The sequence below is a fragment of the Dipodomys merriami genome, unplaced genomic scaffold (assembly GCF_024711535.1).
Source record: "Dipodomys merriami isolate MVZ:Mamm:240054 unplaced genomic scaffold, mDipMer1.0.p SCAF_678, whole genome shotgun sequence".
NCBI lineage: Eukaryota > Metazoa > Chordata > Mammalia > Rodentia > Heteromyidae > Dipodomys > Dipodomys merriami.
In genome coordinates, this window is record NW_027206266.1 from 283,573 (window position 1) to 355,661 (window position 72,089).

At 40.3% G+C, this 72,089-nt stretch overlaps 1 protein-coding gene across 9 annotated transcripts; it reads left to right on the forward strand.

Moving 5' to 3' along the window:
• The first annotated feature begins 956 nt into the window (after positions 1 to 956).
• Positions 957 to 49,513, forward strand: LOC138815868 (endogenous retrovirus group K member 18 Env polyprotein-like). 9 transcript variants are annotated; one of them, XM_070005245.1, is made up of 9 exons: positions 957 to 1,138; positions 2,443 to 2,535; positions 11,252 to 11,407; positions 14,647 to 14,685; positions 21,251 to 21,328; positions 29,514 to 29,599; positions 35,366 to 35,450; positions 38,917 to 39,137; positions 40,224 to 42,177. In XM_070005245.1, the coding sequence occupies exons 7-9, from the start codon at positions 35,383 to 35,385 to the stop codon at positions 40,517 to 40,519; spliced, it is 585 nt and encodes a 194-aa protein (XP_069861346.1). In that variant the 5' UTR covers positions 957 to 1,138; positions 2,443 to 2,535; positions 11,252 to 11,407; positions 14,647 to 14,685; positions 21,251 to 21,328; positions 29,514 to 29,599; positions 35,366 to 35,382; the 3' UTR covers positions 40,520 to 42,177. The 9 variants fall into 9 exon arrangements, 4 of the variants coding, with proteins under 4 accessions (XP_069861346.1, XP_069861347.1, XP_069861348.1 ...); XM_070005246.1 differs by lacking the exon at positions 14,647 to 14,685; XM_070005247.1 differs by lacking the exons at positions 957 to 1,138; positions 2,443 to 2,535; positions 11,252 to 11,407; positions 14,647 to 14,685 and adding exons at positions 17,796 to 17,902; positions 18,089 to 18,330.
• The last annotated feature ends 22,576 nt before the right edge of the window (positions 49,514 to 72,089 follow it).

Below are 72,089 nucleotides of genomic sequence, written 5' to 3' on the forward strand. Positions count from 1 at the left end.
TGACCAAAAGATACAAATAAATGTTTCACTAAAGAATATATACTCAGCAAATAAACATATAAAAGGATGCGTTGGTCCCAACCGTTAGAGGAATGCAATTTAAAATGCTCAGTGAGGTACCAGTACACACCTATCTGAATGGTTCAATCAAAATAGTGACAACACATGGTTGATCAGAATTCAGGGGAACTTGATTATTCTTACATTGCCACTTGGAAAATGAAGTGATAGTTTACATGGGAAAAGAATAGAACAATACCTTGTTTTGGGACAGTCCTGTGGATTGAGCTCAGTGCCATGGCACTATCCTTGAGCTTTTTTGCTCAAGGCTAGCGCTCTACCACTTGACCCACAGTGCCAGTTTCCGTGCATGTGGTACTGAGGAATCAAACTCAGGGCTTCATGCATGCTAGGCAAGCTTTCTACTGCTAAGGCACATGTCCAGCCTAACAGTAACATTTAAAACTAAACTGAGTAGCTCAAGAGAAAGCTTTGGTTCCCATAAACACCTATACATAAGGTTTCTGAATCATCTTATTTCTGTGATAGTCCCAAAGTACATTTATACCAAGGACTATTCAGAAACAATAAAAAAAAAGTCTTAATACAATAAAAGTGGCTCTGGAGGGACTTAAATGCTGTGTAAAAAATTCTTAACAAGTGGCATGCTATGTAATTTCATCTATATTTCTTGAAGTGAAATAGGTTCAGTTGAAATCTGTTGAAATGTGAAGATTGGTGGATTCTGCCACAATGAATTATGCTTCAGTTATGGAAGCTGTTACTAGGAGAACCTGGGGGAAGATCTGTGGGATCTTGTCTGTATTAATTTACTAATGTTTCTGCCTGTGACTCTGTGAAAGTGTAAAAAGATTTAGACAAATAATGTATACTAAAAAAGCTGACCTCAATCACGTTTTTCCCTTGGGCTTTCTGATAAAGATGATCGTTGAGTCTCCAGTGATAACTGAAGATGGAAACTGGGAGTCAGTGGAGAATTCTGAGTCTGTGAAGAGTAATGAATCTGTTGACCAACATGCCAATCAAGAAAGTTAATGGAAGCTGTAGTGCCCAGTTGAAAAGACCAGATGTTGGGTCTTCCAGGGACCCTGAGACTTCAGAAGTTCTCCCTTTTCAGGTATTACAGACAGCCACTGACTAGAATCTCTATTTTTTTTTTTTTTTGTGGGTCATGGGGCTTTGAGCTCTGGGCTTGGGCGCTGTCCCTGTGCTCTTCAGCTTAAGGTGAGCACTCTACCACTTGAAACACAGCACCACTTTCGGTTTTTCTAATGGTTTATTGGAGATAAGAGTCTCATGGACTTTCCTGCCTGGGCTGGCTTTGAACTCTGATCTTCAGATCTCAGATACTCAGCCTCCTGAGTAGCTAGGAAAACAGGTGTGAGCCTCTGGTGCCCAGCTAGAATCTCTATAAAATATTGGGATTTAAAAATATTGGGGTTAACCTGGTACCCCTGGCTCAGACCTGTAATCCTAGCTCCTGAGGATGCTTAGGTCCAGATGAAATGCAGATTCAATTTCCAACTAAATTCCAGCAAAATGCTACACTAGAGGTATGGCTCAAGTGGTAGAATGCCAGTCATGAGCAAGCAAAACAAACGTGTGAGGCCCTGGTACAAGGAAAAAGAAGTTGGGGTTAACAGACTCAAGCTCAATGCTAATTTAGGATTGAAATTCTTTACTTGTTTTTACAACCATAAATAATAGTTTTTCAGTTCTATAAATGCCATCAGCAGTGATTACCTTTGCTGCATGGTGCCTACATGATGAAAACATGCAAGTGTCTGTCAGTCAAGCAGTGCATTAAGCAAATATTATTTGGTTCCCCATACTTTGGCTAATAATTAGATAACTTACGTATATTATACTTTTTCATACTTTCTTGTGTCTTCCCTCCCCCGCTCATTTACTGGGACAGTAGGAAACTTTCCAAAGATATATCCCAAGCCAGATGGGGATATTGGAGCAGCTGGGGCAACTCATTGCTCTCCTCAGGCTCAGCTACAGTAGCCATTGTGTGTAAGATCATCAGTCATTTCATTACTGTGTGTGTTTATATTGTTACAAGGGACTTTGTTAATAAATCTCCTTCTACATTTGTTCAAGGGATTTAATTGTTTGAAGACAAGTGATCATGAGATAGATGATAGACATCGCAAGTAGAATTGGTAGCATTTTCTTATTAGAATGAAGTCTAGGAATTGCTATAAATGTCTGTTCTTTAGTGATGATGTATCAGAGTTTTTGTATAAAAAATGTTATACTAAGGAGATATTTCCAAGGACTAATAACCCTAATTGTTAAAAATAAACTGTCTTATAGCTATCATGATTTTAGATGTATGGACTTTGATATTACATTTTTGAAATTTAGGTTGTTTAGTTTGGTAATAAAGAGCAACACATTTTGATTTTTCTCTAGGACAAGATACTTCAAATATCATTGAAAAGGCAGAGACTTCCCTTGGGATCCCTAGTCCCATTGAGATTTCAGCCGAAGTCAAACATGCTGGAGGTCTGTATATGGAAACATTAAGTCCTAGGATACTTTGGATTCAGTAGCTAGCTTGTGCATTTTTGATACTAAGGACATGGGGATATTCTACAGGTGTGGTGTGTTGTCTTGTGAATCCAGCTGCCAGTTAGAGATCTGTGTCTTATAACTGCTCATATCCCTCTACTCTGCATCTGAAGTAATTTCAAGGACTGCTACATATTAAAATGATATTGTTATATATGTTGAATATAAGAATTGCTTAGCACTTTGTTTGGCAACCAAGGCTAGGTGAATTTAAATCTGTCACGACCAAAAAGTATTTTTGTTCATTTAGGGCTATTTTTTGCCTTTTGTTTTTTGTTTGTTTGATTGTTTTTCTGCCTTTTGTTTTCTGATAACTGGGAATTGAGCCCAGGATGTTGCACTAGCTAGGCAAGTGTTTTGCCATTGAGCTGAGGTACATTCTAGACTTTTTTTCTATTTTTTTTTTTGCATTTTCTTTATCTACTGAGGGGCGTCTGAGTTGGTTCCATATCTTAGCTATGGTAAATAATGCTGCAGTAAACATAGTTGTGCTGGTAGCTTTAGGATGGTCTTGTTTGTGATCATTTGAGTATATGCCCAAAAATAGGATTGCTGGGTCATAGGGGAGCTCTATGTAGTCTTTTGAGGAACCTCTATACTACTTTCCAAAGTGGTTGAACAAGTTTACACTCCCACTAACAATGCAGTAGGGTTCTGCACATATCCCCTCCAGCATCTGTTGTTATTAGAGTTCTTTATTCTAGCCATTCTAACTGGGGTGAGGTAGTATCTCAATGTTGTTTTGATTTGCCTTTTTTTTTCATGGCTACGGTGGTTGAGCATTTCTTCATGTGTCTATTGGCCATTCTTATTTCCTCTTCAGAGAAGTTTCTCTTTAAGTCTTTAGCCCACTTATTTATTGGGCAGTTGTTTCTTTGAGGATTTGTTGTTGGAGGATTTGATTTTTTGAGTTCCAGGTATGTTTTAGATATGAGACCCTTATCTGTTGTATGGCTAGTGAAATACTTCTCCCAATCGGTGGGCTTTCTATTGATCTTGCTAACTATGTCCTTTGCCATGCAAGAAGCTCTGCAATTTCATGCAATCCTATTTGTCCAATCTTTCTTTGCTTTGTTGTGTTTCTGGGTCTCTTTTAAGAAAAATTTGGCCTGTGCCAAGGTTTATTCTTGAAAGTTTGTAATGATCAAAAGGAAACCTGCACTTCTAATCCATATAGAAAAGTTTTGAAGACCAGTCTGTTTTCTTCATCTCTCATAGCCCTTATTGTTTCTCATTTAAGACTCTTTACTCATCTCTATCATTTTTTCTCTAGAAGCAGATTTATTCTACCTGTCTTTCTCCATCTTCAGAGTTATATTGCGTCTTGGCATACACCTATCAGATACTAATAGGTTCCACTATCACTACTTGTGAATACCTAAGAGAGAACTGGATTGACCTACTTTCAGGTCCATAGTGCATGGGTCAGTAGAATGGAGAGATAACTTCATCGGACATGGCAAATTACTCCATATATGAGGCACTGTTCTTAATGATGCTTGCATAAGTGAGGCTACTTTGTCTGTGACTAACACACTATGTGTTTAAAAATGAGTTTATTTTTCTCCCTGAAGAACTCTACAAATAGAGTACTGCATGTTATTTTGGTGAATGTAGGGTCCTGGTATCTTCACTTTTATTTGTTAGGTTCTTTATAATTTTGTAATTGTTGTCAGATCATGCTGTGAGTGCAGGTATGGTATTCTCAAACAGATAAGCTCAAATTCAGGAGTTACAGAGACAGGAAGTTTCATTTCTCCTCATACTCCCAGCAGCTAGAATGGTTTAATGTCTAACTCTGATGCTTTGAGATGTTGGAAGATTAAAGTGTTGGCATTTTCAGAAATTTTTGTCAGGAATTGCTTTTAGTGGGCAAGGAAAACAGGAGTTAGAAGTATGTTTGGATAGTAAACAGCAGTGATTTTATAAGACTTGAAGGATATTTGTCATTCAGAGCCAGCCATATTTTAGAAGGGGAATAAAAATTATGGAGAACCCTGGGAAGAGTGGCTAGTATTAATGTATTAAAAAGTTAGAGAGTTAATGGATCATGAATATGAAAATCTAAGGAAAGGTGATAGGGAGAATACACCTTTTTTATACCTTTGAAGACTAGCATGGAGAACAGAATTTAGGTTGTGTTTACTTGTGTCTCATGAGTAGAGAACTCCCACTACTCAGTGGAAGTTTTATGGACTTAGATTTTAGTTGAATATTAAGTGTACCAGAATAGAATGGGTGGCTTTTTTATCCTAACGTCTTTCTCATCTTCTAAAATTTCTAAGCATTAATTTCACTGTGAAGGAAAGTATACTGGCGATGGTTTTTTTTTAGAAGTTTGAGATAAAACATACCAATGAAATCACTTGGTCATCTTTTTTGCAATTTTGTCAAGTTCCTTTAAGGATGTTGTCTTCTGCTTTCTGTGTGTGTGTGTGTGTGTGTGTGTGTGTGTGTGTGTGTGTGTGTGTGTGTGTGTTTAGTGTTCCTGGAGCTTGAAGTCAGGGCCTGGGCGCTGTTCCTGACCTTTTTGCTCAAGGCTGAGTAGCTAGGATTATGGTTGTGAGCTACCAGTGCCCGGCCTCTTTCTTTTTTAATGTGTATGTTCTGGCACTGGAGCTTGAATTCTGTCTTCACAGTCTACCTTGTCTCCCTCCTCCACAGATGGCATTTGAACCCTGCCTCTGGTTTTTGCGGGATAAATAAATGGAGATGAAAGTCTCACAGACTCTTCTGCCCTGGTGGCTTTCCATTGTGATCTTTAGATCTCAGCCCAGAGTAGCTAGGACCATAGGCATGAGTCAACAGTCACCCTGTCCTGCTTTCCCAATTCAGATTGATACTTAAAAACTTTTTAACTGTTATTAAAAGATACTGGTTACAGTTATAGAAGTTGGGTAAAGAATACATTTCTTTTTTATCAGTCATGGACATGAACTCTGGGCCTGGACGCTGCCTCTCACTTCTAGAGCTCAAGGCTAGTTAGTGCTCTACTACTTGAGCCACAATGCCACTTCTAGTTTTCTGATGGTTTATTGGAGATAAGAGTCTCACAGACTTTGATGCCAGGGCTGGCTTTGAAGCACAATCCTCGGATCTCAGCTTCCTGAGTAGCTAGGATTACAGGTGTGAGCCACTGGTGCCTTGCTAAGAGTACATTTCTTTTTGGACAGTGTCACCATTTCCTTCTCTGTTAGGCTTGTTTAGAGGGAGTCTAGTGTGGCCTTCAATCTTTTTTTAATTTTTTATTTTTTATTGTGATTGATTACATAATTTCCCGAATTTCACAGTATTGTGGGATAGTGATGCTGTTAAAGTCACAAACACATTCTAACTTTCCTGGAGCAAATTGTCTATTATGGTCATAACATTTATGAGTTCTATGAACTTTGTGATAGTTATTTCTTCGACATTGGGTGGTATGTACATTTCTTTTGTTTTGCATAGCATCAGCTGTTCCCTCTTTCCCATTTGTTCCCTCCCTCACATAGCTGTCATTAAGTTGCTTAGTTCATTTTGGTCAATGTCCTGTGCAGATGATGGGTCCTGCTGTTGTATGTTTTCCCCTGATTCCCTCTAGTTCTGTGTCATCTTCCTGGTTCCCCTCTGGTGTACACATATATACCATACATGTGATCAGCAGCATGGAGTTATTTAGTAGTGGTTTGACGAGATGAAGTTCTTTGTTTCTTAAGTCTTGTTAATTTTGTTGTATCACCTAACATTTTGGATTTAACATCCACTTATCAGGGAGACCATATACCATTTGTCTCTTTGCTTTAGGCTTACCTCACTCAACATGCTTTCTTCTAGCTCCATCCATTTCCCTGCAAATGTCATTATTTTGTCATTTCTAATGGCTACATAATATTCCATTGTGTATAGATACCACAATTTTTGGATCCATTCATCTGTGGTGGGACATCTGAGTTGTTTCCATATCCTAGCTATTGTGAACAGTGCTGCAATAAACTGGAGGTGCATCTGTCTTGTATACTGGTTCCTGTTGTTCAGGATAGATGCCTGGAAGTGGTATGACTGGGTCATAATGGAGGTCAATATTTAGCTTTCTGAGGACCCTCCAGATTGCTTTCCAAAGTGGTTGCATAAGTGTACATTCCCACTAGCAGTGTAATAGGGTTCCTCTTTCTCCGCATCGCCTCTAGCATTTGTCATTGCCTGACTTGTGGATGTGGGACATTCTGACTGGGGTAAGGTGGTATCTCAGGGTTGTCATTATTTGCATTTCCTTCACAACCAGGGACGGTGAACATTCCCTCATGTGTTTCTTTGCCATTTTTATCTCTTCATCTGAGAAGTCTCTCTTTAGTTCACTTGCCCATTTAGTAATTGGTTTGTTAGGTTTGGGAGGGATTAGTTTCTTTTTTTTAATTTATTTTTTATTGTGAAAATACTGTACAGAGGGGTTACAATTACATGGGCAAGATAATGAGTACATTTCTTATCAAGCATTGTAGCCTTCTCCTTTGTTTCCCCTTCCCATCCCTTTCCATCCTCCCTCTGGCCCCCTCACCTAATCCTCCCTGCCACCCCCAAAGTTGTAAAGTTCATTTTTACATAACAAGTTGTACTTCTCATTGTTGCAATGGGCCCACCTGTATCCTCATTTAAACGACTTGTTTTTCCCCTTCCCCTGGGATTAGTTTCTTGAGTTCCCTGTATATACTGGATATTAACCCCTTGTTTGATATATTGCTGGTAAATATTTTTCCCAATTAGTTGGTTGTCTTTTTAGCTTGGTTGCGATAGCTTTAGCTGTGCAGAAGCTTTTTATTTGAATGTAGTTCCATTTGTCGAGTCACTCTCCCAATTTGTTGTGACTCTGGGACTCTGTTCAGGAAGTTTCTTCCTGTGCCTATAAGTTCAAGTGTCTCTCCTACTCTGTCCTGCAGTAGTTTCAGAGATTCAGGTTTAATGTTAAGATCTTTAATCCATTTTGAGTTGATGTTGGTGCATGGTGGTAGGCTGGGGTCCACTTTTAGTCTTCTGCATGTGGCCGCCCACTTTTCCCAACACCAGTAGTTGAAGAAGCTTTGTTTCTTCTATTGTATGTCTTTTAGCCTTCAGTCTTAAGGACTAGTTTATCTTTACTGCTGCGCCCTGATTCCTCTGAATTCACTCTTATTCCTCAGGTTTTCAGTGAAATCTGTTCACTTTGGTTGTTTAAAAAACCAGATGTTTCAGCATAGCTTGAGCTATGGGGATTGTGTTGCTTACTACTTATGCTACTTCTTCTCCCAACTGTGTGATGTTACCTAGTGTTTGAACAGTGCATTACTCAGATAAAGACAAATCAACACATCTGTAGATTCTTGGAACATTTTACTTATATAGCTGTATCCTCTGAAGTTTTTTGACTTTAAAGTAGTAGCTGCTTCAGCCTTCCTTGATGCCAGACTTTATCCCTGACTTACATTGCCTGTGAGTGTTCTGTTGTCTGTAGGTTCTCCTCTGTGTGTTGGGGTTTGGAACTTTTCTCTAGGCAGAAAGCCCAGCTGTGGGGCTGACTTTGTTTCTCTTTTCTCCTGGACCAAAGTGGGTTTTTTTTTGTCTTTTGTGTAGTATCTAAAAATAGTTCTTTCTTCTATTTTGTCTGGTTTTCTAGTTGCTGTATAGGAAGGCAAGTGTAGAACTTGAAAGCAAAAGTTCTCTCCATAATAGAGTGTTTGATATAATATAGTTAAATTACTTGGTGTACTAGTTGATCTAGTATAAGATTTTTAAAGGCAAACAGAACTAATTATTCTTGAAACATACTCATCTTTGTAATGTATATTGATTCCCATACTAAGAATCAGCATAGTCTTTTAGGACAAAGTTGAGCTATAATTTTCATACAGTAAAACTTTTTTCTGCAATATGACTTTGTGTTGAGAAATAATGGTTATGTTTATACTGTATAATCACAGTATATTGTGATGCACAGATACAGAATATTTTCTGTATTTGTATGGCTCACTGAGATATAAGAATATTTTCATTATCTGAGGGAGTTCCTTCATGCCAGTTTGTAGCCACACCTTTCTGTCTGTTCACAGCATTTGCCATCCATTGATCTGTTTCTGACTATAGTTTCCCCTTGTTTAGAAAAATGTTTACTATGTGCAGATCAATACTTTTTTTTTCTTTTGCCAGTCCTGGGGCTTGAATTCAGGACTTGAGTGTTGTCCCTGACCCTTTCTGTACTTAAGGCTAGCAGCACTATTTCCTAATTTTTTTGAGAAGTAATTTGGAAATAAGAATCTCATGGACTTTCCTGCCTGGGTGGCTTCGAATGTGATCTTCAGCTCTCAGTCTTCGGAGTAGCTGAGAAGCTAATATTGCAGGCACAAGTCAGCGGACCACCATTGCCTGGCTATTTTAACCTTTCTTTTTTTCTTTTGGCAATATGAAGTACCACTTGAGCCACATCCTTAATCCTTTCTTCTGCATGCCTCTATCTATCTACCTATCTATGTGTCTATCTATCTATCTATCTATCTATCTATCTATCTATCTATCTATCTATCTATCTATCTATCTATCTATCTATCTATCTATCTATCTATCTATCTATCTATCTATCTATCTATCTATCTATCTATCTATCTATCTATCTAGAGGGAGTAGTTATTTATTTTGATCTATGTTCTCAGAGATGTCAGTTCAAAATGTCAGGGAGGGCATGGCAAAGCAGAATCAATCATACCATGGCAACTAGAAAGCAGAAATAGATAGTTTGTTTTTGGATCTGATCATCGGTTTTGCTTGTGCTGGCTTTGGACTACAATTCTGCCTCTACTTTGTAAGGAGCTGTGATGACAGGCATACACTGTGTCTTTGGATTCTCTTTTTATTCTTTTCACTGTGTAGCCTGAGCATCCATGAATGGATATGAATGTAGCTTAGGCTCGCCTCAGACTCACAATACTCATACCTTAGTATCTGGAGTATTGGCATTATAGGCATGCACTACAATATTTAGTTATACTTTAGCTTTATGCTTTATATTTTTTTCTTAATTTTCATACTGAAAATTAAAACAGTGAATTTTCATAATGTGAACTTGTTCAGAATCTTTAAGAGATAGTATGCCCCTTCTAGGAAGATAACTATAGTCCTGACATTTATCTTAGAATAATTTTGTTTGCTTTTATACTTTACATACTTATAGTACATTTTGTATCTAGCTTCTTCCACAACATTTTTGTATCATTTGACCATGTTGTATTTTGGATGTGGTATTCCATTTTGTCACTATGTCATATTTTATTTATCCCACAGTTGTTAAGCACTAAAATAGTTTCCATGTTATAGCTATCACAAATACTGCTGCTCTGAATATTTTTGTTTATGTCTTTTTTTGGCCAATACTGGGGCTTGAACTCAGGGCCCAGGCACTGTCACTGAGCTTCTTTTGCTCAAGGCTATCACTCTACCACTTGAGTCACAGTGCTATTTCCTGTTGTAATGAGGAATTGTTCTCAGGGATTCATGCATGCTAGGCAAGCACTGTACCATTAAGCTGTCTTCTGATGAACCACTGTACATATGTAGCATAGTAGATACTGGCCAGCAGTTTTCCAAAGAGGAGAATCTACTATGTTTCCACATGCAGTGTGTAATTATTTCCCTTGCTGTTCCACATTCTTCCCAGTACTTAGTATTGTAAGTCACTCTTAAAGAATTGAAACATAAATGGTTGGGCACTGGTGGTTCATGCTTGTAAACCTAGCTCTTCAGGAAGTTGAGATCTGGGGTTGTGGTTCAAAGACAGCCCAAGCAGGAAAATCTGCAAGACTCTTCTCTCTAATGAACCAGCAAACAAAGCAGGAAGTGGAGTTGTTGCACAAGTGGTAGAGTACTATCCTTGAGGAAAAAAGCTCATAGACATCACCTAGGCCCTGAGTTTTAAGTCCCTGGACTGCCACAAACCCCCCACAATACATGCAAATGTATTTTCCCAGTATTGTAGTACTGACATTGATGTTGCTATCTAGGGAAAGGACATTATTAGCGGGGGTTTAGATGCCTTAGAATTCATTGGGAAGAAGACAATGGATGTAATAGCAGAACGGAGTCCTGTATTTAAAATGACTAAGGGTTTGATGAACTGGAATTCTGCACTGTCTCAGGTACTGTTACCTTTACTGGTTTAATTGCTGTTTTCTGTTGTTTGTGGCTTTTTTTTTTTAATTTGAATTTTTCCCTTTGTTACCTTGGGACTCCGTTAGTGTGTTTTCTTGTAAAGAATTATCAATGCATTATAAAATTAAGGCATTTTTTATGGGCTGGATTTTTTTTATGGGTTTGTCTAATGCTTAGACAAACAGTCAGCTCTTTTCTTTCTGCAGTCGCCTCTGTCAGTGCAGTACAAAATCCTGAGGGCTATCAAGATTACTTATTAGATTACTGTTGAAACCACTTTTGGAAATGCATTTGGCTCCTTAGGTGCTGCTGTCTAGCATCAAATTTTGTTTAGCTTCTTTTTTTTTTCTATGCAGCTCCTGATCCTTAGTGAATTTGATTTGCTGTTCAAGAATGAAGGGTAGTACTTTATACTGGAACTTAGCTTTGCTTCTCTCCACTCTTAAAAACTTTCCCTTGAGCTCTTATTATTTGCTGTATCTATGCTTCCATCTCTTTTTAGGTTTTAGAGTAAGAGGCCAAGGAAAAAGAAGAGCTAAGGACCTCCAATGAGGTAGCCATGGAAACAGACAAGAAAACTCATTGTAAGCTACCCTTTGATGAACTTCAAGAACATCTAGAAGTTCTGGCGATGCTTTCCCAAGAAAGTGAAATAAAGGTAATTCCAATCCCAAACTCCCAGCTGAAAAGAGTCTTCAAAGAAAAAACGTTGCATGGTTTCTTTTCACTTTGTATATTTGGACTATGAAATGTGTCTCTGAAGGAGATGTGGGTCGCTCGAAATATTATAATAGAAGAAAAATATCCCCTACTGTTTAATTGTTAGAAATAGTGAATAAGTCAAATGTTATTTTTCTTAAAATTATAGAAAAAGAACAGGGCTGGGAAGGTGGCTCAGTGGTAGAGCGCTTGCCTTGCATGCCTGAGGCCCTGGGTTCGATTCCTCAGCACCACATAAGCAAAAAGAAAAAGAACAGAGGTCTTAGTATCAGATATCCTTTTCTTTCACCTTAGTCTTTAATTTTCTGTTTTTTCTCCAGTGTCATGGGTTTTTAGCTGTCAAAAAGCCTGTTATAGCTGCTAATTTGTATATAATTTCCTGTTAGTTCATCTACTCTGATAATCTAAGCCAATCTTTCTTCTTCTTCTTCTTCTTCTTCTTCTTCTTCTTCTTCTTCTTCTTCTTCTTCTTCTTCTTCTTCTTCTTCTTCTTCTTCTTCTTCTTCTTCTTCTTCTTCTTCTTCTTGTTCTTCTTCTTCTTCTTCCTCTTCCCTCTTCTTCTTCCTCTTGTTGTTGTTGTTGTTGTTGTTGTTGTTGTTGTTGTTGTTGTTGTTGTTGTTGTTGTTCTTCTTCTTCTTCTTCTTCTTCTTCTTCTTCTTCTTCTTCTTCTTCTTCTTCTTCTTCTTCTTCTTCTTCTTCTTCTTCTTCTTTTCTTCTTCTATGTTGGTCTTGGGGCTTATACTCTGGGCCTGGGTCCTGTGCCTCAGCTCTTCAGCCCAAGGCAGGCACTTACCACTTGAGCCACAGCAACACTTTCAGTATTTTTTCTATTGGTTTATTGGAGATAAGTGTTTCATGACTTTTTCTGCCTGGGCTTCGAAGTCATGCTTAAGCACTGATAATTTTCATTTATCTTTTGGCCTATATTAATTTTGGAAATTCAAATTCTATCTATTTTCCTATAATATCTACCCTTTAGTGTTACGGTTATTAAAAAAATTAGTTCTGGCTCTAATCCTAGCTCAGGAGGCTGAGATATGAGGTTAATTGAAAGCCAGACCAGACAGGTTATTTTTGATAAATAACTCAGAAAGCTGGACGTAGTCCTGTAGCTCCAAGTGTATATCGCTATCCTTGAGAACAAAGAGCTTCAGGGATAGCTCCCAGCTCAAGCTCCAGGATCTGCAAAAAAAAAAAAAAAAAAATTAGAAATGGGTACTGCAATCCTAGCTATTTAGGAGAATGAAATCTGATGATTATGGTGGGAAGCCAGCTTAGATAAGAGTGTCTGTGAGACTTTTATCTCCAATTAACCACCAAAAAGCTGGAAGTTGTGCTGTGGTTCAAATAATGGAGTGCTAGACTTGAGCACAAAAGCTAAGCCCCCAGGCCTTGAGTTCAAGCCCTAGGACCAACACAAACACACACACACACACACACACACACACACACACACACACACACACAGAGCTGTGCTGGCATGAGCTCTTCAGTCTTTTCTCCTTATGAGATTTTTTTCATTAATATTTACACAATATTTTATTATTTTCATTCAGGTGAAATCTTTACTTAATTCTCTGAGTGGAGAAGAATTAGAGGCTCTAATATTTGAATTAGAACAACTCAGAAGCATTTTCCCTAGCAGAATTTTATGAGGAAGAAGAAGAAGAGAAAAAAGGTAATATGAAAATTCAGAATCGGAGTGGGAAGATGCAATGTATTTATTATTACTAGAGTATTTATTATTACTAGGGTATTCATTATTATTAATATTAATATTATTACTAGATTATTTATTATTACTAGAGCAATTTGTGTGTTTGTGTGTGTGCACGCACAACGCCTGTGCTAGTCCTGGGGCTTGAACTCAAAGTCTGTTTGCTGTCCCTGACCTTCTTTGCTTAAAGTTAGACCTTTAAGGACTTGAGCCACACCTCTACTTCCAGCTTATTTTTTGTGATTAGAGATAGGAGTCTCATGGAGTTTTCTTCCTAGGCTGGCTTCCAACTGTGATCCCGAGATCTCAGCTGCCTGAGTAGCAGTCTGACAAGGATAGCCACTGGTACCCTGCATCTCTCTCTTTTTTGCAGTGAGAATTTTCATGTAGAATTCTTTTTGCAACTTTCCCCCATCTAGGTGTTCAGACACGTCAGCCTCTTGCTTATGTCTTCTTCTTTTTTTCCCTGTCAGACTCCTCTTAGCATCCCTCATACTGATATTGTTCGTACACCCCTGCCAGTGATTACAGTTAGAGATTGCTCTTTTCAGAGTTTGTCCTCAGTTTGGCTAATGTTTCTTTATATCTCTGGATACTTCATCTGTGCCTCGTGACTTGTGGGATCCTTAATCCCATCTTGAATTGAGGCAGAAAAGGTGGTAGTACCTAAAACATGAGTGACACTCTTCCCCCTCCCTGCCTCCACAATTTAAAGCCTGTATCTCTTAGAAAATATGAATGTTGAAGCTGCTCATTTTTTATAGTAATAGGTAATGTGGCAGTTAGTATAAAATGTAATTTCTGGACAAATGAATCTTAAGGTTGTTTTATTTTAACATTTAATTAGATATATTTCTAAGACATATTCTCTGCTAATTGGCTATTTTAAGAAAGTGGAATCCAATGAATTCAGTTTTGTCTTTTTTTTTTAAGCTGGTCCTAGGATTTGAACTCAGGGCTTGGATGTTGCCCTAAGCTTTTTTGCTCATGGGTAGTGCTCTACCACTTGAACCACTGCACCACTTCTGGCTTCTTCTGAGTAGTTCATTGGAGATAAGAGTTTCACAGACTTTTCTGCCTGGGCTGGCTTTGAACCATGATCCTTAGATATTAATTTCCTGAGTAGCTAGGATTACAAGCATGAGCCACCAGTGCCTAGCCCATTTGTAGTGTTTAAATGAACTATTTACTTTGCCATGGAATGACATTTTCACTCTGAAGTATACAAGTGGTCATAGAGACTAGAATTTTATTTGGTGAACATTTCTTAAAAGTGAATGAAATGAGCCTTTACGACGAGAAAAGCAACGATGTATGAGTCATGATACACATTCAAACTAAGTTTCAATTTTATAGAATGTATTTATTGCTCTGTTGAGCTTTGTAGCTTCCCAGTGCTGTTTACAGACTATGCTGATGAAATCTGTGTTGATAATAACAGCTATATTCATTGATTTCAGGACAGTTGGTCAGCATTTGGAAGATTTGTGTGACTCAGTGTGAGTATTTTCCCATTATTTAATGTGTGATGTTAGCAAATCATGTACAGGCAAAAGAAAAGAAAAGACTAACTGATTTTAATTTAATACATCCAAGCAGAAAATCTTATGGTATAGCTTCAGGCTCATTGCTATATATCTCATTACAACTAAATTTTAAGAGATGACCACTAGTTGAGTTTTAGTGTAATATTAAGGAGTATGCCAGCATTAGCTTTATTGATAATCTGAGAAGGCAACTAAAATATTTCTTCCTTTTCTAACTAAGTGACTTTGTAAGGTAGATTTTCTGCATATACTTGAAACATCATAACCCAACAGACAGTATAAAAGCAGATGAGAGAATACAGGTGTCTTTCATTAGGCTAAAGGATGAAGAGATTTATTAAAGATGTAAAACAATGGGACTATTCTGCTGAAATTTTACCTTTTTTGGAAAATACAGTTTTTTTCAATAAGCGTATATTAATAAGTAGTGTTTCTTTTCTTTCTTTTTTTTTTTCTTTTTGGTGAGTTGTGTGGAGTAAACTCTGGGCTTGGGTGCTGACCCTCAGCTCTTTAGCTCAGTGCTAGTATCCTACCACTTGAGCCACAGCGCCACTTACAACTTTTTCTGCTTATGTGGTGCTCAGTAATTGAACTCAAGGCCTCATACATACAAGACAAACACTCTACCACTGAGCCACCTTCCCATCCCCAGTGTTTTTGTTCTTAAGTTTACAAAACTACCATAAGCACTTGAGTTCTAAATTTTCTTTTGTTTGGGTTGTGAAACTAGGACTCAATACCTGATGCTTTGCTCATTAGCTGAGTTCTACTTTTTAACATATCTGTCTGTTTCTCTCGTGTGTGTGTGCATGCACATGCGAATGCATGTGTATCCCCTATTTTTTATTTAATTTATTTATTTTTGTGCCAGTCCTGGGGCTTGAATTCAGCACTTAGGCATTGATCCTGAGCTGTAGTCTACCACTTGAGTTATAGTTGTACTTCTGGGTTTTTTTTGTTTTGTTTTGTTTTGTTTTCTGAGTAGTTTATTGGAGATAAGAATCTCATTGACTTTCCTGCTCCAGCTAGCTTTTAATAGCAATCTATAGATCTCAGTCTCCTGAGTGTGTAGCTAGGATTACTGGTGAGAGCCAACAGTTCCTGGCTCTACTAACATTTTTTTTTGCCGGTTGTGGGGCCTAAACTCTGGGTCTGGGCACTGTCCCTCAGCTCTTCAGCTCAAGGCTAGCGCTCTATCACTTGAGCCACAGTGCCACCTCTGGCTTTTTCTACTTATGTGGTGCCGAGGAATGGAACCCAGGACCTCATGTATGCAAGGCAAGCACTCTACCACTGAGCCACCTTACCTTTTTAATTAGCTCTTTGGGAGCTCTCAAAATTTAAGAGTATTAAGAGGTCCTGAGACTAGCATGTTTGAGAGCTGCCAGATGAAAAATTTCCAAATATTAGTGCTTTTAAAGATGGCTCTCTGTTTACTTCTTTGAACTGTCAGTGTGCTTGCCACTGATATTTCTAAACCTCATTTGATTTTTTTCTTTTTTTCTTTTTTTTTTTTTTTTGTCGGTCGTGGGGCTTGAACTCTGGGCCTGGGCGCTGTCCCTCAGCTCTTCAGCTCAAGGCGAGCGCTCTACCACTTGAGCTACAGTGCCACTTCCGGTTTTCTGGTGGTTTATTGGAGTTAGGAATCTCATGGTCTCTCCTGCCCGGGCTGGCTTTGAACCGCGATCCTCAGATCTCAGCCTCCTGAGTAGCTAGGATTACAGGCATGAGCCACCAGCGCCCGGCTTTGATTTTTTTCTATTTCTCATCAACTGTAAAATAACTAGTCTTCAAGTTTTCTGCAAAGCGAATATTTCTCAGTGAGAAACTTTTGTTACTCCTTTAGTATGGATTTTATGCAGACTGGGACATTTTCTTTTTTGTTTGTTGTCTTCAGCATCGTGTTTAAGAAGTCAGACTAGACAATTGTATAACATCTTACTAATAAATGATTCCTTAGTCTATGTAAAAGCTTGATTCCTGATTAGAAATTTTTTTCTGACCAGGTACTGGTGGCTCACACCTGTAAACCTAGATACTCAGGAAACTGAGACCCCGGATCTGGGTTTAAAGCCAGCTCACCAGCAAAGTGTGAGACTCTGATCCCCAGGTAACTACCAAAAGCCCAAAGTGGAGCTGTAGCTCAAGTGATAGATTGTTAGATTTGAGCTGAAGAAGCTCAGGGACAGCACCCACGCCCTGAGTTCATGCCCTAGGACTTGCACAAAAAAAGAAAAAAAAGATTTTTTGAACATAAGTTCTTAATGTTTTTCTGAAGTATTGAGATGGCAGTTAACTATGATGGGCTTTGTAGTTATCCACTGAGTCAAAATGAAGATCTGTCTTTTACTAAAGCCATGTGACCTGCAATCCTGAGCTCTTTTCTCATCTGTAAGGTAACCCAATCTAATTCCTTACAGGTTGTTAAAATAAGTACTAAATTAAATACTTTATTCAGAGGCTGGGAAGGTGTCTCAGTGGTAGAGTGCTTGCCTTGCATGCATGAGGCCTTGGGTTCGATTCCTCAGTACCACATAAGCAGAAAAAGCCAGAAGTGGTGCTGTGGCTCAAGTGGTAGAGCACTAGCCTTGAGCTGAAGAGCTGAAGAGCTGAGAGACAGTGCCCAAGCCCAGAGTTCAGACCCCAAGACTGGCAAAAACAAAACAAAACAAAAATGAAATAATGTATTCAATAAGTGGCATAATAGTCATAAGCAAGAGATGGTAATTATTTTAATGATTCCAAAGATATAATAGATTAAAAAATCTGCTTTTTAGAAGTCTTAACTTAGGAAACACATAAAGCCATTGTGATGTGTTTAGATAGTTGCATTCTTTCTAATTACTCCTCAATATGACAGTTGTGTTATTTATAAACTTTTTTCTGCAATTAACTGCATTTGTTCATGTAATCAGCATCTGTTTGGTGTAGGAATGGGAATCTTGAACTTTAAATACCATTCAGAGGACTCTGAGGGATTTTCTAAACAGTTGGATTTTTGTCTAATATGTTCACCAGAAATGACTCTGAAAAGAGACTCCTGCCCAACTCCTATCACTCTTTGCCAGCCCTCCTCAGTGATATTTGTTGAGAATTCAGCAGTGATGTTGGCATTTAATGATATCTCAATGAAGTACTGAAAAAATGGAAGTAGCTGACGGGGATAAAGGTAGGAACCTGCTGTTGTGGTAGTGTTGGTCATCTTTTTCTATCAGCATTCTTGGTCCTTGCCATCCCTTTGCCTAAGAATATGTCTTCCGATTTTGGGAGAGTCCTGCCTTTCTCCAAAGTCCCTCCAATGCCCACACTTTATTCCTTTATTTATTTATTTTGTTATTGTTGTTTTTGGTGCCAGGACCACAGCTTGAACTCAGCTGATGTCTTACTAATCTGAACCACGACACCAGTCTGTCTTTTTCTTGCTAAGTGGAGATAGATCTAAACAGAATTTTCTGCCTGGCTGGCTTTAAACGTCCATCCTCCAGGTCTCAGCCTCCTGAGTAGCTGATTATTGTCGTGAGCCACCAGCACCATCCTACATACTTTCGATGCAACTTCTCCTCATCTCAATGCCAGTCACCAAATGCAAAGCCTCAGGCAAGTACTCTACCATGGAGTTACATCCCTAGCCTAATACTGGGCCACACTGCTGCCCAATATATACTTAATTCTGTGGAAAGTATTTGGTAGTGATCTTCCACCATTGTTTTCCTTTGTTATGATGGTACTGGGGTTTGAGCTCAGCTCACTCAAACTTAGTAAGCAGACACTCTACCACTGAGCCATGCCTTGGGCCCTGCTTTCCCTTGACTGTTTTCAGGGAGAGTATGGTTTCCTGCCTGGATGCATGCCTGAACTACAATTACCGATTTCAGTCTTCCTGTCATTGTTAGGATCACAGACACTTGCCACTGTGTCCAGCCTCTCTGTTGAGATGGAATCTCCTAAAATTTTCTGCCCAGGCTGGGCTGGAACTGAGATCCTCTTAATTTTGGACTCTCACATTAGTGTAGGAGGATGAGCACATATTAATGTAACAGACTATGGCTGAGAAGGGATCTCACAAACTGTGCTGCCAAGGCTGACCTCAAATTATAATCCTCCATTCTCAACTTCCCAAATACCTAGGTTTACAGGCATGAGCCACAGCAGTGACCTGCCTCATTTTGTTCTCAACACTTACCAAAAAAAAGTTATTAACACTCAAACATAATACATTGTATATCTGAACATTGTAAATTAAATGTATATATTGGAATATTATTTACATTCTAAGTATACACTAAATAATTTTTTAGAACAGAATGAGATAAATATAAATGAAAAAAATTCTGCATGCTATTGGATCATTTTGTCAATATTTTGTGATATAGGTATGTCATTATGTTTTTAGATTAATTTCTTGCACCCAGTAGGATTTAGTTGGATGACAACCTACGAGTCAGGTTTTAGATTTTTATTCATATTAGGATATAGTTAAATGTTGCTTAAATGAGTTACGTTGGTAAGGATGGTATTAATGAGATCACCTTCACAATCCATCTTATACTTGGGATTGCTAAGTCATTTTAATTCTTTCTCTTAAATGCCAAGGGAGAGGCACAAATGAGCTATGATACATTCTTCCCACCAATCCCAGGAAATTTGGGGGACAATGGTCAGATAAAGCAGTAACAATTTGCCCTTTAAGCTATAGACTGATGATTAAGAAATATATAGATTCTAAAGGTTAAAACCTTTGGCTGGTCTCAAAGTGAGTGAATGGATAGGATTTAGGTGTGTAAAGAGAGAAGGAATATTTCCTGACAGTATGTTTGGCTGTCTTGATTATAGTTTGCTCTTGACTTACCCATATGTTTGCATGTTTCTTCAGTGAGGTGTTCTGTTTTCCCATCATCAAGATAGCATTTTCCTTAGCACCCTTCCAACATTAATCCTTTCTCCCGCTGATTTAAACATCATCTTGCTCACTTGGATCATGGATTATTCCCTCAATTTTACTTCCTTTTTTGTTCCTAGATTAGTGCTGATCAGTTCTCTACTCAGCCATTAAAATGATCTTCCTTTGATTTAAATTTGATCTTACTTGTCTCTGTTCTAAAAATCATTCAGTGGTTCCTCATCTCTTCGTTAGAAACTTTGAAATCTTACTAGGATGTAAAGGCTTAGTCTTTGCTGGATCCTACTTTGTCGCTTTTTTCCTTTGTTTACATTAAATGCTGTGATTATACTAAACTTCCTGCTATGCTTTCACCCCCTAATCTTGGCACTCATTTTCTCTGCCTGAAACTCTTCCCAAAACTTGAATTCCATTTTTTAAATTCTTTTTCTTTTCTTTTTTTTCTGGTCCTGGGGCTTGAACTCAGGGCCTGGGTTCTGTCCCTGAGCCTCTTTGTGTTGAAGGCTAGTGCTCTACCATTTGTGCCACAGGGTCACTTCTGTCTCTTTCTGTTTGTGTGGTACTGAGGAATCAAACCCAGGGCTTCATGCATGCTAGGCAAACACTCTACTACTAAGCCACATTCCCAGCCCTGAATTCCATTTACTTTATACAATATCTGCTTCATACTCTCCATTCATTCTTCTGTAATGTGACGCAAAGAGCATTGAGAGTGGAGGCCAAGGTTTAACTCCTAACCTTTGCTAAGAAATCTTGTGGAAATTCTTGACCTCTTCCAGCCTTCATTATCTTTATTGCCAAAGTGTGATAATGCCCACCTCTCTTATAAGCCCATTAAGAACATCTATCGACATACTATGCACAAAAAAATTCTATAAGCATGTCACCCAAAGATGTTTGGGGTGGCAACGTGGGTGATGACAACAAGAATGATCCACCCAAGGAAGCATTTAGCTTCACTGCTCAGGTGACCTTCCTGAACCATCCAGGCCAAATCAGTGCTAACTATGCCTCTGTCCTGGATTGTCATTCAGCGTAAATTGCTTGCAAGTTTACTGACTGGAAAGAGAAACTTGAACAGAGATCTTGTAAGAAGTTGGAAGCTAGTCCTAAATTCCTGAAGTCTAGTGATGCTGTCATGGTTCATATGGTTCCAGCAAGCCTTGTGTATGTGGGGAGCTTCTCTGACTATCCTCCTTTGGGTCATCTTGCTGTTTGTGATAGGAGACAGTTGCTGTGTGTGGCATCAAAGATGTGGACAAGAAGTCTGCAGGAGCTGGCAAGGCCACAAAGTCTGCCCAGAAATCTCAGAAGGCCGAGTGATTATTATTATCCCTAACGCCTGTAGCTTCAGCTTAACCAGTGGTGGAAGAAAAGTCTCAGAAATGTTTGTCTTAATTGGACATTTAAGTTTAATAGTGAAAGAATGGATAATGATAACAATGCATCATAAAAACTTGAGAAGGAAAGGAAAAAATTCTATAAGCACTCATATTCCATGCTCATTAAATTGTTATGCATACTTCTGCTGCCTTCACTCCTCTTCCTTCTCACCTTTCTTGTGATCCTCAGCAGTTTTTCTGGAATGTTTTTCATGTAAAACTTTGTTTTTTTCAGGGGATGAAGATTTTTCTGAAGAGATAACAGAGATGTTTTTCCCAACACATCTCCTGCAAACCAGACAAACTGGCCAGGGTAAGTTATTACTTCTTGGTGATTGTGATTCATTTATTTGTGACACTTCAGTGAATAAAAACTGAGATAGTAACCATTTACAATATGGAAGTAAGAGCAAAAGCCTTTCTCTTTGTTGATGACTTGTGAGCTATGTTCATATCCAAGGTCAGAGTGGGCAGAGAGGTTCTATATCCAGAGAAATATTTAATACAACATATATTCCATTGCCTGCTCATGCACAGGACATGGGATGCTTTTTCCTTTTATACCTATCTTTCCCAGGCTCAGGAGACATTCTGTAAACCAGTAAGCCCCAGGCACACAATGCTCTCTGGACAGAGGGAACTGATATAATCAAGATGTCCTGTGTGCTCCTAAGTCCTAGGGTAAGGACCCTAATAACTGATCTTTTTGGTTGTTGTTGTTATTAGAAAATAAATTTTGTTATGGAATGTCTTGGGTAGAAGAAAGACATTCCTCAAGCAACAAAGTAGCAGAAAGTTCCAGGCCAGCCTGTGCTAGCAGGGTTTGACCTCAAAAAGAAAAAAAAAACATAAAGAAATACATGTTTAAAATCTACTGAATGTAAGAAAGAAAGAGTACGGTTTCCTGTGAGTATATAATGTCAGAGAGTTTCCTGGAAACAGTAGCCTCTAAAATGGGATGATTGTTTTTCTTTATAGGGAAATAGTAATAACATTTATTATTATAACCACAATTCAGTGACATTCAGTACATTTCCAGTATTGTAGAACCATCACCTTTATCTTATCCCAAACATATCCATCACCCTTGACAAAAATTTTGGACCATTAAACCATTCATGCCTCTTGCCTTCCCTCAACCCACAGTAGCCCTGAGTTATTTTCTGTGTCTGTGAACCTTCTTACTCTTGGTACTTTATTGTTGTAGTCTGAATGTTTGGATTTCCATAATTTTTCATATGTTAACACTTGATCTTTTATTCTTATCCCCTAATGTTTGCTTTCTCCATGAAACCCTCTCAGAACACTCTTCGGGAACTCATCTTCTGCAGTTCAAGTGCATCTCTTCACTATTCAATCTAGTATTGTTTAAAAATGGTCAAATTTAAGAAAAGTCATAAAAAGAATATAAACAGTATTTATGTGCTTTTTATGAAAATTCACTATAGTTAACATTTTCCTTCATTCGCTTAATCACTTATTTGTGTGTATGTTCTCTTTGTGGACATACATTTGAGATTAACTTGTATATATCATAGTCCTCTATTCCTACATATTTTAATCTTGCTCTCCTCAGGATAAAAATGTCCCATTATTACATAGCCACAGTAATTACCGGCTTCAGTAAATTAATCACAATGCCATACTTTGCTTAATCTTTGTCTATATTTCAGTCTTGACAATTGGCTCAATTCTGTCCCTGTCATTTTTTTCTCCAGTACTAATACCAGTACATGATCATGAATTATATATAGTTGTGTATACTTGATCTCCTATAGTCTATAATAATTCTCTGCTTTTCCTTTATAACATTACTATTTTTAACAACACAAGCACCTGCTTCCATTTAGTAGCTAGGATGAGAGGTATGAGTGACTGCTGACTAGCAAATGTAGAGTTCTTGAGGGTTAAATTGTGTTATTTGTTTTTGTTTTTGTTTTTGTTTTTTACAAACTATGAGGCTCATTGTAAAAAATGCTCAGTGTTGTTGACCCCATATAAACTAGCTTATTATCCCAAATATACATGTAGATGTTCAATAAGCAGATATGTCTCTATATTTTTATTCTAGGTAATTTGCTAGGTGCTAGGGAAGTAATGATGAGAATGACATAGAAAAATCACAAGAATAAAAGAAATCATGTTAATAAATATTTTTGAGGTCAATAATTCTCAATGTGGTCCCTATGTGGCAATTCTCGGAAGGCAGTTTTCAAATAATTGAAATTTTTGGCATAGAGATACAGGGTATAGCAGGGGCATTGGCCTGGTTGTCTGCAAACTAAGGGTGTAGGGAAAAGTGCACTGGAGCATGTGGTTCTGGGAATAATTTTTTAATATTTTTGTTTACATTTTTTACCTTTTTTTCTCCAGGCTAGCAGGCTTCATACCTTGAGCCACAGCTTAATTACTCACTTTCTTTTTTCTTTGTTCATTTTTGCTGACCTTGGGGCTTGAACTCTTCTGCCTGGGCCCTGTCCCTGAGCTTCTTTTGCTCAAGGCTAACACTCTACCACTTCAGCCACAGCACCACTTCCAGCTTTTTCTGAGTAGTCTATTATGTTTCTCGGACTTTCCTTCCTTGCATCAAACTGTGATCCACAGAACTCAGCCTCCTGAGTATGAGTAGCTAGGATTACTGGTGTGACCCTTTGGCACCTGGCTAGGTTTTTCTTATGTTTTGGTTCTGGACCTAGGGCTTGAACACAGGGCCTGGTCAGTGTTGTTTAGTTTTTGTTTTTGATTTAAAGCTGATAGTCTATTTGAGCCAAAGATCACTTTCTGCCTTTTTGTTGTTGTTTTTATTCTTTGTGTTAATCCCAGGGCTTCAAAGTGGCCTGGCCAGTCTCCAGTGTCCATGCTTTCTCCCCCTCCGCCCCCCTCCCCCCAAGTTAGCAGGCACTACATCTTTAGCCAGTGCACAACTCTTCCTTTTTATTTTTGGTGGTTGTTTTTATTTCTTTGTATTTGGCTTTTATTTATTTATTTATTTTGGCTGGTCACGGGGCTTGAACTCTGGGCCTGGGTGCTATCCCTCAGCACTTCAGCTCCTGGTCCTCTACCATTTGAGCCACAACACCACTTCCAGCTTTTTTTTCTGCTTATGTGATGTTGAGAAGTCGAACCAGGGCCTCATGCATCCAAAGCAAGCAAGCACTCTACCACTGAGCCACCTTCCCAGCCCTGGTTTTCATTTTTTTATGGTGATACTAGGGCTTGACCTGCCAGTCTTCTTGAGGTGTTGGGCTTTTTCCCCCCTCTGGGATGGAAGTTTTACAATTTGAGCCATAGCTCATCTTTTTTTTTTTTTTGTTAATATTGTAAGGTCTGCTCCTGGATGGCGAGCAGACTCCACACTCCTCACAGCAAAGTCTCCACCCAGTAACTGCGTTACCTAGGCAACTGGGACACCTGGAAGAAGTCACATTTGCATCCACTGAGGTCATATCTGAATTTGATGTGTCCACACCTTTCTCTGCCCGTACCCTAGATAAGGCCTAGCCCAGGCCCAGACACTCTCTGCTCTCTCTGCTCTTTTCTAGCTCTTTCCTCTCTCTTTCCTCTCTTTCCCAGCTCTCTCTCATTCCAAGGCCTTTCCCAGCCATGTGGAGTGCCAACCTTGCCTGGTCCCAGCAGGTCTACTGAATAAAACTACCCCTTACCTGAATAGCATGTGCATGGTGCTGTTCTTACTCGGCTATCTCTTTTTTTCATACCTAACAAATATGAGATAAGTGTTCTATGGCTCTAACTACTCAACAGGCTGAGATCTGAGGACCTCAGTTGGAAGCCAGCCCAGACAGAAAAGTCCTTGTGAGACTCTTATGTCCAATTAACCACTCAAAACCCAGAAGTGGCGCTATGGCACAAATGGTAGAGCACAAGGCTTGAGTACAAGAGGCTCAGGGACAGCACACAAGTCCTGAGTTCAAGCCCCACAACTGTCAAAAAAGACAGAAAGGAAAAAAGAACTACAGGAAGCCAAGATGACTATCCAGACAGCTTGGTATTGGCATAAGAACAGACATCAGGACCAATGGAATAGAATTGAAATCCCAGAAATGAACCTACAGACCTATAGCCATCTAATCTTCGATAAGGGAGCTAAAACAATAGAATGGAAGAACGACAGCCTCTTCAGTAAATGGTGCTGGTAAAATTGGTTAACTACTTGTAGAAAACTAAAGCTAGATCCTTATATATCACCTTGCACCAGAATCAACTCCAAATGGATCAAAGACCTCGAAGTCAAAGCAGACACTTTGAAAACATTACAGGATGGAATAGGAGAAACCCTAGGTCTCCTCGGCTCAGGCCGAAATTTTCTGAATAGAGACCCGGAAACACAAAAAATCAAAGAAAGGTGGGACAAATGGGATTGCATGAAGTTGCAGATCTTTTGCATGGCAAAGGACATAGCTAGCAAGATCAATAGAAAGCCCACTAATTGGGAGAAGATCTTCACTAGCCATACAACAGACAAGGGTCTCATATCTAAAATATACTTTAGAACTCAAAAAATTAAATCCCCCAACAACAAATCTGCAAAGAAAAAACTGCCCAATAAACAAGTAGGCTAAAGACTTAAAGAGAAACTTCTCTGAAGAAGAAAGAAGGATGGCCAATAGACACATGAAGAAATGCTCAGCCTCTCTAGCCATAAAAGAAATGCAAATCAAAACAACATTGAGATATCACCTCACTCCAGTTAGAATGGCAAAAATCAAGAACTCTAACAACAACAGATGCTGGAGGGGATGTGGACAGAAGGGAACCTTACTTCATTGTTGGTGGGAATGTAAACTTGTTCAACCACTTTGGAAAGCACTTTGGAGGTTCCTCAAAAGACTTCACATAGAGCTCCCCTATGACCCAGCAATCCCATTTTTGGGCATTTACCCAAATGTTTACAAACAAGACCACACTAACGCCAACAGCACAACTATGTTTATTGCAGCATTATTTACCATAGCTAAGATATGGAACCAACCCAGATGCCCCTCAGTAAATGAATGGATCAAGAAAATGTGGTATATATACACAATGGAATTCTATGCCTCCATCAGAAAGATGACATTGCCCCATTTGTTAGGAAATGGAAAAACGTGGAAAACATTATATTAAGTGAAGTAAGCCAGGCCAAAAGAAACATAGGTGCCATGGTTTCCATTATTTGCAATATCTAGTATATGTATGAGTCAAGCAGAAAAGGTCAGATAATGTGATGTTATGAAAATGAATCCTTAGATATGTATTTTAATGTTTTTTTTCCTTTCATGCATTTGTTTCTAACGCATTTATAAGATTATCTCTTTGTAGCTTTGTATGTCCCTCCCCCACAGTATAACCCTGCTTTCACTATATTTGATGTCATTATAACTTGTGTAGGAGATGGGGAAAAACAAGTCGTTTAAGGATATAGGTAGACCTGTTGCAACAATGAGAAGTACAAGTTGTCATGTCGAAAACGAGTTTTTCAATGTTGGTGGGGGGGAAAGCCGGGAGGATTGGGTGGGCGGTTGGGTGGGGAGGCTGGGAAGGGATGTGTAGTGTAAACAAAGGAGGAGGCTGCAATGCTTGATAAGAAATGTACGCATTAACCTGCCCATGTAATTGTAAAACCGCTGTACAGTGTGTTCACAAAAAAAAAATAAATAAAATAAAATAAAGAAAGAAAGAAAAAAAAAAGAAAGTTGAGAGCCAAGGTTCAAAGCCATCCTAGGCATGAAAATCCATGAGACGTTTTTCACCAATTAACCAGCAACAGGTAGGAAGCAGTAGAGCTCTAGCCTTGAGTAAAACTCAAGTTTTAGCCCAGGAGTAGCATAAATGAAAAGAATTCTCATTTACTTTCCTGCCCAGGCTGGATTCAAACCACAAATGCTCAGATTTCAGCTATTTGAGGAGGTAGGATTATAGGTGTGAACCATATTTTTAAAATCTTAAATTGGCTCTAATATTTTTGTCCTTCTTTTCACTTAATTTATTATTCTTTTTCTCTTTTTCGTAAGTTTGGGTCATCTAGCTTATTATTAGGGCTGGCCACTCTTTCTGAGGTTTTTGTTTTGAAGGTTTTTTTTTTGTGGATTTTTGTCCCAACCTGCAGGACGTCAACGAGGGCGATGAACCTAAACGAGAGGAATGAAGGGACAAGAGACATGAAGAATGACAGCAAGACAGGGATTCTGATCAAGCTGCAAATTTTTATTTTTCACACTGGGGTATTTATATGCTTGGAATAAGGAAGCTTTTAAATTGGCCATTAAGGAAGCTTTTTCATTGGCCATAGCAGCTGCAGGATGTTTGCATAGGGCAGGGTGAAAGGGTGGTCATTAGCAGCTGCAGGATATTTGCATAAGGCAGGATGAAAGCGTCGGATTTCTGAGAGTGGTTCTGTAAACTCAGCCACAAGATGTTCTGGTGAGATAGTCAAGCCTATCTTCATGTTGAGAGACTCCTTTTGGCTCCCAACAGATTTTTTTTTTTTTTTTTGAGCTTGTTATAGTACTTGAACTCCAGGCCTGGTCATTATTCCTAATTTTTTCTCAAGACTAGTAGGCTTCCCACCTCAAGACAGTTCAAATTGTGGCTCTTTATGTATTTTTCTTTCTTTCTGCATTTATTTTAGGTGATGCTCTTATGGCTTGTACTCAGGACTTGGGCATTTTTGCAGAGTTTTTGTTGTTGCTGTATTTTTTTTTTTCTTCATTGCTGGTCCTAGGGCTTGAACATAGGGCCTTAACTTTTGCTAGTCATAAAATCAGGGCAGAGCCACTGTGTCTGAGGTTTTTCCCTTTTCTTTCTCAAGACTAGCAGTCTCTATGGCTTGAGCCACAGATAAAGTTCTGGCTTTATTTATTTATTTATTTTCATTTTTGTTGCTAGGGCTTCAACTCATGACATGGCCACTCTCCTGAGGCTTGAAGTCAGGGCAGGGCCACTGTGAATGAAGAATTTTTTGTATTGTTTGTTCTCAAGGCTAGCATACTTTAACAGCTTGAGCAACAGCTGCATGAATGGCTTTGTTTATGTAATGTTCTCTACCACCCCCACCAGGCAAAAGTTGTAAAGTTCATTTTTTGAAATAATTTCTTATACATCTCATTGTTGCAATCGGTCTAGCTGTATCCCTATTTAAACAATTTGTTTTTTCCCTTCACCTTCACAAATTACGCCAACATCAAATACAGTGAAAATGGGATCAAATACAGTGAAAATGGGGGAGTTATTTATTTATTTGGTTCTGGTCCTAGGGCTGGAACACAGGGAGTGGTGACTGTTCCTAAACCTGAAATCAGGGCAAGGTCACTGGGCTGGAGTCTCTCCCATGTCCTAAAACTTAAGCCACATTTCAACATCTGGCTTTGTAAAACAAATTTGGTGATTCATAAGGGATAAGTTTCTTATGGAGGAGCTGGGAAGTGGCTCAGTGGTAAAGTGCTTGCCTTGAGCTGAAGAGCTAAGGGACACCATCCAGAGCTGGAGTTCAGGCCCCACAACCCATAAAACAGAAAAAAGAAAAGAAAAAAAAAAGCTGAGTGCCAGTGGCTTACGCCTGTAAGCCACTACTCAGGAGGGTGAGATCTGAGGATTGCAGTTCAAAGCCAGACTGGGAAGGAAAGTCCATGAGACAATTATCTCCACTAAATCACCAGAAAACCAGAAGTGGCCCTGTGGCTCAAGTGGTAGAGCACTAGCCTTGAGCTGAAGAGCTTAGGGACAGTGTGCAGGCCGAGTTCAAGCCCCATGACCAACCCCAAAAAAAGAAAGATTCTCATGGGAAGACAGGGACATTAGCCAGGCTCTAAAATCAGAGGATGGTGGTTCAAAGCCAGCCAGGGCAGGAAAGTTGTTGAGACTCTCATCTCCAATTAATCACCAAGAGCTTGGAAGTAGAATAGTTCTAGTCTTGTGCAAAACAGCACAAGTTCAGGCCCCAGGACTAGCACACATAAAACCAAGTGTCATGGAGCTTCCTGCCCAGGTTGATTATGAACCACAATCCTAAAATTTCAGCTTCCACAGTAGCTAGGATTATAGGCATGAGCCACTACTTAAAAATATTTCATTGACTTCGCTCTTCTTCTTTTGCCTTCTTATTATATTGTTCATTTCGTGTGTGTGTGTGTGTGTGTGTGTGTGTGTGTGTGTGTGTGTGTGTGTGTGTGTGTGTGTGTGTGTGTGTGTCCGTCCTGGTGCTGGTTGTAGACCTTGAACTCTGGAGCCTAGCCACAGTCTCTGAATTTGTTTTTCTTTTATTTTTAATGCTGTTTCTAGGCTTTGTATTCAGGGCCTAGTCCCTGTCCCTGAGTCATTCTTTTGTTGCTGGTGGTGGTGGTCCTAGGGCTTGAACATAGGGCCTGGTCACTTCCTGGGTTTGAAACCAGGGCAGGGCCACTGTGTATGAGGGATTTTGTTGTTCATTTTCCCTCAAAGCAAGCAGTCTCTGTGGCTTGAGCCACACAGATCAACTTCTGGCTTCTTTTACTTTTTGGCAGTTCATGGAAGATAAAAAATCTCATAGAAGATAAGAGTACTGTATCAGCACCTGAAATCTGAGGATTGGGGTTGAAAGCCCAGGCAGGTAAGTCCATAAAACTTATCTCCATTTCATCCCCCAAAGAAAGGAAGTGGTAGAATGCTACCTTTAAGAAAAAAAAAATTCTATTTCAACCCCTGGGTTCAAGACCCACACCTGATACATACTCACAAATTCCTAAGGGACTTTTCTGCCTCAGTTGCCTTGGAACCCAGATCTTCAAGTTCTGTCTTTTGTGTAGCTTGAGCTCCAGGTGTAAACCACCAATTCTCTTGGCTTTTGTGCTCATCTTCCACTCTGATTTTTATTTGTGTATTTGTATTTAATTGATTACTTAGTAGTAGTCCTACCCTATGTATCTGGGCCTGGTCACTGTTATTTTGCTTTTTCATTCAAGGCTGTTGCTTTACCACTTGAACCACAGCTCTACTTCTGGCATTTTTGCTGGTTAGTTGGAGATCAGAGCCTCATGGAATTTCCTGCCCAGGTGGGCTTTTAACCACCATCCTGAGATTTCATGCTCCTAACTGGCATTACATGTCAGCCACCAAAAAGTGCCTGGCTCACTCAATTTTAATATTTTTTTTGTTTGGTCATGGGGCTTGAACTCTGGGCCTGGGTGCTATCCTCAGCTCTTCAGCTCAAGGCTAGTGCTCTACCACTTGAGCCACAGTGCCACTTCCGGCTTTTTTCTTTTTTGATATAAGGTGCTGAGGAATCAAACCCAGGGCCTCATGCATGCAAGGCAAGAGCTCTACCACTGAGCCACCTTCCCAGCCCTCAATTTTAATATTCTTAATAGGCTCTTACAGTCTTTTTATTCACATGATGATGATGATGATGATGATGATGATGATGATGATGATCATGATGATCATGATGATCATGATGTGCTGGTCATAGGTTTGAAATCAGGGCATGGGTGCTGTCCATTATCTTCCAGTTGAGCCTCAGCTCAAGTCCTGGACTTTTCTTTATTCCTTTTTGCTTCTTTCTTGGTGGTTAATTTGAGAGAATTGTCTCATAAAAAACCTTGGCACTACTCAGGAGGTTGAAATCTGAGGATTGTGGTTTCAAGCCAGTCCTGACAAGAAAATCCAAAACACCCTTTTCTTTTTCTTTTTGTTGTTGTTGTTGTAATGACAAAGGTGAGGTGCAGTGGATTTGCAGTTTCATTAACAGGTAAAAAGGATGTTTGTTTTTGAGCAATAGCCTCCCAAAGTACACTGCCTCCTGACTAGGGATGGTCCACTGATGGTTAGAATGACTTGTCTTCCTTCTATGACCCTATTACCCTGGTAACCGATTGTTTACAAAGATGTGATCCTGATTCCTTAGCAACATGAGAAGGGATAATATCATTCCTAGGTTGGGATGAAAACCAAGTGGATCCCCCCATTTGGTGTGCTGCCTCGCTCTGGGGGGCCAGGATGATAGTGCACCCTTCTGTGAAGAAGGAAAATGACTTGAACAATTCTGTACTCTTTGTTCATTTCTGACAGATGAGGGCTGTAGATATATTCATGGACTCATCTAGGGACAAGCAGGGAATTTTCTAGGATCTCCATTGTGTCTAGGAAGGAAGGGCCTCAGGTTTTGCTGCAGAGAGATGCATCCTACAGTGCGGTTGCAGCAGCCCTGGCTTGCTCCAATGCCAGTGATTTCCCAGATCAGCAATATACCTGGACCCAGGAAATGGCACCTTGTGCAGATGAAATAACTCTCAGGACATCTGTCCTGATGACCACGGAAGCCTATGCCAGTGCAAGCGACGGTGACACAATGCTGCTCATGTGGCTAGGAGTATGGAAGTGGCACTGGTGTGGATTAGAGGTGTTGGGTAGCACACGTGGTGGATGCTTTCTGCTCTGCCCACCACATGACTAAAGGCAATGCTGGATTCTCTCTGAATTTAACTGGGGTCTGGGGGACTGTGGATTTTCTGGGATGCCAAAGCCCCCAGGGGGACATAGGTTGAGCTGGACTAGGTGAAAGGGAGTGAAGGAAACCTCCAGAAAAAAGGAAGTCTTGATTCTCTTTAAAAGTTCCTTTAATGCTTAAATTTTAATCAAAATGGGAAATAAATGGAAAAAGTGATTCTAGATCTCAGTTTCCTGAATAGGTGTGACACTAGTACCCAGCTCACTCTTTTGTATCTATTGAGTTTATTAGGTTCTAGACACTGTAGCAAGGAAAAAAAGAAAAGCTTTGTTTTGAAGGTCTATGCCTTTGTGTGTGGGGTTGGGGGAGGGTAGAGAATGTATACACATAAATATGTTTAAATATATGATGGAAAAAATATATTGAGTGATGTGCTAGGGAGGAATGCTAGCAATTTGCAGTGATGTATGAGTTCAGAAAAGCCTCATATGGTAAATGACTTAGAAGAGATCAAGGCAACTCATCCAGGCCCCAGAATCAGGTAGATTCATGAGCTCGAAGTATGAGCACCTACACCTGGGCCCCCTCCCATTTCTGGAGTTCCCTCCATACAACTGACCCCTCCCTCTCTCTGCCCAGACCCACCTGGACTCCCATCTACCTCACTTCCTTTTCCCTCAGATCCTCCTGCTACCAGGATAGTGATGGAGGTCATGTGCTCCCTCTTGGGGGAAATATGGGTCCTCTAAAAAACCTTGTAATAATCTTTCTCCTTTGCCTTCCTGCTTCTGCATGGTCCCCTTGCATGGATTTTTTCTAATCCTCTTACATTGGTCGCCCCTGTGGGGATGGGCTCCCCAGTGGGTTTGATCCTCCCTCCACTTCGGAAGGAGGTTCAACCAGCTTCCCTGGGACCCATCCTGAGATCCTATATGCCAGTCACCAGAGGATCACAAAGGTAACTTTCTCCTGACTGAGCGCTCTACCAGCCTATCCAACACTGCTAATTAAATCCCACTCCAGGGTAAGTGACCAGTTTATCTGAGGTCTGGGTTTCTGATTCTGATATCTCAGTGGTAAGGCCACCTGGGCCTCTGTGACTTACTGAGCCCCCCTTCCCCTCATCAGAGCCAAACCTTAGCCAAGTGCCAGGGGCCTACCTTGGCCCAAGGAACCCTCCTCCATGGCCCAAGGAATGCAAATGGACAAACATGAAGACATTCTCCACTGGCAAGGCCACCACCCCCTTTAGGAGCCAACCTGTACTGTGGAGAACACTCTAATATAGACCCGTGGAATCAGGTCCCTTACCATGGGTAGGACACTAAATTTCTTTACATTAAGGTCACCTGGGCCTTGGAGGGCTGCTGAGCTCTTCAATCAAATTTTGCCCCAAATTTAAAACTCCACTTCTGTGAGTGCTTGGGCAGATAGCTCTGGCTCTCTCTCTCTCCCTCTCTCCCTCTCTTCCTCTCTCCCTCTCCCTCTCCCTCTTTCCCTCTCCCTTGTAACTGAAGGTAAAAGTATGGATGAGTTTAAGTTTAAACTCCTCCTCTGTGCCTTTGCAGTTTCCCCTCCTCTGCAGTCTCCCCTGTGAGGCCCTCCCCTCTTTTGCGGCCTCCCCCACAAGGCACTCTCACTTCTGTGGCCTCCCCACAATGCACTCTCACTTCTGCGGCCTCCCAGTGAGGTACACCCCTTTTTGCAGCCTCTTCTGTGAGGCCCCCTCCCCTGAAGGACTTCATCTGTGAGGTCCCCACTGCTCTGCGGGACCCCTCCTCTGCCTTTGTAGTGGGGGTGGAAGCTGAAGCCCCAGTTTTGCCAGAAACAATGCATAAAGCATAAAGTGACTCCATTTAGGGTAGCATCTCTTACTCTTTTCCATGGTTTTCCATGGTCAGGACTGACTTTGTCCTGGCCATTGTCTCAACATCCATTCCTGGGATAGCTTGTCCCGGTTGGCATTTACAGTTTGGACTCAAGGCCTGGGCACTGTCCCTGAGTCCTTCTGTTCCAGGCTAATGCTCTACTACTTAGAGTCACAATGCCACTTTCAGCCTTTGGCTGGATAGTCCTGGTTCTGTGCTGATTAGTAGGGAGATGGAGTTTTAGAAGGATTTTTTTTTGTGTGCCCAGGATGGCTTTGAACTTTCTTACAAAAGCTCTTTTTATTTCCAGTTAAAGCAACAAGGAGATCAATGAAATGGAGGTTACCTATAACTTGTTCACAATTGACTAACAATTACTTGTCAGAGATTTTTAAAAGAAAGCCCAGTAGATGCTTTTAACCTGAGACTGATTGGCACTCTATGACCCACTGCCTCTGGGTAGCCTGCTTAAAGTGGCTTATAGACAACATTTAACCTATAACAAATGTACAGGCCTTTTCTTGGGCTACAGCAGCATAGCCTGTTTAACACCCTGGTTTATAAAAGCATTTTCTGTCTGGCAGAGGAATGCCTACCTATGTAGGCCTTTAGACAGATCTCAATAGGAACATAATCTCAGCTCTACAAGCTTTTCAACAGATGAATTTAACCAGCTCAAAAGTTACTGCCAATTAGGACTTTGAGGAGATACAGGGGTTTTGGGATTTACATTCTACAATCTTAGCTTTTATTACCCACTATCACAGATCTCTGGAAAGTTTTGCCCAGTTAGACCAACATGGGTGATAGGCATGTTTACAAACTTATCTTTCTATGACCTTCTGGCTTGATCAATTTTTTGGAGGACCAAGCTCAAGTAACTCAGGACCTGATACCACTTTTGTCATCCAAACATTTGTTTGTAATTGCCTCTGGATGTTTTAACATTGTCAGGGTCCCTGGAGTGCCTTTCTTATGTTGGGATAAATACATCTTTGGCACTTTCCTTGGTCAGTCGCTGGACTTGAACTCAGGGTTTGAGTGCTGTCCCTCAGCTCTCCAGCTCAGGACTAGCACTTGGCCACTTTAAACTCCAAAACAACTCAGCTTTGAGCACTCTGTTGGCAGATTAGAGATGACAATCTCACAGGGACTTTAGTCTGCCTGTGCCTGGACTGGCTTCAAACTGCAGATCAATGAGTTTTTTTTTTTTTTTTTTTTTTTTTTTTTTTTACAAACAGTCACTTTTACTCCAATTAAAAGCAACAAAGATGGTCATTGGAAGTAGTTTTTTTGTTTTTTTTTTTTTTTTTTGTCGGTCATGGGGCTTGAACTCTGGGCCTGGGCGCTGTCCCTCAGCTCTTCAGCTCAAGGCGAGCGCTCTACCACTTGAGCTACAGAGCCACTTCCGGTTTTCTGGTGGTTTATTGGAGATAGGAGTCTCACGGTCTTTCCTGCCCGGGCTGGCTTTGAACCGTGATCCTCAGATCTCAGCCTCCTGAGTAGCTAGGATTACAGGCGTGAGCCACCAGCGCCCGGCTGGAAGTAGTTTTATAAGCATGGTTTTACTTATTAAATTACATTTGACAAACTTGTCCTATCTTTTACTGTGGGCCTTCCGGCAACTGTTACAAAAAATTTTAGGGGCAAACTAGAATAATCCTATTTCTTTTTACTTTGAAATAAACCTTTAGGAAAATTTTATCTTTTAAACTTGTCTGGGAGGCCAGCCACTCCCCACAACTTCTCAAATTTTTGCAAGGGGGATGTCATTTTAAATCCTTTTTGTAAAGTTATTTTAATTTGCATTTAAATGCATCATTGAAACACTGGGCTGTATATTCTTTGCCTGTAGGCTGTCCTGTGGGCAGTGAATAGAAAGAGTGGCCATATTTTTTTTCTGCAGTCTTTGTTACCTTTAGGAATTTACCTCCAATTGTAAAATAGTATAGAAATCAATTTCTATCCTTTGCTCATACACCCCGTATGGTCTAACTTCTGGCGATGAACATTTACAGAACCAAATATCTAATGTGTCTTGTGTTTTACCCTTAATTAACAGGCTTTTGGTCATGTGAGATGAAGCAAGGCCAGAGTCTGAGAGAGACTGTGGCATCTCCCAACATGTATGGACTGTTGCACCTCCTGTTGGTAACCTGCAATATTTCTACATATACTGGTTAGAGACCTGGTTTACACTGGCTTTTGCAGGCTGGTGCCACTGGTTTAGGCAGCTGTGACTGGGCATAGTCACTCTGGTCCCTTGATCTTAATTGAAGTTGATCGGCACACAGGGGAGAAAACAGAGAATGAAACCCTTAGCTTTAGTTTACTAGCCATGGTCAGTGAACAATAGTTAACTCTTAGCATAAATGGACATAGGAATGACATAATTCACAGCAAACTTAGTTACCAATTTCATTTACTTTGTAAAGGACATTGTCTTTTTTAAGTCCTTTTCCAAGGTCTTTTAAAACTGCCTGTTTTTTCTTTGGCTTAGTCAGGTCACAAAGTTTTAAAGCAATTTAGATTAATTCACAGCTTCCATTGACAAAGATTTTTAGTAGGCAGAGTAACCTTGAAACCATAATCACTTACATATAGTCAGATAAGACACAGACAGACATGTTTGTGCACAGATTATAGAGCGTGCTTAGATTTTAAAATAGACTTTTAAAGTTTTGAAATTTTAGTGGAACTAATTTTCTAATTATGATGGAACCATGTGGTCATTTTAAAATACAAAACTTTGCCAACAAGAAACCTAGTGAACAGGAGGCAATAGGAACATACACTTGGCCTAGCATAATGGCACCACAGGACAGGGGAGGAGGAAGGGGTAGTACTAAGCTGAAGTACCAAGATGCCAATTTGGCACATCCACCACTTGCTCAATGCTAGAGAGAAGATTAATACACTTTTGGTAATATCCAAACTTGTTGGCCTTTATTTCAGGGAGTTTAGACTTAAACTCACCCATTTTCTATCTAATGAGTAGAAACAAGCAATTACTGGTTACATTCTTCCAGGGCTTAACCAAAGCGTTTAGCATATGAAATACTTGTGAAAGAGGTTACAAGCAGGTAATTTTGGCAAGAGGCAGAGTTTAAGGGGAGGGAGAGAGAGAGAGAGAGAGAGAGCTACTTGCTCAAGCACTCTCAGAAGTGGAGTTTTAAATGTGGGGCCAAATTTAATGATGGGGACTCAACAGCCCTCCAAGGCCAGGTGGCCTTAATGTAAAGAAATTTAGTGTCCTTCCCATGGTAAGTGACCTGAAGCCATGTGCCTAGAGTAGAGTGTCCTCTGCAGTGCAGGTTGGCTCCTAAATAGGTGGTGGCCCCACCAGTGGAGACTGTCCTTATGTTGGTCCAAGGTGGGTCCTTGGGCCATGGTAGGCCTCTAGTGGCTAATTCCAGCACTTGGCCAAGTTTTTGGTCAGATGGTGAGGGTGGGGCTCAGTTAGCCCAGAAAGGCTCAGGTGGCCTTACCACTGATATTGGAATCAGAAACCCTGACCTCAGACAAACTTGTCACTTACCCTGGAGTGGGAATTAATTAGTGGGGCTGGATGGGCTGGTAGAGCACTCAGTCAGGAGAAAGTTACCTTGATGGTCCTCTGGTGACTGGAGTGAAGGATCTCAGAATAGGTCCCAGGGCAGCTGTTTGAACTCCCTTCTGAAGTGCAGGGGGAGCAAATGCACTGGGGAACCTATCCCAGTATGGAGCCACCAGTGAAAGAGGATCAGACACATCCATCCTATGGGACCATGCAGAGGCAGGCAGGCAAAGGAGAAAGATTATTACAAGGTTTATTAGAGGAACCATATTTCCCCCAAGAGGGAGCACATGACCTCCATCATCATCCTGGTAGCAGAAGTATCTGAGAGAAAAGGAAGTGAGGTAGATGGGAGTTCAGGTGGGTCTGGGTGGAGAGAGGGAGAGACCAGTTGTATGGAGGGAACTCCAGAAATGGGAGGGGGCCCAGATGAGGGTGGAGCTGAGGACCAAAGGTGAGCGATCTACAAACTGCAGTTCAAAGCCAGTCCAGGCAGAGAAAGATTATCATCTCTAACTAGCCAGCAGAGTGCCAAAAAAGCGGGCAGAGTTGCTTTGGAGTCCGAAGTGGCAAAGTGCAATCCTTGCACTGGAGAGCTGAAAAACAGCACTCAGGCACTAAGTTCAAGTCCAGTGACCAAGGGAAATGTCAAGGTTGCGTTTACCCTAACATAGAAAGAGGCACTCCTGGGACTTTGGCAATAATGTTTGGCTCTTCTAAAATTGATCAGAGCTGGAGGTCATGGCAAGCTACTTTATAAGCATGCATAACTGGGCAAGAACTTGTCAACCATTTGTAATAGTTGGCTGTAAAAGGCTGAGGTTGTGAATTGTGGGGAATAGCTTAAATCCAAACTGCTCTGTATGTGCTTAAAACCCTAATTGGCAGTAAATTCTGGGCTGACACTAACCAAATAAATTTGTTTAAGAATAAAATATGAAATTGTTAGGACCAGATCAAAAGTAAAGAGATAGGGTATTAATCAGAACAAGGAAGGAGAAAATTCAAATTTAACTGAGACAAATAAGTCCCAGGTAAGCAGAGAAACATTGGTATAAACACCAAAATAAAACAAAATTGTGGTCTGATAATTACTAAAAAGATCATTTATATCAGGATTTAGACCAAATGTTAAATTTTCAAAGATAAGGGCTTAAGTAGAGAGTTAAGCACCAGGAGCTACACTAAACATCTGTATTCCAAAGGATGGCCTGCCTGTCCCACCTAGGCTATTTGAGGAGCTAAACAATGCTTTCGCCCATTTGGGGAGGTAATGTTTTCCTAGGATTTCAAGGTAAGACTTGTCCCACCTCCAGGCCTTGAAGCTGGGTGCAATGCCCCCATCTCCAGCCTAGATACCAGGATGTCTACAGGCAGTTGTGTGGACTCAACCACCCTATTTGCCTTGATGCAATTTGTAATCACTAACTGTTAGGTCTGCTTTTATAACTTGTTTGTCAATTACAAAACTGCCACTGAACACCTACAAGTGGAACTTCTTATGGATCTTACCTTTAAACATCCTAGACTATTTAAATCTTTTACAAACCAAAGTACTAAACAGGCTATGCTGCTATAGCCGCCCCCCAAAGGGTCCATACAGTTATGAAAAGTTAAAAAATTATGCCTAAACTCTAGTTTGGAATAAAATGTAATTAGTAAAAAGTTGTCACCTTGACAAACTACCCCACACCATATTCTAAAAGCCAGTGTACAATCAGAAAAATATTAGGGGAGTTTACTAAAGTTAGTCCCTAGGTAAAACTTCTTTAATGAACCTGTGTAGACTAATGCCAACTGTTTACACACCCATAAAACATTTAAGCTTCAATTATTAAAAAAACAAAAAAGGGGAATCCCCAAGGGAACTTTTGCCTTAACCTTATTTACTCTAAATTTTTAAAATTTCACTCAAAGTGATCCTTTCACTAAAGCTGAAAAGCATTTTATCCCTCTAGCACCACCTCACTATCTATTCCCATATGGTTTAAAAAATTTAATCAATGAAGAATAAGACTAATGCCCCATAAGTGAAAATAGCGTTTCTATCATTCCAGATGGATCTACTGGCAACATCTGGGTCCCTTTTTGACTCATCCGACCTCCAGAGAAGCAAAAACAACACAACACAACCCTGAGGAAGAACATCTAGTACGCAGATTTGCAGACCTAAGGTTGAAGTCTGGAGGAAGCCATCATCCTTATCTTAAGAAAACCAGCTTGACCCCAGCAACATGGGGTCAGAATAAGGTGTTGACACAAGACCGAAGCCACCCTGGTCAGTACAAAAACCCCTAGAATACCTGAATATCTGTTTTGGCCATGATTGCACTGCTTGTGAATACTTCTGCAGTGAGTAGTGAACATGCATATTGGGCCTATGTCACTCACCGACCATTGTTAAAATTAGTGGATTAGCTAGACCAAGGTCCGGTGGCGTATACAAATGACAGCATGTATTTTCCTCCACCATGGGATCATGCAGACCCTACTCATCCAGGTGAGGAAGGCATACCTTATATTATTTCCTTAGGATTTGAGTCTTTACCACTGTGTTTAGGGACATCACCTTGCTTACCAACCAGAAGACAGGTATGGGCATACATCTTGCCTGATGATAAAATCAACAATCATATGGGGCTATTCAGCACAATTTCCTTAAATTTTATTGGTAAGGATCATTCTTATACAAATAAGACTGGGCGACCACCTAACCTAGTATGCCAGGACATTAATTATTGAATTTTGTTTATGTTTCTATTCAGTGGTCTCAGTGTCAAAACCCTAGAGGAAAGATTATACAGCATAATGATAACATCTCATTTATAGATTGAGGTCCTCATGGATGTTTCATTGCCAATTATTCTGAAAAGCATGTTGGTGATTGGTATACTAATAATTCTTCTGATGGTGACGTCTATACAATGGAGTTATAAATCATGTAGAACCCATTGGCTTGCTCACCTGACATGATGGAGGCCTTGTGCCTCGTAGGCCACATATAAACTTCAGGGGACACTTAGGGCCTGAGCAGTGGCATTTATAAAACTTGCCACGCAATTTTATACAACTCAGAATTGGATTGGTCACTTTACTAGGGCCCATGAGGCAAATTATACATTTTACAGGAACCATTCTTTTACTGTACAGGGTTGTATTAAACTTTCCTATGTCCTAGCCCACAGGGACAGTGTCAATCAATGAGAACCCACGCAGCCTGGACTCTTTACATGCTTAAATCATACTATTTCTTTTAATATGCCTTCTCAGTCTCTCCTGATATTAAGATCTCGCTTAGGGGTCTGGGTGCCTGTTAACCTCACCCGACCTTGGCAGGAGAGCCCCACTGTTGGTTTGTTGACAGGAGTCTTCCAGCAACTGCTGAAGAGAACTAGGAGATTCCTGGGTCTGAGTGTAGCTGTGATCCTTGAAATGACTGCTATCACCATGACTGCTGCGACTGCCGGAGTGGCCCTGCATTCCTCCATCCAAACCAAGGACTTTGTAGAGAAGTGGCTGGACTGTCACCAGCTATGGACTCATCAGCACAATATTAAACAGGACATTGATTCCCGTCTGAACACCCTGCAACACACGGTGCAGTGGATGGGAGACCAGATAATTGATCTGCAGAAACAGCTAACCTTCAAGTGTGATTAGAGCTCAATAAACTGTGCATCACTCCTACTTGATTCAACACTTCTAACATTACTTGGCAGGGACTTCACTACCACCTGCCAGTCTTGCAAGGAAATTTGACTTGGGACATCCACTAGTTACAGCAGGAAGTCATTGAGACTTTCTTGGCACAACTCCCTGGGGTGGGATATGAAGGTCTGGCTGAGGGAATTGCATCTGTGCTAAACCAATTGGACCCTCGAACCTGGTGGCACAGTTTTACCCATAGTGTTTCTACAGGATTGATTGCATTATGTCTTGTCAAGATATTGCTGTCTACATTCCAAAATAGTTTCTGCAAATCCCTTCTGCAAAGGATCTCTTGCTTACAGTTGTACTTAAAAAACAAAAAAGGGGGGAGATGTCAGAGGCATCAACCGGCATAACCCCATCTGTTGCTGTTTCCACAACGGGATCTGGGAACACGATGTGTGGTATAGGCAAGAAGGGACTACACCATGTGGGTATAGACAAAATTTATTGGAACATCACATGCTTATATACAGCACACAAGCAGGAGAAGTAAATCTTCAGTCAGGGGCAGAGAGTTAAACAGTTTTATGGGAGCACAGACAATGAGAGTTTAAACAGAAAAAGCTAATCCTTGTCAACAAATGTGGAGCAGTTCCACTAAACAAGGTTGTAAAAGTAGGTAAAGCACAGGTGATTTACACATGGGGGGGGGGTCTCCAGGCATTGTTCTACGTGGTTAAGTAGATGAAGCACGAATGGTACTTTGAGCAAACCATTACCTGAGTCTTGCACCGGGGCAGAACCTTTGCCCAGCATGGAGGAAAGGGTGTCCCTTCCTCCCCGAGAAGAATTGGTAGTGGTCCTGTGGCTCAGGTGGTAGGGCACTTGCTTTCAGCTGAAGAGCTGAGGGACAGCGTCCAGGCCCAGAGTTCAAGCCCCACAACCAACAAAAATAAATAAATTGGAAGGAAGGGATGCATGTCTGTATGCACCCTCAGGGCACACAGGTGCTCAAATGGGGTTTTGCAGGCCTATGCCTCCAACACCCATATGAACCCCTCTCCTTCTGCTCCCACTCCAGCTCCCAGATCTTAGGCAGATTGGGTGGAAGGGGGCTGTGTCAGTCCTGGAGTTTTTCTCCACCTCTGGCTGTGCCTGAGCAGCTGCAGGAGCCCTGGCCCATGCTGCACGAGGCAGCAACAACTGCTGCAGTCGCTGCTGCAAGTTTGGCCATTTGGCTCCACTCCTGCCTGGTTGCCCTGACACTGGAGGAGTCTCGCTGGCTCCTTTGCTGTTTCACACTGCACCTCCAGCCTAGGGATGAGCCCAGGAAGCTCGGCGCTGGAGCCTTTGAGGCCTGAGGTCAGCCACTGGAGGGATTTGGAGGGGCTGCCCTGCCTGCAGGGTCTGGCCTGAGGAGCCTGTGCCCCAGTCATGGCTGCTTGCTGCTCAGAAGAAGCGGCGGTGGAGCTGGCCTGTAGCCGGCTTGCTTGCTCCCTCCGAGCCTCTTACAGTTGTGTTACTGGCAGAACAATATCCCAACTGCTCTAGTACTATTTTATTGTATTTTAAAAATAAAAGACTTCATGGGCCCCATAAGTGCTTTATGAAATATGACTGGCAGCCGCTATTTAAATAAATGTGAGAATTCAGGAGTTTTTCTTTTATCTTCCTAAGTGATTTTTTTTGTCTGTCTTGGGACTTGAACTCTTGGCCGGGGTACTGCTGTCCCTTAGCTCTTCAGCTAAAGGCTAGCACTCTACCACTTGAGCCACAGGACCACTTAGGTTTTCTGGTGGTTTATTGGAGATAAGAGTCTCATGGTCTTTCCTGCACTGGTTGGATTTGAATCTCGATCCTCAGATCTCAGCTTCCTGAGTGGCTAGGATTACAGGCAGGAGCCACTTGTGCCCAGCTCTAAGTGATCATTTTAAAGGCTAAGCATAATAGATCACTCCTGTAGTACCATCTACTTGGGAGGCATAGATTGAGAGGATTGCAATCCAAGATCAACCCAGGCAAAAAGTGAGATCTGATCACAATCATCAAGCTGGGCTGATTCCAATAATCTCAGCTAGATGGGAGGCTGGTCCTGGGATGGGAAGAAAACAGGATGCCCTAACTTAAAAACTAAAGTACAAAAAGGCCGTAGTGTGGATTAAGAGTTAAACACCTGCCTAAGCATGAAATCCTTTGTATAAACCCTAGTACTGAGAAAAGGAGGGAGGGAGGAAAGCAGGAAGGGATATAGGGGAGGGAGAGAGATGTTATTTCATTAATTTTACATTTTTCCTAACACCATTCATTTTGAGTTTCTTTTGCTCAAGACTAGCACTCTGCCACTCAAGCCTCAGTACCACTTCCAGCCTTTCTCTTTATGTGGTACTGAGGAACCAAACCCAGGACTTCATGTATGTGCTAGGCCAGCACTCTATTACTAAGCCACATTCCCAGTCCTTCTTTTATTTTGTAAGATGAGCTTTGGTTTTGTGTTCTTCTCTTGGCATGGAACTTAGGCTAGTCTCAACCTAACTTCTGACTCAGCCTCCTAAATTCAGAGATTGCAAACATAGATCACCATACTCAGCTCAGGATTCCTTTGAGAGAATCATCTTTTCAGAGACAGAGTTATTCTGTCTTCCTTGGATTGGATGGCCTTTTGCTTTTGGCATTGTGTTAATCCCATTTCTTGTCTTGATATATTTCTCCTTCTAGATCAATAGAAAATTTTCAGCTTCCCAACTTGAAGCCTATTGGTCTCATCCAATAATATCACAAAATTGGTGAATACCATTACCTGGCATCATGGGCATGCCAGCCAGCTAAAACTCAGCTATCAGATGGGCTTGGGCTTCAACAATGCAGGCATTTCTCTGCATAATCTGAAAACTGTCATAGATAATGTTGGTTTATTCCATCCTGTTTTCAGCTGCTTGCCATTCTGAGCTTTGTATGTTTTTGCTTTCTTTTATTTATTTATTTATTTATTTTTGAGTCATAGGCCTTGATCTCTGGGCTTGGCTTGGGTGATGTCCCTGAGCTTTTCAACTCAAGGCTAGCACTCTACGACTTGAGCCACAGAGCCACTTCTGGTTTTCTGGTGGTTTATTGGAGATAGGAGTCTCACGGACTTTCCTCCCTGGGCTGGCTTTGAACCACGATCCTCAGATCTCAGACTTCTAAGTAGCTAGGATTACAGGTGTGAGCCACCTGTACCCGGCCCTGACTGAATCTTGAAAAGAGAAGACAGGAATAGGTCAAGAGACACACATTATCAAAATGGGGATGGGAGGGATCGAGAGTCCTGACTGAGCAGTGGATCCATATAAAGTCTGATCAGACTTACTCCAAACATGAAGGAACATCTTCAGTCTGGATGTTGGATGCCTCTAAACATTGTCAGGGACATGAAAGGAGCAGGGTTGGGTTGAAGGTTTAGGGAGCACTGTGGGATGAAGTGTCATTAAAAACTCAGCTCTGGGGCTGGGAAGTTGGCTCAGTGGTAGAGCTCTTGCCTTGCATGCCTGAGTCCCGGGGGTTCGATTCTTCAGCACCATATAAGCAAAATGGAAAGCCGGAAGTGGCGCTTTGGCTCAAGTGGTAGAGCACTATCCTTGAGCTGAAGAGCTGAGGGACAGGGCACAGGCCCAGAGTTCAGGCCCCACAACCGGACCCTCCCCCCCAAAAATAAAACTCTCAGTTCTGACAGCACAGATCAAGTGTATGTCTTGGGAGTCCCCTGTTGTGCTGTGGCAATGCTCTTCCTGTGTATGTCTGCCTAGAGGGGGAGGTGTTTGCTCCTCATTTGTCATTAATTCTAGAGGACAGAGGAGCCCCATGAGTCCAGTAAACAGATGCTTTCTGGCAGCTTCTCACAGTGTTTCCTCCAGGCAGCACCATGCTCTTTACTTGCTCTGATGAGGCAGCTGCATATGGGTCTGCAGGAATTTCTTGTCAAGAAATTAGAGAGTCATTCATTCATTACTCTATAACAAAGAGTGGCAATGCCTAACTATAGGTTGCTTTGTTATTCCAATGTGTGTGCTACTGGCACTGGCTTGTCTCTTCAGTCTGCACAGGCTCAGGACAATACTATAGTCAGCTCGGACACACCAGCTTACACCCAGTCACTACTCAGAATGTGATGTCAAAGCTACTCCTGGTAATAGATGACAAGGCTGTTTAAATCAGAATAAGATCACAGCAGAATGCACTACGATATCTTTTTGCTCCTCTGATTTTACAGCTTCTAAGCTAGTGTTTCCTGGCTTCCTATCCTTGTGGCGTAGTATGAGAGCCATCTAGGTTGTTGCAATGCATCAGCCAGGAGAAGGGTGTCTATAGTCAGAGTATGACACAAAAAATAGCATCTGTGGTGAGGTTAGACTTGGTGTTGGATTATAATTAAGCTATTTCTGCAAAGCTGGGAAGCATGGAAATGGACTGCCATTGTGAAATGGACATGGGATAATTTAGGAGACAACAAGGATCTGAGTAGCTCTCACCTGTAATCCTAGCTACACAGGATGCTGTGATCTGAGTACTGAGGTTCAGAGACAACCTAGGCACAAATATCAGATAGTTTCTTTCTTCCAATTAACTAGCAAAAATGAACTAGAGCTGTGGCTGAAGTACTAGCCATAAGAAAAAGAGCTAAGGGTCAGCACTGAACACATGCTAGCATGAAAAAAATGAGAAAGACATAAGAAGGGAAATTACAAGAAACTTACTGTGAACAATTAGACCTCTAATTATCTTTCTTTTTATTAGCAAGTATTGGTTGTACAAGAAGGAGGTTGTGACGTTCCCATACATGGATACAATGTATCACAGTCATACCCACTCCATCACCTACCCAGTCTTATTTCCAGTTAACACTAAAAAGCCAGAAGCAGTGAGGTAGCTCAAGTGGAAGAGTCCCAGCCTTGAGCAAAAATCTGAAGTGACATTACCAGGTCCTGAGTTGAAGCCCTAGTACAAGGACCACCACACCCAACAAAAATAAAATATTCCATGGGAATGAATGTAGATCTTGTAACATACAACTACAGAAAATAGTAATGTCTGGCATTGAGCTCCCTTAAATTATAAATAACATGAGGAAACAAAGGTCCAAAGTCTTTTTGAATAGCATTTTATTTTCTGAGGATAACAGAATAACAAGACATTGTTATTGTCTGTTCTGTCACATGGTGTTAGATATAAGTATGAGATACTCTGCAGGAAGAACCTCTGTGCAACTTCTGAGGAAACAGAAGTTGGCTGTTCTTTTAAGGGTGAAGGAAATACTTTGTATCTTTTGATGGCGGTGAATCTATGGGAAATCATCAACCTATTAAAAAAACTAGATATAGTTATAGAATTATATCATCTTATATTAAGAAAGGTCATTAAAGGCACTTTAAAACTAAACAAAGAGGGGCTGGGAAGGTGTCTGAATGGTAGAGTGCTTGCCTCACATGCATGAGGCCCTGGGTTCAATTCCTCAGAACCACATAAGCAGAAAAGCAGAAAGTGGTACTGTGGCTCAAGTGGTAGAGCACTAGCCTTGAGCTGAAAAGCTGAGGGACAGCTCCCAGGCCCTTTGTTCAGACCCCATGGCCAACAAAATACATACATACATACATACTTACATAAACTAAGAATAAGAACTTTAAGAGCGTAAACTAATAGAAATGGAATATAACTTAAATAGCAATCTACAAATTTATACTGTTAAATTCATTGAGTACTTAAACAAATGGGGAAATTCAATTCTTTCCCATAATAGATTGTTAACTGAAGAATATAATTTGAGTGAGGGAATTTTGTGTAGATGCCTATTACATATCATCTAATAGAAATGCCATGTAAGCCAGAACACAGAAGCCTCCCACAGGACATAGTGCTGTCTGAAAATGAACTCATGGAAAAATGGTACAAAACCTCGTTCAGAAGTCATACTAAACTTTTTCTGTGTATATGCTGATCCTGGGGTTAGAACTGAGGGCTTGGGTGCTGTCTTTGAGCTAATTTTGCTCAAGACTAGTGCTGTGCCACTTGAGTCACAGCACCACTTCCAGGAGTGTTTTAGTAGTTTTTTGGAGATGAGTCTCATGGACTTTCTTTCATGGGCTGGCTTCAAACATTGGTCTTCAGATCTCCACCTCCTGAGCAGCTAAGGCTATAGGCATGATCCAGCAGTGCTGGGCTCCAAACTGACAATTTTCTCTCAAGAAATATCACTTCACACTGAAATAGTGAATCCAAATAGCTCATAATGGAACAAGGAATAATATTTCCACAGCAACCTATAGTGGATCTATTCGCATATACTGTGACAGATACCAAATGTTCCCAAATCAAATCTACCCTAACCATTTTTCTCTCATAGACCCTTCTTAAAGCAATTTCAGCAGGTTTTGTTAGTTTGTTTTGTGCTTATTCTAGGTCTTGAACTCGGGGCTTGAGTATCATATCTATGCTCCTTTTGCTTAATCTTAGCATGCTACCACATGAGCTACAACCCATTTCCTTTCTTTTGGTAGTTTTTTGGAGATAAGACTCACTGATTTTTCCTGCTTACAACCTTCTGAATAGATAGGATTAAAGTTGTGAGCCACTTTCCCCCACCTTCATTGTTTACTTTTGTAGGAGCACATAAAGTACTTCCACCACATTTGTCCATTTGCCCTTCCCTTCACAATGCTACCCCCACCAAAAACCTTATAATAGATTTCTTAATCCTTTGATTAAAGTAAACTAAGCAAAGAGACAATTAAAAATGATATGCTATGTCTTAGGTTGCCTTGATCTTAGCAGAGTATCACTTCAAGTTAAAACTGATTAACAAAAATTGAAGAAAAATACCGAGGAGACTCAAAATTGAACAAAGTAAATCCTAATCTTCAAGTTTCAGGTCTCCAAGTAAAAGGAAAGCAGAAACTGTTGTTGGGAGTTCCAGGTAACCAGTGAGGCTTGATAGTCAAAAGTGATGTGTGATCCTGAAGTCTGAGGGGAATATGAGCAGTACTAATGTATAAGTGTTTAAAATCCCTCACTTCAATGGTTATGCTGGGGTGAAGTTGAGAATGTCCTTGTTCAAGGTTTTGGGTATCATCATATTTATGACTTCATGAAATCCCATAACATCATGATGCCTCTTCCTGAAAATTCATTGAGTAATCCTAGCTACTCAGAAGGCTGAGATCTGAGCATCATGGTTTAGTTATCTCCAATTAATCACCAAAAAGATGGAAGTGGAACTGCAGCTCAAGTGGAAAATCACTAACCTTGAGGGGGAAAAAAAGCAAACAAGAACAGATTCTAAGCCCTGAGTTCAAGTCCTAGCAGTGGGGATGGGGAGAGTTTGATTGAGAAGGAAGACAAAAGACAGTCAAAGCCAAGAGTAAAGTAGGCCCTAAAAGTTCAGAGATTACAACCTAGAATGCCTTTAACCAAGGATGCTTGTCTTAGTTGGGTTTTTCTTATTGTGATTTTTATAGGCAAACAGCATTGAATTGGAGAAAAAATAGCTTTCTCAACCTAAACCAAATATCAAAATGAAGAAAAAGACTATCTTGTGCAAGCCTATAAAGCAGGAGTTACTGGAGGGGAATGAAGAAAGCCTAAAGAAGAGCTCAGCATCCCAGAGAATGGTGTGTCAGACCAGGAAAGCAAAGAGGAGGACCAGGAGCCAGAATCATCATGTGACCTCAACTCTGTGGATATGTGCAGAGTCATGTGTTCACTCACTAACTCTTAGGATTTTGTCATGGCTAGGACACTAAACTCGCTCCTTACTCAAATTTTCCCTTTCATCTGCTTGATCTCAAAACTTCTTAACTTGGGTGGCATTTTTTGTGCTTTTGAAAATTTTATCATTTCTCAAAAACAGCCTTTGAAGTGTTAAAAGGACATCTGGGTGAATAAAGTGGAAATATTCGAGTTTGGTTAAAAAAAAAATGAATGAACTGAGGCAGTTGGAAGACCATGGGAAGAGGTGTAATAAGAATAGTCTCTTACGTGGGAAAAGTCTTAGCAGTTTTACCTTCAGCTCCATCTGTAAGAAACCATTAACATTCTCTATTAGTAGAGTTATTATTTGTATAATTAAATTTGGAATTGGCACTTGATGATCCAAATATTAAGTACCATGTCCCCTGAGCAAAGTTTAGGTTGTTTGATATAAAGTTGAAGAGCCTACAAGTTTAAATTTTTCTTTAATATAATAAGTAACAGACTATTTTTCAAAATCTACTTGGTATGGCGAACTTGAATTGCTAGGCCTGGTAATACTTTTCATTGTAGGAACAACTAGTTTTTCTACATAGCTCTTACCCTATACCCTGATGCCCTACTCTGCTTTGTTAGCCTTGTCCAGTACTTTGGGATGTAGTCCTTTGGTTTATTTTTATCATTCTAAAGCTAGTCTCTATCATCATAGATATGTCAGAATTGGCATGTTGGTCTAAATATCTGGTAATAAATCTATTTCTTCCACTGTTAACCCCACAGACATCTTTAGGTAGAAAAATGTTGTTTCCTGCTCTTTGCCTTAGCACCATCTTCCTAGAAAAAACAGCACCATGAGAGCCAAGTAGAGGAAGCGAATGCGCAGGCTGAAGGGCAAAAGAAGAAAGATGAGGCAGAGGTCTAAGTAAACCAGTTTGTGCACCCATCAAGGCCAGAGGAGCAGGAGGAATAAGGAATGCCATAGGCTGGGACGCTGAGATGTTGGACTGCATGCCGCTGTGATTTCCCAGTGGATCCAGAACTTTCATTGCCAAGATCATCTCTGAAAGACACACCTTGCTCATAACCAAGCATCCCCTGATGATCCTGTGCCCCAGACCTGTGACATTCTGGACTAGTTCTGTTCATAGTTGTGGCCAAGTGTGACACATGTACAATAAACCATCTCTTTTGCTGTTGCAAGAAAAAAACAGAAAGAAAAATGTTGTTTCCTTATTGAAAATTCACCCATTTCAAATATTTTGTGGAAGTTTCTTTTTTGTTTATTGTTTTTTGTTTTTTGGATTTTGTTTTTTGTTTTGTCAGTCATGGGACTTTAATTCTGAGCCTAAGCACCGTCCCTCATTCTTCAGCTCAAGGCTAGCACTCTACTACTTGAGCCACAGTGCCACTTCTGGTTTTCTGAGTAGTTTATTGAGATAAGAGTCTCAGGGACTTTCCTGCCTGGGCTGGCTTTGAACCATGATCCTCAGATCTCAACCTCTTGAGTAGCTAGGATTGCAGGCTTGAGCCACCGGTATCTGGCTGGAAGATTTTTATATGTGGATTTATGGAGGGGTGTATTTGTTTTCTACTTTTCAAACCATTATTTAATGACCATTATTTTGGTATTGAGCAATTTTATTATTTTAATTTGGGGCATTGCTTTATTTTGTTATGTTTTTGCCCATAATGGTATTTGAAATCAGGGTCTCATACTCACCTTACTTGAACCACTGCTCAAGTCCAGCTCTTTGCTTGTTGAAGATGGAGTTGCAGACTTTTCTGCCTGGCCTGGCTTTGAATCACCATTCTCCAGATCTTAGCCTCCTAATTGAATTTTATGTGTTCAATAGTGTGGAATGTAAGCCAGGCATGGGAAGCTAACAACTATAATCCTAGCTACTCAGGAGACTGAGATGTGAACTCAATCCCAAACATAAAAGTTCATAAGTCTCTCAACTCTAACAAACTTCTCAGAAAAGGCTAGAAGTGGTGCCATGATTCAGGTGGTAGAATGCTAGCTTTGAGCAGAAGAAGCTCAAGACAGCACCTAATCCCTGAGTTCAAGCCTCTGCCTGTTGGGGTGGGGGGCAGAAGATTGGGTTTCAAACAGTCAATTGGAAACTCTTCTTCCCAACATTTCATGACCAGTCTTCCCTCTCCTCCTTCATAAAGGCCACAGTATTACAGGTTTTCTACCAGAGTCATAGAAACTGGTAATATTAAGTGCTTTTTGTTTTACATTCAATTCACTTTGGAACTTTAAAAAACTTCTATAACTTATAATATTTATACTACTGAAAAATAACTGATTTTTTGAAAAGCATAGAAAAAAATCTTTGTCAAGGGTCCCAGTGGATACTAAGGAACATTATTGGGAAATTTTTACTTGGTTGCTTGTCTGTTGAATCATTTAAACACATGTGGAATTTGGGGTTTTTCAACATTTTACCACCAAATCTTCAACAAACTACGTTGCCTCATTGGATTTTGCTTCAAAAATTATAAAATATTTTGACATATTTTTGGTTTGGTCTTTTGGGGATTTTGGCTTTTGGAGTGCTAGTGGGCCAGTACGTAGGCTTGAATGGAGGTCTGGTATCTTGCTTAGATTATTTTGTTCAATGCAATCACTGTGTCATTTAAGTCAGATTTCCACTTCTGGTTTTTGCTACTTAATTGAAATAAGAATCTTGAGGATTTGTTTCCTTGGGTTGGCATCAAACTGTGATCTTCAGATCCCACCTTCATGAGCAGCTGAAATTACAAGTATGAGCCAAACCCTGGATATATTGTACTACCTATAAAACCAAAAGATGGACAAAATTCAGAAGCAAGTGTGTATGATATGTATTTTACATAATTATATAGACAAATATAACCATGTAAGTGTGTGTGTGTGTGTGTGTGTGTGTGTGTGTGTGTGTGTGTGATTTTAAATGTGTAGAGGGAAATGAAGATGTATTGAGGAAAGATTTCACCTAGGTTTTTTCACAGACTGGGCTACAATACAGTCATCATCCCATCCATCTGCATCCTTACCTAAGATATGCACATCCTGTGGTGGTATCATGGTTATTTTTTGTGTGTGAGAGCCACTACTGAGGCTTGGATTCAGGGCCTGGATGGTGTCCCTTAACTTTTGTTGTTGTTGCAAGGCTGGTAGTCTGCCTTTTGAACCACAGCTCAGCTTTCTGTCTTTTGCTGGTTAATTGGAGGTAAGGGTCTTTTTGCATGGGTTGGCTTTGAACTGGGATCCTAAGATCTCAGCCTTCTGAGTAGCTAGGATTACAGGCTTGAGCCTCCAGTGTTTAGCTTTTCATTATTACTTTTACAACCTACATACTCATACACATCCCTTGCATCCAAAAATCTGACAGTTCAGGCTAACTGACAAGATGTGAGGAAAGATGGCTGAGTGGATAAGTTTCCAAATGGGCATCTAGCCATATTAATATCATTTTGGTAGGTAACTTACCCTTTAGTGAGCACATATTTCCTCTTTCATTCTTTCTTTAGAAGTCAGTGAAATGTTTTTGATATATCTTTCAAATATTATCTCCCAAACAGGAGATAATATTTTAATATATTTGACAATATTTCAGATGAGGGGTCTTGGTTGTCTGGAGCTCTGTGGGAAGAAGGCATCCAGCTGGGCTGTGGGCAAAGAGCTGATGTTTTCTATCTGCTGGTTGCAGAGAAAAAGGTTTTCTTCCTGGAAAGGCTTTGAATCCAAACCCTCTGCTTTCAGGCTTCTGAGGATTACAAGCATAAAGCACCACCAACTGGCTCATTTTAGAAGCCTTAGTTGCTTTTCATTCATCCCTTTTTTCCTGCAAGGTTGATCTAGGCAGCCTGGTTGTACCTCATGATAAAGTGATTTTTATAATACTTTGCCTCTGCCATTTCTGAAACTTATTTCCTCAGTACTGGGTATATGAAGTTGATCTAAACCCAGTAACATTTTCCTTCTGAGATGTTAGGTAGCTTATTTAAATCATTTATCCTTTCCTTTGGCAAAGCAATCAAGATGTTTCTGTAAAACCCAATTTCATGAGAGTATTATAGTTAGAAATTATCATATGCACACTTCAATATAGTCTATGCTTTATTGATTTATTGATTTATTTATTTAGGTCAGTCGTGGCACTTGAACTCTGGGCCTAAGCCCTTTCCTTCAGCTCTTCAGATCAAGGTTAGTGCTCCACCACTTTAGCTAGAGCACCACTTCCAGTTTTCTGATGGTTTATTGGAGATAAGAGTTTCACGGAGGGAGTTCCGGGAAGATGGCGGAGGAGAAGCTGGAATCTGAACAAGCTCTCGCATAGAAAGTAGGTTTAGAGTTCCAGTGAACAGTCCTAAGCCAGAGAATCACACCAAGTGTGCCATCACAAGACAGAGAGTTAGACAAGAGAGGGGAAGCCAAGGAAACGCATCAGCTGCCGCTCCGGCGGCGGGGTCGCGGCGGCGACCACCGCCGCAGAGTCATACCTGAGACACAGAGAGTCGGGGACGAAGGAGCCAGACGCAGCGGACGAGCGGATTCTACTCAACACCAACAAGAACCGACAAGGAGCGAACATCTTCATCCTGCTGTTTGCAGACCAGAGACGACCCAGGATCCAAGACTCGGCGTGAGTACAAGCCCGATGTCCTCACTCCTCAGGGAGCAGAGGAGGGAAGGCCACCCCTCCCCCCCCAGCACCGGTGATCTCCATCTTGGATACCGACAAAGCTCGGAGGAGCTGCTAGCTCCAGCTCAGGCCTTGGAATAAAATGAGTCATTTAGCAGGTCACAAGAACTTAACGGCGAAGTGACCTGCCAGACTCAGCTCCATCCAGGGAAAAGTCACCCAGCTCAGGCGCCAGCCATCGGAGTGGCTTGCCTCACTGGGTAACCAGAGCCAGAGGCTGCCCCTCCCTCTAGCAGCCACCACAATCAATTGAAAAACAGAAACCCTGAGAATGGCTCCAGGCTGGGCGCTGTGAGCTTTATCACAAAATAGCCCCAGGGAAAAGCTACTGTTTGTTGAAAGGCCTCAACTCTACCCAGAACCTAGCCTCATCACCACATCCCCCTCTTTTGTGACTCTCAAAGCAGAAAACTAACCTGGGAGGGGGATCTCAAAATCTTGGGTAAAGCAGAGCATTTTTCTGCCTCTTCCAACCAACCGACTTAAGAAACCAATCAAGCCACAGGACCACAAGCTGACCAGAGACTCCAACAAGAGACTGGTTGCAGACAAAAGGGAGATACAGGATTCTTCCCACTCCTCCCCCCCCCCAAAAAAAATCAAAAGACTTTTTTTCTTTTTTTTTTCTTCTTCCTCTTTTTTTCTTTTTTTTGCTTGTTTTTTGTTTTTTGTTACCTTATATATATATATATATACATATATATATATATAAATTTTTTTCCCTTCTAAAACTTTTATTAATCTTTAATTTTTGCCTCTTCTGAAAAAATAATTGTTTTCCAGTAACTTTTTTTTTCTAATCTTATAATTTTTATTTTAGGAATACATGAATGAGAGTTTTCCCTTCTTTTCTTGTCTTCTTTCTCTTTTTCTTTCTTTCTTAATTATCTTTTTGTTTTTTATCTAGCTCTACTGAACTTCTGATCTTTTCTTCTCCCTTTCCCATCCTTAAAACTTTTCACATCTCCTCTATGTCCCTCCCCTTCTCTGAACATATTCACATTCCTCTCTAAATAGACGGTCTTTTAACCTCTATAATAACATTAATTTTTACGTTTCTATTCTTTTTCTGGTCTCTCTTTATTCCCCTTTCCGTCTCTTCTTTTTCTCTCTCTCTCTACTTGCATCCTACCCAACCCATTTCCTGCACTGTGATTAGGACATAGTTAACTCTCCCTGTGCTTCCCCACACCAATCTATTCCTATTTTTCACCCACATCTCTCCCCAATCCTAATAATTTCTGGTTTTCCAAATTCTTTTCTGGGGTTCGAAGTCCTTTAACATATAGTCGTTTGATATTGAATAGATGTATCTGTTGAACTAGATTGTATCTGTAGACTATTGACTGTACAAATGCAAACTTTGGTTGATGGTTGCCTTAAGATAGTGTTCTAGCACAAAACTGGTGCAATCTTTATCTCAAATGGGCCGAGTAAGCCAGAAAAACACAAGAAAAATGGCAAATTCGGGTATCTCACTTCCCAACCTTGATAAACAGGGATTAGAACAGATAAAGAATAATCCAGAGGAGAGTTCCCAAATAGCTCTACAAACACTAATAGCAAACATGATAAATGAGAAGTTTGACAATGTACAAAGGACTCTGTATGAGCGTGATAGGGAGAGAGAGGAGGCATCCCAGAAGTTTATACAGGAATATCATAAGCGTGAGGAAGCTTCTCAAAAACTGATACAGGATTTGGGTGAACAACTTGAGAATACTCAAACAGAAAGGGAGGAATGGCATGAGCAGGCAGAGAACACTCAAAGAGAACTGCAGGAATCCCACAGAAGGGAGGAAACTAATCAAAGAGTAATTCACGAATTAAGAGACCAGGTAGAGAATACACAAAGATCACTAAAGGCATTCATGGAATCCATTAACAAAGAGCTGAAGGAAGTCAGGGAGACCACAAAGGGAATGCTGAATGGAACCCAACAGAAGGAATGGGAGTCCAAAGAAACCATAACCAATCAACTAAGTGATTTGAGAACAAACACTGAACACCAAATTAAGGAAGTAAAGAAATTCATACAAGACCTAAGACAGAGCTTCAACAAAGAACTTGAAGCCATCAAAGCTGACCAATTAGAAGGAAAAGAGATAAAAAACAAAGTAGAGAGTCTTGACAGCAGGTTAGACCATGCAGAAGATCGAATCTCAGGGATTGAAGACAGCCTAGATATTATAGAGAAAGAACATACAACCATCCAAGACAAGTCCAAGAAATATGATAGGTCTATCCAACACCTGGAAGACACCATCAGAAGGCCCAATCTAAGGATAATGGGTGTAGAGGAGCACCTAGAAACAGAAGTTAATGGTCTAGGAAATTTGTTTAACAGGATCCTAGCAGAGAACTTCCCAAACATACAAAAAGATAGGCCTATTCAGATACAAGAAGCTTTTAGAACCCCAAATAGACCAGACCAGAATAGGACATCCCACCATCACATTATAATCCACACAGGATCAACCCAGACCAAGGAAAAGATCCTTAAAGCTGTCAAGGAGAAAAGGTTAATCACCTATAAAGGGAAACCAATTAGAATCACCTCAGATTTCTCAGCAGAGACAATCAAAGCAAGAAGAGCCTGGAACGACGTATGCCATGCCCTAAAAACAAACAACTATCAACCAAGAATACTGTACCCAGCTAAACTCTCCTTCATAACTGAAGGCCAAATAAAAACCTTCCATAGCAAAGAAAAATTGAAACAATACATCTCCACCAAACCAGCCCTGCAAAAGATTCTTAAAGATGTCCTACACATAGAAAACCAACAAGAACGCAACAAAGGCCAAGAAACTGCACCCAAACTGAGAATCCAAGAACCTTAGGAAGAACCCAGTTTTCACAGCCCCCAAGAAGGTGGATAACATGGCAAGAACTCCCAAATACCTCTCAGTCCTATCTCTTAACGTTAACGGACTGAACTCTCCAATTAAGCGACATAGACTGTCTAGTTGGATTAAAAAACAAGACCCTTCTATCTGCTGCCTGCAGGAGTCACATCTTGCCCGTAAAAACAAACATATTTTCAAGGTTAAAGGCTGGAACAAAATCTACCAAGCAAACGGCCCTCATAAACAGGCGGGAGTTGCAATCCTAATATCAGATAAAATAGACTTCAAATTAAAATTCGTGAGAAGAGATAAAGAAGGTCGCTACATAGTAATTAAAGGATCTCTCCTTCAGGAGGATATTACAATTCTAAATATCTATTCCCCAAACAATGGAGCACCCAAATTTATCAAAGAAACACTACTTTCCCTCAAATCCCATATAGATCCAAAGACATTAATTGTTGGGGATTTTAACACACCACTCTCCCCACTAGATAGATCAACTCGGCAAAAACTCAACAGAGAAACCGCAGATCTAAACAGCTGCATAGATCAACTTGACTTAACAGACATTTACCGAACATTTCACCCAGCAGCATCAGAATACACGTTCTTCTCAGCAGCACATGGAACGTTTTCTAAAATAGACCACATTTTAGGCCACAAAGCAAACTTGTCTAAATTCAGAAACATTGAAGTTATACCTTGCATTCTCTCTGACCACAAGGGAATAAAATTAGAATTCAACACCAAAAGCCACCAAAGAAAGTCCGGTATCACATGGAGGCTGAACAACACACTGCTGAATCATGAGTGGGTCATGGAAGAGATTAGAAAGGAAATTCAAATGTTGATGCTATTCAACAAAAATGAACACACAAATTACCAGCTCCTCTGGGACACAGCAAAGGCAGTACTCAGAGGCAAGTTTATAGCTCTGAGCTCCTACATCAACAAATTGGAGAGATCTGAAACCAACGATTTAATGACACATCTAAACCTCCTTGAAAAAGAGCAGCAAGATAAACCCCAATCCAGTAGACGGAAAGAAATAATCAAAATTAAATCAGAATTATATGAATTAGAATCCAAAAAAACTATAGAAAGAATCAACAAAACAAAGAGTTGGTTCTTCGAAAAACTTAACAAAATTGACAGACCCTTAGCAAACCTTATCAGAAAAAGGAGAGAACACACCCAAAGTAATAAACTCAGAGATGAGAATGGAAACATCACCACGGAAACAACCAAGATTCAGAACATTATAAGGGAATACTTCTCAAAACTTTATGCTAATAAGTTTGAGAACTTGACAGAAATGGACCTTTTCCTAGCAAATATTGACATGCCAAAACTAAACCAAGATGAGTTAAACCAGCTTAACAGGCCCATATCAAGCATTGAAATAGAAACAGCAATAAGAGACCTCCCAGCTAAGAAAAGTCCAGGACCAGATGGTTTTACAGCGGAATTTTACAAGGCCTTCAAAGCAGAGCTCACACCAATACTCCTCCAACTCTTCAATGAAATTGAAAGAGAAAGCTCACTACCGAACACATTCTATGAAGCCATCATAACCCTCATCCCAAAACCAGGCAGGGACTCATCAAAGAAAGAGAACTATAGACCCATTTCTTTGATGAACATTGATGCAAAACTTCTCAACAAAATTTTGGCCAATCGACTTCAACAATTCATCCAAAAAATCATACACCACGATCAAACAGGATTCATTTCAGGGATGCAAAGCTGGTTCAATATACGCAAATCAATTAATATTATTCATCACATCAACAGGAGCAAGAATAAGAACCACATGGTTATCTCAATAGATGCAGAAAAAGCATTTGACAAGATCCAACACCCCTTTATGATGAAGGTTCTGGAAAAATTAGGAATCCATGGAACATTCCTCAATACAATAAAGGCTGTATATGACAAACCTACAGCCAGCATTATACTCAATGGTAAAAAACTAAAGCCATTTCCTCTTAACTCAGGAACAAGACAAGGATGCCCACTCTCTCCACTTCTCTTCAATCTAGTATTAGAATGCCTAGCTACAGCAATAAGACAAGATGCAGACATAAAGGGGATCCAAATAGGGAAAGAAGAAATAAAACTCTCCCTCTTTGCAGATGACATGATCTTGTATTTAAAGAATCCCATAGACTCCACTCCCAAATTACTCAAGCTGATTCAAAACTTTGGCAAAGTAGCAGGTTATAAAATTAACCCCCCAAAATCAATGGCTTTTCTATATGCCAACAATGAGAAAAGTGTGGCTGAAATTAGGAAAGCAACTCCATTTGTAATAGCCCCACAAAAAATAAAATACCTAGGAATTAACTTAACCAAAGAAGTGAAGGACCTCTATGATGAAAACTTTAAAATCTTGAAAAAGGAAATCAACACAGATCTTAAAAAATGGCAAAACCTCCCATGCTCCTGGATTGGCAAGATTAACATCGTGAAAATGGCAATACTTCCCAAGGCTATCTACAAATTCAACGCGATACCTATCAAAATTCCACCCTCATTCTTCAAGGAAATAGAGGAGGCAATCCAAAAATTCATATGGAACAATAAAAGACCCCGAATAGCAAAAACGCTCCTCAACGGAAAGAACACTGCTGGAGGAATATCAATACCAAATTTCAAACTCTACTATAAAGCCATAGTAATCAAAACAGCTTGGTATTGGCATAAGAACAGATGTCAGGACCAATGGAATAGAATTGAAAACCCAGAAATGATCCTACAGACCTATAGCCATCTAATCTTCGATAAGGAAGCTAAAACAATAGAATGGAAGAAAGACAGCCTCTTCAGTAAATGGTGCTGGCAAAATTGGTTAACTACATGTAGAAAACTAAAGCTAGATCCTTATATATCACCCTGCACCAGAATCAACTCCAAATGGATCAAAGACCTTGAAGTCAAAGCAGACACTCTGAAAACATTACAGGATGGAATAGGAGAAACCCTAGGTCTCCTTGGCTCAGGTCGAAATTTTCTGAATAGAGACCCGGAAGCACAACAAATCAAAGAAAGGTTGGACAAATGGGATTGCATAAGGTTGCAGAGCTTCTGCAGGGCAAATGACATAGCTCGCAAGATCAATAGAAAGCCCACGGATTGGGAGACCTTTACTAGCCATACAACGGACAAGGGTCTCATATCTAAAATATACTTGGAACTCAAGAAATTAAACCACCCAACAACAAATCCTCAAAGAAACAACTGCCCAATAAATAAGTGGGCGAAGGACTTAAAGAGAAGCTTCTCTGAAGAAGAAAGAAGGATGGCCAATAGACACATGAAGAAATGTTCAAAATCCCTAGCCATAAAAGAAATGCAAATCAAAACAACATTGAGATATCACCTCACTCCAGTTAGAACAGCAAAAATCAAGAACTCTAACAACAACAGATGCTGGAGGGGATGTGGACAGAAAGGAACCTTACTTCATTGTTGTTGGGAATGTAAACTTGTTCAACCACTTTGGAAAGCAGTATGGAGGTTCCTCAAAAGACTTCACATAGATCTCCCCTATGATCCAGTAATCCCACTTTTGGGCATTTACCCAAATGTGTACAAACAAGACCACACTAAAGCTACCAGCACAACTATGTTTATTGCAGCATTATTTACCATAGCTAACATATGGAACCAACCCAGATGCCCCTCAGTAGATGAATGGATCAAGAAAATGTGGTATATATACACAATGGAATTCTATGCCTCCATCAGAAAGAATGACATTTCCCCATTTGTTAGGAAATGGAAAGGTTTGGAAAAAATTATATTAAGTGAAGTAAGCCAGTCCCAAAGAAGCATAGGTCCCATGGTTTCCCTTATTTGCCATATCTAGTATAGGTATGTGTCAAGCGGAAAAGGTCAGATAATGTGATGTTAGGAAAATGAACCCTTAAATATGTATTTTAATGTTTTCGTTTCTTTCATGCATGTGTTTCTAACGCATTTATAAGATTATTTCTTTGTTGCTTTGTATGTCCCTCCCCCACAGTTTAACCCCTGCTTTCACTATATTTGATGTCAGTATAACATGTGGAGGAGATGGGGACAAACAAGTCGTTTCAGGATGCAGGTGGACCTGTTGCAACAATGAGAAGTAGAAAATGTCATGTCAAAAACAGCTTTACAATGTCGGTGTGGGTGGGGGAGGGGGGTATAATTGGGTGGGGGGAGGGCTGTAAAATTGGGTGGGGGGAGGGGGGAGGCGGGGAAGGGAAGTGAAGGGTAAACAAAGGAGGAGGCTGCAATGCTTGGTAAGAAATGTATGCATTATCCTGCCCATGTAATTGTAGCCCCTCTGTACAGTATGTTCTCAAATAAAATAAAATACAATTAAAAAAAAAAAAAAAAAGAGTTTCACGGAGTTTCCTGCCCATGCTGGTTTTAAACCATGAGCCTCAGATCTCAGCGTCCTAAGTAGCTAGGATTACAGGCCTGAGCCACAAGTGCCCGGCAGTCTCTGCTTTTATAAACTTATAGATTGGTTGGAAGAATGATGATTGTTGAATTAATTTAGTAACTATTCTATAGATTTTAATCCTTAAGGCTTATTAACTCAAAAAGGGATTAAATACATTCAGAATAGTGGAATGTGGCAACTACTGATTTGATGTATGTGGACAAATGATCAGATTTCTTATGATTACTAAAAAGATTTCTTCAAATTTCCAGTGGTAGGCTGCTGTGCTAACTTGGAGGAGACAGTGGTGATGCTGGAGCTCTGAAAACTGGCTATGAAGCAGAATTCAGAGGAGAGCATTTGCTAAGGATATAATTTCCAAGGCTCAGACCAAATATATTGAACTAGATTGCCCAATGATGAACAATGGGGCACATTTTGTTTGTTGGTTTGTCTTGTGAAGATTTAAATTTTGAGCCTGGGTACTGTCCCTTAGGTTTTTTTTTGTTCTAAGCTAATGTTCTACCTCTTGAACCACAGCGTCACTTCCAGATTTTTGGTGGTTGATTGAAAGCCAGTCTTACCAAATTTCCTCTTTGGGCTTGCTTCAAACCTCATCCTCAGATATTGGCCTTGGGGGTAGTTAGGATTCGAGGTATGAGCCACCAGTACCCAGCTAGGATCACATTTTAAAAGTTTTCTCTAGGTTAGTCTGGTGTGTCTGTTTACAATTTGAGAACATTGGTTCCGGTGAGTCATGTCCGATTTAGAGTAAAATCAGAACTTTTCTTCCTGTAACAAGTAGCACACAATATCTAATTTATTCCTCTCTTCATCTTTGATCTCTTTCTTCTTCATTGTACCAGTCCTTCCTTGTTCCATGAACTTCAGCATGTCAGTGCTTTCTTCCTTTTCTTAAACAAGTCAGGTCCATTCCCACCATTGGGAATGTGCTTGCTGTTCTTGCTACCTGGAACATCTGCTCCTAGAAAATTGCATGGATGATGGCCCTGCTTTCAGATCAAATGTCCCCTCCTCAGGGATGTCTCTTCCTATCCCCACTGTGAAGTTGTACCCACAATACCACCAATGTCATGCCTCTGAGTTATAGAAATTGTCATTATGATTTCTGGTTTTCTTCTCAGCATGAAATAGGCATGGAGGCAGCCACATTCACTTCTGTTTCTCCAACCCCTGCCTAGTGCCTGGTCTTTAGTGCTCAGGAGCCTTAGCATGGGAATAAGCCTGTTCCAGCTCAAGTAATCCTAGCTACCAGTCAGGACAGCTCATCAAGCTGTAGCCTGGTGTCTAGCAGTCATTTCCTCTCATCTTTTGTGCTCTCTGTGTATCTGAGTCCACCTGATGGCCAGATCAGTGCCTGAAACCTATCTGCTGCCATGGCAAAAGTATCTGTGATGTCATAGAAGTTATGGCCATTGTTTTGTGAAGCTGTGAGGACACCCACCCCCACAAAAGGTCACCCAGACAGGGATCTCCCATGCCCAGGAGTACATTCAAAAGTTCAGCAACCAAACCATCCCTCACCCCCTGATGCACTCAGTGTGTTTCCATTTCTTTAAAAAAAAAAGAAAAAGAAAAGAAAAAATCAAGACATGCCTTTGATGATTTGTCACAGAATTATTGAAACATAGTATATAATTTTATGTGAGTATTTGTAAGACTTTGTCCATCTCTGGAGCCATTGGCATATTTATATGTGTTTGCAGCTTGGGAACAAAAATAATCTTTAATTCAGTATAGTCAGAGACTATAGTTCAGAAGGCTCTTTTGAGATCCTTTTGGAGAGAATGCTAACTTTCCATCTACAGGTGGCCATCTTGGTACAGGAATTGAATAGATTATCATAGGATAAGAAGCTTGTCCTTATTTCTACTGACTTTTCTCTGGGGTCAGGGAGGGTGATCCAACGGCATATGTGTCTTTGCTATCCTGGAGGGGCCCAGACTTCCTCTCAAAGTCTAATGCCATGATGGTAAAAGAGGCTAAAACTCAGAACCCACCTTCCTATACAACTAGGATTATAGGTCTGAACCTTGTACATACAACTCATAGCCCTTTTTTGGGACATAATGTGGTCAACTTAATTATATTCACTTCATACATAGATACACAAATGTATATACACATGTATTTATTCATCTATTTATAAACAGTATTATATCCACACACACAAATATATATTTATATAATTATAATCAAAGTTATATCACCACTTTCCCCAATAATGCTTTATACTGGTTTGTGAAAAAATACCCTTGAGACTAAAAATGTTAAATGCTCTCATAGTTTGAAAAAATCATATTCAATCTTACATAATATATTATATATAATATAGTGTAAAGAATATAACATGTATTTACATATAACTAATTTAATTATGGATTTCCTTCCCAATTAATTACGGAACCATTTAGACAATGATAATTGTCTAAATCTAAATCTATTTTACTGTTGTCAGGAAATACATTATTATAATAAGGCTTGCAAAATTCACATTGGTGAGTTCCAAAGCCTCAATAATTAAAATATACAACTAGGATGATAGAAACAAAATAATAGAAAAAGGAAGAATGGGAGCTTGTGGGAAGGAAAAAAACCTCAACAACCCAAACCTCCACAACCCATGCCTTTTTTCCCCCAAAATCTTTAGAGACTTAATATATTGGAATCAACACTTACAAGCACTACCCAAACAGAAAACAATCACAAATTTAGAATTCAGCTATTCTAGTCTCAATCCATGCCTTCTCTCAGACAAGCAAGTATTCATCATCAATCTCATTTTTTTAAAAAAATCATGTGTATGAGTCTTCTCCATTAACAATTTGATATACCAGAATTTGTTCAGAGTACGTACTTGTGGCTCACACCTGTACTCCTAGCTACTCAAGACTGACATGGAAGGAAAACATTTGGCTTGTCATTCTTTAATGACAGAAGGGAAGCTCAGATGTGTTTAGTATGTAAAAGACCCTTAGGTCATTACTCAGAAGCATAATAAAGAAATGGAAAGGAAGAAAAAGGGAAGAAATATATGTATATGTTACATTGGGTAGGTTTGTGTACATATGTGTCTGTCTATATGTACATAGGCATACATATCCTTTAAAATGTGTATTGTATTGAATGTTTCCATTTTAATCCCCCTTTCTATCCTCTCCCTGCCCTGTACCTGCCATTACCTCTGATTTCACTGTTAGTTCCCTACTTTTGTCCATCTGGAGTCTGTCCATACCGCTTTTCTGGTGGACTTATTGACATCAATCATTCATTTTCCTAAATTTTACAGATATGACATGCAATGTAACTATTTTAGAAATGATAGTGTGGGACAACTTCAAAAAATCAATTTAATGTATGCTGGAGACTCACCTGTAATCTAAGTTCTGAGGATGCTAGGATTCAGTCAGCCAGGGCAGAAAAGCCTGTATAACTCCATCATATTCACTTAATTAGTTAAAAAACAGGAAATGGAGCCATAGCCAAATTGTAAAAAAAAATACTGTAAATCTAAGAAGAATTTTATAAGAAAAGCAATATATGCTAACCTCTGCAATTATGGAGTTGGGAGCATTTTGTGAGCATCCAAGACTTGAGTTCTAATCCCTGTACCAGAGCAACAACAGCAACAAAAACCATTTTCTATTACTAAACTAGTCCTGACAATTAATAACCTAAGTTGGTAATGTGCATTTAGTCCAGATGATGCTTATCCAGACTCAAGGGTAAACAGACTGAATTAGGAAAATTGAGACAGAACTGGAGCTAAGGAAATAATACAAAAATAAAAGACTAAAACCTGAAATTAAAATTTAAACAAAATTATAGCAGTTTGAACAAGAAAAGGATATTTTTATGAATAATGGGGTTTTGTGTTTTCTTCTGGCCAAGAAGTTGTACTCAATGCCTATGTGCCGTCCATTAGCTTTTTTGCTCAAGACAAGCACTCTAGTGCTTAAACCACAGCTCCACTTCCAGCTTTTTTTTTTTTTTTGGATGGTTAGAGCAGATTATTTCTGCCCAGGCTGGCTTTCAATTGTAATCTTCAGATCTCATCCTGGTATCTACGACTGCAGGTGTGAACCACAAGCACCTGGCTGGAATAATAGTTTGAAAGATGCAGTTTTAGAAGAGTTGGAAGACTAAGCCGAGTGAGCAGGTATGCTGAAGCCAAGAAGCTAGAGGCTAGAGGTGTGTAATACTTTTATTATTTGTTCTGATGTAGGAGAAATTATCTTCAGATGGTTTTGATCCTGGACAAAAACACTGTGGAAAAAAAATGCAATGATGTAAGGAATTTTGTGTTCTCAATTTGGGAATCACTGAGAGAGAGAAAAAAATAATAAGCTGTCCTGGCATAGAGCTCAGAAGTTTAAGTTGACTAGGGAGGTATTCTATTACTTGACCCCTGCCCTAGGCAGTTGGTTTTCAGTTTATTTTCAGACAAGGTGTTCACTTTTTGCCCTGGGATGGCATTCAGATTTGCCTTTCCAAAAGCTGTGGTTGATTATAAGTATGCAGCTCTACTACCAGATTTACAAACCAACAATTATATAAATGGAACAGTTGTGGAAACAGAAGAAGAAATGTAGAAGTCCTGTAAAACTTTGTGTTCCTTGGAAATGGAGGTATAGATGATAGAGAGCTAATAGGTTATAGAAATCTTGCCCATGTAATTGTAACCCCTCTGTACAGTATTTTCACAATAAATTAAAAAAAAGAAATTTGAATCTCTGGACTCAGAACCTATAGCACAATTGAACAGTACTTTAGTAGGTCATAAATATCTGATTTCTACTCCCAAAATGACAATAAATACCACCCAGGATATTAAATTGCCTCAAACTGGCCAATTTCTTTGCTTGTCACATTTAAGTCAGGCTTCAAAGCTTTTCTAGGACCTCATTGTATGATTTTGTAGAAACTCAGATTTTTCCAGATATCACTGGCTAGGAGCTTATTGATTCTCCTGAACATAGACTGGGGGCATTTTCCATTAGCCCCATGGGTAATACTTTATCCTGCACAACAAAACAAGTGCTGATTTGACTAGTTTGGAGCCGATCTAGGTGGATTCTAAACGTCAATGGAAGTCATTCTGGATCATGTTCTTCCTTGCTGGTTCATGCAGGTACACCTGCATCACATGTAGGGTTCAGAACCACTGGAATGTGCACAGGGCTCAAAACCTGTTTGGGCTTTGCTACAAATGGAACAAACCCCTCTATGTTCACATGCTTTCTGGAGTGCAGGGATGGCTCCTGATCTCCATTGGTTACCAACACCAACATCACTAATAGATTCCTTATCTGGAGTTCAGGAGAAGCTGCTCTACAGTAATGCTAACCTATGAATGGAAATAGGCACAGGATTTTAGAGTGGACTCTAGAAGTTAAGGTGCAACTAAACTTCCATAAGGATCTAATGGGGGATCTCTATAGTTTGAACTTAGACTGAACACTGATGAGTGGCTATGTTCATGTATTTTCAAAAAGAAAAATTACCTGGCAGAGAATATCCATAAAAGAACATTTTGCCATGCCGGGTAGTACTAGGGGCTCTTGGCCATTCAGGCCCATCCCTAGACACCCAGGTTCCATCCCTATTCACAGGCTCTGAGGCATCTAAACAAGGACTTCTTCCTCTTTTTCTTGGACTCACTGGTCACACACTCCTCCAGCTTTTCAAGAAGAATATGTAAGGGGAAAACCAGTCCGAAGAGGGCAAGTTGAATTTGACATACTGTGTAAGTTCTTTCAGGGTGTCATGGTTCTTACGCTCATAAAAGTCATCATTGTACAAGTCCATCCACACAGTGAAGATGAAACAAATGATGCTGTGGGCAGTTTGGTGACAAGGAAAGTGAGAGCCTGAGCCTGAGCCTTCTACCACAGCCCCTTTCTGCCAGGACTCATGCTGTGGCTGTCCATCATATATGCAGACTTGCATGTTGAGAAATGGAGGAGACTCCTGGGAGCAGAATGATCATCACAACACACTTCCAGGAGCTTCTGAAAGACAATTCTCCAAAATTCACCCTGTGATAGCCAGTGAGAATGTTGTTTCCCCACAGGATCTGATTTTCTGCACACTGCTTTCCCTGTCACCCACGAGAATCCACAATTGCCACCACATTCACAACTGTGTCATTTGGCATTCACTGAAGTGCCAAGCCTCAACCCTCATAAATGGTAGACAAACAAACTTGCACTTTGGTTCAAAAGCCTCAAAGATACCCAGTTTTCAGGAACAGAACTTCTTTTTGTGTCAACATCCACTTACTGGTTTACTTGTTCATCTTCCTCCCAGTTATGATGAAGGGATCTGTACCAATAGGAAGAGAGAAGGAAGTCAACTCTATGGTTCTCCTTTTCTGAACTAAGAGGACACCTATGGGACTGGCTAAGTCCTACACGGTAGTATAAAAGTGGTGGAGAAACTGATGAGATATGTCTCTACAATTCTGTGAAAATTCTGTGAAGAGGCTTGTATGCATCTGTCCAAAGTAAATGCCTGTAATCCTAGCTAATCAGGAGGCTGAGATCTGAGGATCACAGTTGGAAGCCAGTCTAGTCAGTAAACTCTAAAGCCACTCATCTTCAATTAATCAGCAAAAGGACAGAATTGGACCTGTGGCTCAAAGGGTAGAGTGCTAGCACTGAGCATCAAAAGGACAGCACTAAGGCCTTGAATTCAAGTTCAAGTTGCAGCCTTTCCTCTACCTACATTACTTCACAGGCCTGCAAGATGGCTACTGAACCCTTATTTATTAATTTCATAGGGCCTCACTTAGGTGAGGGTCCTTGTTAGGTGCCACTGGCTCATGCCTGTAATCCTAGCCTCTCAGTAAGCAAACAGCTGAGGCTCCAGTATCTTCTAAGGAAAATGAAATGTCCTGGTGACCCAGTCCTAAGAAACTAGCCAGGGTGTACACCTCTTTGTCTTATGCCAACCTCCCTTGAGAATACCTCAAGAAAACAGGAAGTGGAACTGTGACTCAAAGTGGTAGAGTGCTACCCTTGAGCAAAAAAGCTCAGGGACATGACCCAGAGCCTGAGTTAAAGCCCCATGACTGACAAAAAATAAAGATTACATTTGTAGAAAGTAGCAGAGCCACAAGTCAAACACTAGATGGTTGAGTGCTGGAGTTGAAATTCTATAATGTTTTGGGGCATATTGTAAGATGTTATTAATAAGAAGATCAAAACCCCACGGAGATAAACCAAAAATCATCAAGTAGATGCTTATCATTTTCGGGTGAACTCCAGCTTTGCCGTGGGTGGTGTGCAGTTCCCCAGAAAAGGAGAGGAAAATACACCATAGAGGATTCCACAGCACAAGCAAGAAGCTATGGCTGGCATATGTGAAGAATGGAGAGCAGAATTTCCATGACTTGAGACAAATAGGACACAGGATACATACTACAGGTGCTCAAAGAAGTCCCAAACTTCATTCCCTTAGAAGGCTCTAGGGGGTTATGAGATTTGAGTTGCACCTTGAGAGACAGACTACAACTGTGTATAAAGAGAATACTAAAACCAGGCACCAGTGGCTCACTCTTATAATCCTACCTATTCAGGAGCTAAGATCTAAGGATCAAGGTTCAAAACCAGCCTGAATAGGAAAGCCTATGAGACTCTTATCTCCAATAAACGACTAAATAAAAAAAGTCAGAAGTGCAGCTCAAGTGGTAGAGCACTGGTCTTGCCCCAAAAAAGCTGGAGAACAGCACCATGGCCCTAAGTTTAAGCCCCAGGATTGGTACAAAAGAAGGAAAAGGAGGAGGAGGAGAAAGAGAATATTCTAGTAGACTGGAAGGAAATACAAAGTTGAAATGTTCCAGGTATCCACACTGTATAATTGGCCCTTCAAAAACTTAGATTAGCCAGCTAAGACTCAGCAGGAAGCAGGCTGTCAGTCACTGCACTACATGTGTAGACCCTGGAAGTGAAAAGCAGAGATGCTATACCCTGGACTCTCAGAAAAGAGAAAACTCAGAAAGAAACTGGAATCTACCTATCCCCCATCTCTGTAGCAACAAGATGAACGAAAAACCTGGAAAAGGAGTGTGTGTGGGACTGTGACCCATACATCACTGTTTTGTTTTGGGCAGAGAAGGTAGGATTCCTGAGGTCTGGACACTCATCCACGAAATGGGACTAAATGTATTTTCCCCCCTAGGGAGATCAAATTAGTTAATCCATTTAGAAAGTATTCTAGCCTATAAAACAGAATAACATGAACATTCCCAGGAATGGGCAACCTCCTTCTATACAAGTGTATGTGTTCTATTTGGGACCAACCTAAATTAAGCTAAAAGCTGTTTCTTGATCTTTTTTTCTTTAATTGTGCATTGATCTTTTTAAAAAAATTGTGTCTATATGAATGTGTGCGTGCACGCACGTGCGCACCACACATGCACACACACACACACACACACACACACACACACACACATACACACACACCACACGTGCACGTGCATACTGGAATTATGCTAGAACTCAGGGCCTGGACACTGTCACTTAGCTTTTGATGTTTTTAATTTTTTCTCAATGTTGGTGCTCAACCACTTGAGCCACAGCACTACTTCTAGCTTTTTGTTGGTTAATTGGAGATGAGTCTCACAGACTTTCCTACCTGGGCTGGCTACAAACCACTCTCTTCAGATATCAGCCTCCTGAGTAGCTGGGATTATAGGTGTGAGTCACCAGTTCCCAGTTTTCCACTGGCTCTGGTTTTATCTTCTCTGCTGCACATAAAAGTATCTATTCTATTTTCATATCTTAGTTCTCCAAGTATTTACAGCCAATAATTACCATCATTTCCCCTCTCCCAACCAAAGTTCTAGACTATTCAAAACAATCCTTTGCCAGCTGCCAGCGGCTCACAACTGTCACCCAAGCTACTCAGGAGGCTGAGTAGTGGTAGGATTGTGGCTCAAAGTCAGCCCAAGCAGGAAAGCCTCTGAGATTCTCATCTCCAAATAACTACGAAGAAAAAAAAAGGCAGAAATGGAACTGTGGCTCAAGTGGTAGAGTGCTAGCCTTGAGCAAAAAAAAAAAAAGAAAAAGAAAAAGAAAAGAAAAGAAAAAAAGCTCAGACGCTGCATCCAGACCCAGAGTTCAAACCCTAGGTCTGTTCATATATGCGCACGTGTGCGCGCGCGCACACACACACACACACACACACACACACACACACACACACACACACACTAGTATTCCATCTCCTTCTGAGGCTCTTCAGGATTTCACACAAAGACAGAACACCACCTTCTGTCTGACACTTTCTAGAATTTTCCATATGATGACCAGTAAGAAACACGAGTTCTAAATGTAGCTGTACCTAGAAGCTAGTTGATCCTCCTACCTTTCATGGTTCTGAACTACCTTACTTTCCTTCTGTAGGCAATCTAATTCTTGCTGGCTAGCTCAACATTCAGCCCACATCCTTGAATAAATAAAGCCTTTTCTGATGAAAGGTAATGCTGTACCTCTTGAGCTACAGAACCATTTCTGGCAATTTCTGAGTAGTTTATTGGAGATCAGAGTCTCATGGACTTTTCTGCTCTGAACTTTTCTGACTTTTCTGTTTTGAACTGCAATCTTCAAATCTCAGCCTCCTGAGTAGCTAAGATTACAGGCATGAAACACTGGTACCTGGCTTCAGTCTTTTTTCTTTGCTCCAGAATTCCTCTCATGTTGATCCTCATGCACTAAAAGACAATTCAATGTTACTGTCAACATGATGGCTTTTAAAATCAAATTTCTCTGCATACAGTCTAGACCCTTCTGTATCACAAGCCACTAACAAGTTATCTGAGATCTGATCATCAACACAAGGCAGGTGACACTAGTAATATTTAGAAGAATTGTCAAAACTGCAAAACTGAGGATTAAAGAAGTAGTAAGGTGGGCACTAATGGCTTGTGTCTGAAATCCTAGCTATTCAAGAGACTAAGACTTAGAGGATTGTAGTTTGAGGCCTGACTGGGCAAAAATGTCTGCAAAAATCCATCACCAAAATAACCAACAAAAAGCAAGGCTGGAGAAATGGTTCATACAGTAGTGCACCTAGCCATAAGCAGCAAATTCAAGCCCAGTTACAGGTTAAAAAAATAATAATTTTTACTTTTCACTGTACCCTTGAACCACTCAAATGCATATCACCAGAGAGCCTAATTTTAAATGGTTTTCCTAGATAATTAATATATAGACAGGGATGAGAAACTCTGAAGTAATGACTTTGATACTTAAAAGGTATTTTTCATTACATCATTGTTGTTCTATATTTTAAAATAAGAGTAGATTATCAAAAGCAGTTAATCAGTGAGGTCTAGCTTTCACTGTCAACTGTGTGTAATTATTTCGTTTATCATAATCCATGAGCTGGACAGTGTTTGGCAGTGTCTTTATATTTACATTTAAATCACTTTCATTATTTAGCTGTTCTGAGAAACATTATGTATGGGCTTAAGCATGTAAATATCTTCATAGCCACTCAACTGTTTACCTAGGATAAATTCTGAGACGAGGAAGTACTGGCTTGGAGGGTAATACACACTTTTAAGACTTTTGAACATGTCAAATTGCTATCCTTAATGGAATGATCAATAGCATTTGGGGTGCATTAGAGCTAGAAATAAGAAAAAAGTACAGTTCAAATTGACTTAAACAATAAAGGGGATTTATAGGCTCATAGAACTGGCAAGTATAGCATTTAAATGAATTTCAAGGCTAGCAGGATTCTGCATTTTAATAATATCATCAAGGATCTGTCTATATCATTTCACCTCTCCCCTTAGCCCTGTGAGGTACCAGACTTTTTTGAGTTTAAATAGCTCTTTCTGTAGCCAGCAATTGCAAATGCCTATACTGGGAGAAAAGGAAGCTGCCTAGAAATGAATGGGCCTGGGGAAAATTATAGTTGGTTTTGTTTCTGTTGGATGGGGGGCTTGAACTTGGGGTCTGAATGCTGACCCTGAGCTTTTTCTGCTCAAGGCTAGCCTTTGAGCCATAGTGACACTTCCAATTTTCTGGTGGTTCATTGGGGATAAGAGTCTCATGGACCCTCCTGCCTATGCTGGCTTTGGGCCATGATCCTCAGCTCTCAGCCTCCTAAGTAGCTAGGATTACAGGTGTAAGCCACCGGTGTCAGGCTAAAAAATTATGTTAAAGGAAGTAACTCAGGTCCAGAAAGACAAAAGATCACATGTTGTTTCTCATAGATGGAAGAGAGACCTCATTTATAAATATATATAAGCACACACTGGGTCATGTGCATATATACACACACACACACACACACATACATAGATACATACTACAAATGTATTAACTAAAGTATATGGTATATCATTAACAGAAATAACGTGGTATATGCAGGAGAGAATTCTTTGAAAAACTAATAGTCAAACAAAATGGATAACAGGAAGCTAGAAATTGAGGTGGGGGGGTAGGTGGATGACGTGGTATGGTGTGGAGGGATAGAGAGAGGAAGGGTGGGAGAATGCAATCATCATATTCAATGTACATCTGTTAAAATGGAACTAGGTAACTTGGGTGGGGTTGGGAGAGATGGGAAGAATGATGGAAGGAATGGCGTGGATCAAGCTGCATTGTACAGCTGATAGCTGGTGACTCTTGCCCATAATCCTAGCTACTCAGGAGGCTGAGATTTGAGAATAAAGGTTCCAAACTGACCTGAGCAGGAAATTCCATGAGTTTATCTCCAAATAACTACAAGAAAACCAGCAGGGGAGCTGTAGCTCAAAGTGGCAGAGGGCTAGCCTTGAGTAAAGAAGCTCAGGAACAGCAACTAGGCTCTGAGTTCAAACCCAAAAACCAATTTTTTTTTTA

Bases quoted from the DNA above. Each gene is read 5' to 3' on its own strand.
- LOC138815868 (XM_070005245.1), top strand. From the start codon at position 35,383: ATGAAGCAAGGCCAGAGTCTGAGAGAGACTGTGGCATCTCCCAACATG. The intron at 35,451-38,916 runs GTTGGTAACCTG...CTATCATTCCAG, and splicing joins TATGGACTGTTGCACCTCCT to ATGGATCTACTGGCAACATC. The intron at 39,138-40,223 runs GTCAGTACAAAA...GTTTGTTGACAG, and splicing joins ACAAGACCGAAGCCACCCTG to GAGTCTTCCAGCAACTGCTG.